Genomic DNA, 62,302 nt, shown 5'->3' on the forward strand with positions numbered 1-62,302 from the left:
CTTTATGGGGTTTGTTCATTTGCTGTTTTAGGCTGTGAGGACCTGTGAAGCGATAATATGGAACTGTAATGCAGTCGATAATAGGCTACTGGATCTATGGAACTACTTCATAGCTTTAGATAAACTATAAACTGTCATAATCTATATACCACAACATCCCTTCGTCACAGCAATTACTGTTGTTATGTAAACAAGATTCACTCAATAAATGCTTTTGAACAACCATCTTTATCAATTGATTTTGTAATTTGACATCTAAAGTCATCTAGCTCCTGTGCATAGTCAAGTCAATATATAGTATTTTGTTTGGAGTTTCGAAACAATGTCACAACAAAAGAGTTCCATTCCTTAGATAGATGCATATCTCCTAGGTATAAAACTGTCACATATACTAACACATATCTACTGAAATAGTGCTTGGATTGTAAATTGTCTCTCGTTATCAGAGTGTCATCCAAGACCTGTCAAGCTATATTGTTTGGTCTGATGTCATCTGGGCTAAATCATTATGGGATGTGGTTTTGAGACTGACAGTGGGTCAGTGGCCCTGACTGGACTCATAAGAGATGAGCACAATGAGCATGGCTGTCGCCTCGATACTGAGCAGTGCTGCGCATCTCCATTTGACATTTCCAGCCGTTTGTTTCATCGTCACCCTGTCCCTGTGGGTGTGACGTCTTCTCTCTGACCCAGTAGCTTCAGGGCTGACACAAATGTCAATGGGCTTGCTTCCAGCCTCAAGCCAAGACTGTGGCAGAGGACCAGTACATCATGCCTGCATGGTCTTCACATCGAAATCATACAGTTCTACAAGCCAATCAGATCTTGGAGTGGTGCCCAGGTGATGTAAGGGAATCATATTAATGTTACTCATGAACACTTTAGCTCCTGAAATAGAAACTGACTTAATTACAACTTAATGAGCAACTGTTTATTTTGCAAGTGATTCTCACATAGCATTTAAATGTTAACCCTGCTGATTATATCAGTTTGAGATCTCTTTACCGCTGTTTCAACTTTTATAATGAATTTTTACAACAAATTATAGTCCTTGATCAAAGGTTTCATACAAATGTTGTTCGTTTTTTCACTTGAGTAATTAAGCAAAGTTAATGTCATATATTGCTTCCCAAATGTTGATGTTTCATTTGTCTATTAATTAATGATTATTTTATTTATTACAAAAAAAAAATACTATATTTTGAGTTTATCCTATTGAATTTATTAACCCTTTATTATTGGTCAAGTCCAGCAGAGGGCACTGCTGCACATCATTTGATGTATAAACATGTATTTCTTTCTTGTTTGTACAAATACACAATTTTTTAGTGTACTTTTAGTCAAAGTATTTGTTTGACTTTGATTATAGATAGACAGACAGACAGACAGACAGATTGATATATAGACAGATAGATATTTGTAATTCTCCCAGGCCTAAATATTAAAGAATTATTTAAATTTGAATATACTATTGTAATGGGAAATATTATTAATAATATTATTAGTAGTACTACTATTACTATTATTATTTAGTAAAATTAAAAAAAGAACATTATTATTTAGTAAAATTAAAAAAAATAACATTATTTAATAATATACATTTTAGTTGGGGGGCTTATTTTTTATTGAATTAATTAGATATTTATAAACGTCTGCAGGGAACCCTTTGACTTGGGAGGATTAATTAAGTTCAAGATATTTTAATTAAAGGTTAGCATAGTGGCTTTATCGTTAGAGCTTCTGGGAAATGCAGTGCTCTATTATCTGCACTGAGGCAAGGCTTTCCATTTGATTTTCACCTTAAAATGAACATAGGCACACATAAAACAAGAGTGTCACTCGTTAACTAGACTATGTTCAGCACTTCAAATGAAAATCAAAGCTTTATAGCCCTTAATAAATGCCTTTTTTTAGAATTTCTGGTAAAACACATGCCAATGCTTACAGGACTGTTTGAAATTCTTTTTTCCAAGCAAGTGTTTTATTTTGACTGAATTTGTAATTAAGGTTTTTAATAAACTGGGCAAAGCTACTTGACTTGCAATAATAAAATGAACAACAGAAGGGGAAGCAAAACTTTATGTCTGTTTAAAACAAAATTGAATGAAGACACTGAGGTTCTTTTTTCAATGAAGCCCATAATACATGATTGAGGTCTGCGGGAAATGTGATCACATATTTGTGTACTTTAGTGTTTGTAAGTCTTTAAAGAGTTAACTGGGTTACTGACATGACACCTTCATAACCATGACATGACATCTGTCTTGAATATGAATGACAACTGTCATTAAGTGTTATTAGTTACCCCCTTCTTACCTTCTTATTAGTTACCCTCTTCTTCTTCTTCTTCTTCTTCTTCTTCTTCTTCTTCTTCTTCTTCTTCTTCTTCTTCTTCTTCTTCTTCTTCTTCTTCTTTTTATTGGCAACCGCACTTGACAGTGCATTACTACTGTAGCAGGCCTAAGTTACTGGCTGCAGTTCACTTAACGGCCACCGGTGTCGCTAATAACAAGGATTTCTGAATTCTACAGCCCCTTTAAGCTGGACTTAAAGCATTACAATTTATTAATTCATATTCCTCTTTTATTCATAGTTCTGAACTAATCTGAAATATGATTCATGAACACAGCTCAATATTCTGCATCCTGAGGCATCTTTCTGTCATATCTTTATGGATATGCTAATGCTACATCTGTGTGGTTATTTACAAAATAAACCTGTTATTTTACAAATGACTTTAAATAGCCACAGTAACATAAAGCAATAAGCCCCAATGATGGTGTGGTTTACGGTACAGCTAAGGCCGTTGTTAGTTTGCTTGGAAAGATAAATAAACACAGCAGCAAAAATTGATTAATTTATTGATAACAAATAATTATTCTTCCAGCAAGCAAAGTACACTCTAAAAAATGCTGGGTTGTTTTAACCCAACTTTGGGTCAAATATGGACTAACCCAGACGTTGGGTTAAATTTTTACATTACATTTTTAACCCAATATTTCAGGTTTGTCCATATTTGACCCAAAATTGGGTTAAAACAACCCAGCATTTTTTAGAGTGTAGTTCTTCAGCAATGTTTAGCAGAATGGTTGCCAAGCAACACCCAGACACGGGCAGTTATAGTGATGTAATAAGGTCACAGGTGTGCATTTATGGGGTAGTCTATTTCACAATGGCTTTGAAGGTGCCTCAGTCAATCATAATCAAGGAGCGGGAGTATGTGTTTTATAATTTGTTAAAATACAGTCCAAAAGTCAGAGATGCCAACTCTCAAGCATCTGGCGTGACACTCACACTTTCAGCATCAATCACACGCTAACACGCAAGAAATGTCACGCCAAAGTCAATTTTTCTCCCATCTCTCTCTGTTTATATTCTCTTGATGACTAAACTACCACAGCATATTAATGACAGGCAGGGGCGGAATGGCAATTGGGAGAGTCGGGACTCGGGACTTTCCCAGGTGGGCCGGTAGTGTTTCGAGGCCCCAAGGGCCTCGACTGAATAGTAATACATTGCAAGTTCTTATAGCAACACACCATCCGGTGGCCTGGTGTGCGGCTGAAGGTATATTTGGTGCGAAAAAACTGAAAGCTGACAGTGAAATTTAGAGAATATCCACACAGTTTCAAAGGGCTTTAAACCAGACGATGAATAAGGGTCTTATCCAGGACCCTTCGAGTCATGACTCGAAAAAAGACTCGAAAAAAGATTGAACGCTCATCACAGAACAGAGCAAGGCGAGCATTTGTGCTTATAAAACTTAAACTTTTTTATTTATTTTTTTTTAAATGACTGATTGTTTAGCTAGATAAGACCCTTATTTATCATCTGGTGTTGTTTAAAGCCCTTTGAAGCTGCACTGAAACTCTCATTCGGACCTTGAACCGTTTGGTTCCCATTGAAGTCCATAATATGGAGAAAATCCTGGAATGTTTTCATCAAAAAACTTAATTTCTTTTCTTTTTAAAAGTGAACTACTCCTTTAATGGCTATAAAAGCATCTTTACAAAAGTTCGAAATGGTGCTGCAGGTACAATATAATGTAGACAACATTGAATAAATACATTTTCGTCAGGTTAGATACTGATAATTAATCACTTAAACCCCTTTATCTAAACTTCTCTACACAACCGCCGGACTCGCGCGTCCTCCATGTCTGTAGTTTTTTAAACACTTTTCACTCGTGTTTAGCTCTAACCGGATCCAAGTCCAACGCACGATGGGTTGTGGGCAATATCTACCTTTAGAGTGTGCATCAATCTGCACTTCGGATTCTGACCGGATATACACTTTGGAACACTCATTTCAACATACTACGATTTGGGACATACTAATTCTATTTTCGAATACTATTTAGGACGTATAGAATGCGAATTGGGACGCAGCATCACTCTTCACCACTGTTTGGTCTTGTTCGTTTGATGAAGATGACTACTTACGTTGCAATGACCTAGAGACAGAGAGGTCCTGTATTCCATCCTTTCCACACCTTCATCGACCCATCAACATTCCTGTAAGAAGATACAATCCATTGACTGTCAGAATCTCACTCTCCAAATAATCATTGCACTTACTAATCACATGCTCCAGTTCACCTGCTCAGCTGTTGTCCAAAATAAACATCTAGTTTGCTTAATCTTTGTCTTTTGAGTCTGATTCCATAACTGTGAAACATCCTATTTATGATCTACATTATTTTCAAGCATTGCTTTAAATTGATTTATGATCTTTTTTTTCTTTGTTATAATTATCCTCTTTTTAAATTTTGTAATAGATTGCAATCGTGTCAGACTGAAGGTATGGTCTGAAACAATGGCATAGCTTGTTGTTCCACACCTACATTATAGGTCTTCAGCCTTGAAATAAAGTAAATGAAAAGCATGGTAGAATATTTTTTAAATTTTAATGTGATCTTCAATAATTGAACACCCATTATTGAAAAGTTATAAACCATTTATATTATAAATTGAAGTCTTTTACGAGATGCATGAGATCTCATTTTCCGTTCAGGACTAAATTTGGGTTACTTATCACTTCACCTTCCTCTAAAGATAGTGACAGAGGAAGGCACTTCGGTCCAGCTGTCTATTGATCAGACTTGAAGTAGAAATTTAATGGCCTGAAATATGATCAAACATACAAGATCTGTAAACATTGCCAAAAGCAGCTTTAGAGAGTGAAAACTGAGGACAAAGATTTCAGCTAAAGGTGATAAATGGTGATGTTAATGGTGCAAATCTGAGGGGGCTCAAGTCTTCAACCCCATTACCAGTGCAAGGCTAACACATCGTACCAGTCAAACAAATTGAGTCATTTTTTGTCTGTGCAAGGACAAAAATTACTCAAGCAAACCTCCAGTACCCAAAACTAAACTAAAAAAAAAAAAACTAATTTATCTTCTAACTCTCTCACGCTCCACATACTTTGATTGTGGTGAGGCTTAAGACCATTGCTCCTGCAGTTACGTTAAAGAACAGGGTGGTGAACTCATCTGGTAATGATTAATTAAGCTTGTGAAGCACTGGGGGAATAGTGTAGATAAAAGCACTTTTGTACAATCAGAAACAGAATGAGTTTAATGAGGAGCCTTACACAGATTGGACCTTTCTCCTCCATTAAGTTAATTGTTCAATCAAATAAAGACACTTCATACCACTTTCTTATACTCTTTTTCACCCTTTTTTTTAAACATGAAAATGGCTGAGAATTACTGAGCACCTGGTTGCCACTAATTTACCACTAATTCATACTCTGAGTTTCTACTTGGAGTCATGACATGAGAAATAAAATTGTATTTGTACCATTTAAACATCTTGTGTCATAGCTTAAAATTTCCTCCTGCAAAAAAAAAAGAAAGAAAAAAGGCATTAATAATGTACCAATTTGCATGTGACCACCTCTCCAACAAGACATTGACTAATTATTTTACATCATCACACCATTAGCCACGCCCACTGGTGTCCATATACGCTTAAAGAAGTGGTCACACTCAGTTTAACTCTTACAAATGAAGATCGACTTTCGTGAGTGACAGCTAACACTGTGTCCTAACCAGACGTGATGCGATAAGATTTCAGTGACAAATAATTTGTCTGTCCACACCAAGGGGGTAAACCATGAAAAACTGAAGCTTCCCTTGCGGGGGCCGCCATTGTAGCAAACTATCACATGCTGTTAGCATGCCATTGACTCCCATTCATTTTGGCATCAATTTGACAGCGAATAACTTTTGATGCGTCCAAATAATCCAATTGTCCATTATTTATTTTTATATAGAAAGAAACATAACAATGTATAAAAGGCTCCATTACTTTGTATCTGACATTATGGCCCCGTAGAAGCCGTTTTTGTTAAAATGGACTAACATTTGAGAGGATTTGATAATTATATTTAGGGATAAGGTGTATAGATGGGGTATTATGATACCTAAATATGTAAATTGTTTGACAATGCGGATCAAGTGGTGCAAGGTAGAAGGTACAATATGTAAGATTTTTGTTATAAAATATCCAAAAATAACTTGCACAGTGTGATATATTTACTGCAGTTGTGTACAATATCCCAAAGACTTTTAATTTTTAGATAAATTCCAATTTTAAACAAGCAAAAGAAGACGACATGCCAACATGACTGCAGTGTCAGACCAAATGCAGCAATGTAAAGACATTTTAAGAGGATTTTGGGCAAATGGCTGAAAAATCTTATATACGTCGCATATAAGATGATTTAATGGTTTATCACTTTCGACCAATAGGTGACGCGGTTACGAAATCGATGTGGTCAGTGTGAAGTGACAATGACACCTTGCTGCCGTGGAAAACAAAAACAGTTTTTTTCTACCATCACAAAATCCATGAAATTTACTCAGCACATTCTGGAGATATTCGGACGAACGGTCTAGGAGAAGATCGAAAAAATCGTTTTTTTTTTAAAAATAAAAATGTGGCGGCCAGAAAGTTTGGCTGACTATGGAAAAAAAAAAATTGCTATCTATGTTTTCGGCATAACCCAAGAAATCTATTTAGATCAACGTCATTATAATAGGCAAATGTATTCTAAAGTCATTAGCATTTTTGGAAATTGAATTATAACTTTTGACCAAAAGGTGGCAATCTCGAAAATCTTCAGGGCATGGTGTTAATGGAACATACTGAGTTTTGTTTTGTTACAGCAGTGCATTCCTTAAGTATAGCATTTTACATCACAATGTAGAGTCTGGACCAATCAGACACACTAATGCATTATATTTAATGAATATAAAGGTTTACGAAACTCTCCCCCAATATAATATAATAAATATATATATATATATATATATACTATTTTCTTAAAAAAAAAACTAGGCTTGGAGTCTTGCAAAAGTGTAGCACTGTCTGCACATTAAACTAAATAGCTTGTTTTTCTTTTAAATAATTCTAAAACTACAACATCATTTGAAATAGCCCATGTGTGAATCATGGACTGTAAAAAAGATGGCTCGACGCCCCTTCACTTCGCCAAAGTCCTAATATGGCGCTGACATATTGCGCAGATTTTGGACCTGCTTTTTGCGCGCTAGTCAACGCGGGACCGGAGTCTGCGCAGTAGTGAACAGAAAGATCGCCCTCACTCTCGCAGAAACCGTATACTGTTTACAGCAGAACAACTCATTATGTCAGTGTGAAATAAACAGTTGGACATGTAGAAATTAAAGCTGAAGCTCCAATCTCGTTTAGAGAAGCTGTCAATCACTTCACAGCTGTCAATCAAGACATGGTGTGAATACAGGGATCCCAGATCATCTGACTTTGAATTTAACGAATGACTGAAAAGACAATGTAGCAAGAGATTTTCCACCGTCTCTCTCTCTCTCTCTCTCTCTCTCTCTCTCTCTCTCTCTCTCTCTCTCTCTCTCTCTCTCTCTCTCTCTCTCTCGTGTCCCATCCTTTCTGTCACAAGAGGTCGAGCAGGAGATTCTTCTGTTTTCACATAGAGCCATCAAAGCAGATAGCCTAAATGAGAGCGCGCGTGAACATCTTCATTCATTCATTCATTTAGTCATCAAAACAGACAACCTGAACAACATGCAGGTAAGATGCTCTAGCTAAGTCATAGAAATAGAAATAAACGTGTTCTGGTACTGTTTTTGAACGCAAAGAACTTGATACTATCTATTTATCTTCCTATGCCTTTCACTTTGAAGTGTTTAGTGACTTTCATTCAATTCGTATATTTCCAATTGGGGTGTTATACTTTCGGTATTGTGCATGTTTAATCCATAATCTTCTTTAATGACAATGAATTTTTCTAGTCAGTTAGATTACATGTCTAATTAATTGCTTATGTAATGATGAATAAAGATACATTTTGCTGAAGGTTTATTGAAAGTTAATTTTCTATCAATGCCATGCTTTCTAACATGGTCTTCAATCAGACTTTGTAAGAATTTCTAAAGGCTAGTTATATACCAAGCAGTGGAGACTTCAGTGTGTGTGTGAAGGTTTATATTACATTGTAAATCAATTAATAAACATACTAAATAATGTTTGTTTTTGTTTGTTTGTTTTATGTAAAAAGGCAGAATATTTTCTGTAATGTGTAGGTTTAGGGGACAGAATATACAGTTTGTACAGTATAAAGACCATAACGCCAATGGAGAATCCCCAACAAGATGGTAAAACTATGTGTGTGTGTGTGTGTGTGTGTGTGTGTGTGTGTGTGTGTGTGTGCGTGTGCGTGTGTGTTTGAAGACAATTGTCTTGAGAGGAGCCCTAAGCCATTTTCATCTACAAAGTTTGTTGGAAAGAGACTTTTATAACCAGTAATCTGATTATTATGTAACACTGCCTTTTTTTAGACTACTTTAGAACACCCTGTGTCAGGAATTTGATATCATGCCCTTCATGTCCTTTGCCTAACGTAACATAAGAGCTTTTGGATGAAACGGGGAAAAGGACAAAAATAAATATTTCAATATCTATAGCAAATCTCTACTTTTTAGGTCAGTCAATGATACCCACATTTTCTTTTAATATTTTACATTATATCCCCACTACACTGGTGATATTTATAGTTACAAATACTTTCTTATCCACTTAAACATACATGTGCAAGACAAGAAGAAGAAAAAAAAACAGACACTGATGACCTGTGACAACATCAGTGATGGCTTATGTAATCACTGGCAGAGGAACAGTGTGTTCATGACTCTTACTTGAGACTGTCATATGCGATTGACACTTTGTAATAAGTTTAAATGCCTGCACTGAAGAATTTGTTCTCCTAAAACTCGCAGTAACAGTATTTGGTGTGAGTTATCAGTGATATTTTCTTCTTTATAGTATAGTTACTGTGAAAGATGGCTGAAATGGAAAAACCTGAGGTAAATTTACAGTTTGAAATCTTTTTATACAATGATTGTTGTTTTTGTTTTTCAAAATCCAGCTGCAATTGCACAAATATATATATTTTTTTTTAAATGAGCCAGATTTGTTTTGACCATTAGCAGAAGCAAGTATTGTATTGATGGAATATCAAAATGTGTCACTTACACACACAACATAGAAAGTAAACTTGGCTCATTTTGGTCAACTCCATGGCATTTTCTTCTTGCCGATGATAATAGGAGATGGGTTCCTGAAAAATGAGATGCAGCTTTCACATGGGGGGCAAGTTTGACTTGATGTAATGTTGCCCCTTCATGCTGGCAGGCAGACTGTTTTAAAATTCAAACACCATAACTCTAGTGTTTAATAATTTAGTGAACATTTTGCCAAATTCTAGACAGGAAAATCTCTGAGAATCTTTCACAAGAAAAACCCAAAGTACTGCCCAAAGGCAACATTGGGTGGTTAGAGAACAAGAAGACTGAATGCATTTGAAACTGTTGGGATTAAGATTGTGAACATGAACATTTTATATGTGTAATCAAGAACAATTTTGGAATTTAGAACCCCAGGGCCTAACCATGGTTACTCATGTATGAATGGATTTTCATTTTTTGGAAATTCATGTGCTCAGTGTTGTTTGTTATGTTGTAGGGTTTTTTTTTTTTTTTACCCTAAACTGAAGTTGGTTTTATTGGTGCTCTAATTATTCTCAACTCAGATAGTTTACTACCTCAGCTAGTTTTGATCAATATCCTACAACTGCTCTAACTTCAGGGGCGCAACTACCCAGTTTCAGAGGGGTATGCAGCAACAATTTTAGCGCCCCTTCTCCATGAGGGCGCCTACTCTAGCCTGGCTGTTAGTCCTCTAAAATTTTATATAACAATATACAATATAGATATACAATACAATATAGCCTATATATATTTTTTTTTTTTTTTTTTTACCATCACTTTGGTGCCCCCCATTGTGCTGCGCCCCTATGTGCCGCATATAGCGCATACCCACTTTTTGCGCCACTGTCTAACTTAGTTGCACTATAAACTGTTCGGATATGTTATAGAATTAAAGGAGAACTCCGGCGCAAAATGAACCTTTGGTCTAATAAAACATCGGTACCTAGTCAATTGTTCTGTGAGATCAGATCTGTTTTCATGATAATCGAATGTAAAGAGTTTTATCTCTAAAAACTGTTTAGCGTATAATGCTAGTATATGGGGCACCGGATAAGTAAAAAGAAGTCGCTAGTTAATACCACTAACAAGGGTCAAAATAGCCCCACACTAACACAGTAATATAACGAGGGTCCATACATGCAACACTTTCATTATTTCTCACTTTCTTTCTTTCTTTCTGCAACTTGCGTGAATGCATCTGTTAGATATTTGTTTCTGTGTATTAGAATAGTTCAATTAAGTCTTGAACTGCTTATCTTGTTTACTTGCTAATAATAGCATTAGTCCCATTGTCCCAATGCAATACCTTTATGTTGGTTCTGTTCTGTTTACCCGAAGGGGGGTTATCGGTATCGCTGCTCTCCCTGCTCTTATCCATAGGCTGCATGGATGCGCAGGAAGTTCTTGCATACCTTACCACCAATCCAAACTGTATGCTGATTGTCAGTCATCTTTGACGATAGTGATCCTGGCAGAATTAAAGGTCATGACGTTGTTGCTAAAAGGGCAACAATAAATCTGCAACCCTCAGGCAGGAATCACCCTTACTAAAATCACTTGTATAGCGTGCTGTTCTGTTTTCTCTTGCACCATTGCAGTACCACTAAAGCAGCTACTCTGGTGTAACTGTTTGTGTTGAAGGTGCCATATGAGGTTGTTTGGGACAGGTTGAGCAGTCACAGTGGTCAAGCCAGAGATTAATTGGAGACTGCTATGCCGACATTGCTTACCATACACGTTACACTCGACTGACTCGCTATAGTCATGTCAATAATGCAGCAGGTGCCAAGGTCTCTAGGTGACAACATGACAGTTCAGCACAAATACACACATGTCCACACGACAGTTAGCATTGTTAAAACCAAATCACAGCTTTAAACACACAAATATAGTCAAGAAAGAAAACAGTCTGGCACTCTGCAATGAATTTGTCAGTGTGATTATGTAACACTCACCAGTGCCTGTCAGAGCAGATGTGTAGCCATGCAAACTTTTACAGAATTAAAAATGTTCTTTATAGTTCTTTCAGTGTGTTATGAATTCTCTTTCCTGGCAATATTTAAAACATGATGGCCCTCAAAAATGATGTCCCCCAAGATGTTTTATTGATGTTTTTGGGGAGCTTGAATAATTTAGCGATTCTCTAAATGTTCTTTTCATGCAAATAAGAAACAAGGAGTAAAAAAAACAGTGAGGACCCTCACAGGATTCCTAACACCATTTTAGAAAATCAGTAGTTTGCACACTCTTTGCATTTTCTGTTTAAGGTGTGTTTAATATTTTTCTTTAAAGCTGCTATTCCTTAGACGCTTTGTATTTATTTTATCTCTGTATCTCTTTTATCAGACGGTGAAAGTTGTAACAGCACCTTCAAAAAGATTCTGTGCCAACCTTCTTCACATGCTTTTATGATCTGGGCTCTTTTAATGTGTTTTCTCATTGTCGTCCTCCAGGCAGGGGGACAGAAGGGCGTCGATGGAGGTCTGCTGCCTGACGCCAACGGGCTGGATGGGGAACCCAGCGGGCAGAAGGAGAGCGACGGGAAGTGGCAGAAGCCGCGCATCTCCCGCAAGTCCCTCATGAAATGCTGTCTGGTCAAATGGATCATCGCCAGTACAACGCCTCAAGGCTCAAGTATGACTCTTACAAACCCGGAAAATAACACTAGCCAATATCTAGATGGAGGACTGGAGGGAAAAAATTACAAAGGATATGTTTAATATAGCATTCATAATGTATTATACGCAGCTTTGAACTGTACCCAAGACTGCTTTAAAAAGGGTGGTCTAGGGTACGGTTCATGTAAACTCCGGTGCGGTTCACTGCTGAACGCATTCTCCATGGAAGTGAACCGTGATTCGACCTATGATTCGACAAAACTGTGTCTGTGTGCGTCTCGTTCGCTTTCCTGAAAAGTGTGACTGACTCACTGCAAGCAGAGTGTATAATTTCATTTATACTCGCCTTCAGCTGAAATGAACTCCCACGTCCTTCAGATCATTTGCAGTACAATTCGAAGCAGATAGACACTATGTGCACTAAAATGTGTTTTAAACATAAAAAATTATGTTCTGAAAACAAAACCAAATGTTAAAAAAAAAACTAAATATAAACGTGAGGTGAGTAATGCTATGCATTTTGCCGCCTTCCCCTGTGTCGTCAATACCAAGCAACAGTGTAAACAGCTGCTGCTTTGATAATGAAAACGCACTGCGGTTCAGGCTCAAATTATATAATGTGAATACAGTCTAGAAGGAGGAAGGAGGACAAATCGAAGTCTGGTTCGGACTAGGCAAAAATGTGTGAAAGCACCCTTAGTCAATACTAAATACTTGCTTCTGACATAATTCTTTAACTGCCACAACTTAAACACATCTGAGCTTTAAGAAAATCATTTTAGGCTGCCACAGTTAAAATGACTTTGTGGTATGTATGATGTGTGTATGTGTGCTTAGCTCATATACAGCATCATTTAAGACATGACTTGAAGGTAGCATATTATTTCCATTTTATGCTCACTCTGGGTGATCCTGGAGTGAGTGAAACACAGGCTGTGTCTAAAATCACCCCCTAGACCCTCATTCACTGTTCCCTGTTACTCCATTAATATAGTTCACATAAGGGCTTGAATGAAAACGAGAGCAAATTCAGACACTTCAGTGTGCTGGAAGGGCTGCCGCTTTTGTAAAGTTTGAATTATTTAAAGATTTATCTTGATCTCTGTCATGGAAACTATCTATAAACTGGAAGAAAAAAAAACAATTTAACAATCAATTTAAAAGGAAGTCATACCTGAATGATATTACGCTTTACCCACATTGTACCATATTTGAAAAATGGATGGATGAATGATTCCTGTGCCGACGCCCTCTTCTGGTCAGAAACGTATATTCATTCGCCCAGTGACTCAGTGCATTATGGGTATACTCTAGCCGTTAAATGTATATTGGTTGTACATCCATTACTGCAGTGCTTTGTGGGATTAAATGACTGCACTCGATAATGTCCACTATGGTTTCGGACACCATGGCTGTCCTCTCAAATAATACCTTATTTAAAGGTGCTCTAAGCGATGTCACACGTTTTTTAGGCCCAAACATTTTTTGTCAAACTGTAAAAATATATATATATATATATATATATATATATATATATATATATATATATTCAAGATTTATTATCACAACATTTTTTTTCTTTTGTCAAATCAACTTAAATAGTTTATTTAGTTGAGATAACTTATTATTTTGAGTTTCTGATGATTAAATCAATCTCCTTCATTCTATCAACTCACTTTTTCCAGTTCAATCAACTTAAAATTTTAAGGCAACCAGGTTACTTATTTTTTAAAGTTAAACCAACAATATTTTTTTTTTTACAGTGTACAGCAAACATCTCCTCACTATCCGCTAGCTGCCTGTCCCCTAAACACACTTAAAAAAAAAACACGGTCAATGCAGACAACCCAAGCTCCACAAATGGCAAACTGCGGCAACCCGCTCCACGAAACATAACAAACTGTTCCAGCCAATAACTGACAAGAAGGCCCTGGGGGTGGAGTTTGGGGGTCAGTGTAGATGAGGAGGAGGGAGGGTCTATCTAGCCTCCGTTTTGTTTGAAAATACTTTGAACGTCAACAAGAAGTCACGTCACCCGACATCGCTTAGAGCACCTTATGGGTCAACCCGGTCTCATCCCAAGACGTCATATAACTGACGTTTTGGGACGTCTTTTGACCATGCGTCAATATTCGCCTTTTTAGGGCCCCCTTAAACGTCGGTAGATGAGGTTATGGGATCCTAACCCATACCTAAACCTAACCCTAAACCTAACCCGTCACCTAACTGACGTTAAAGGTAAAGTGTCAGTTGTATGACGGCCCGGGATCGCCATCTACCGACGTTTAAGGGGGCCCTAAAAAGGTGAATATTGACGTATGGTCAAAATACGTCCCAAAACGTCAGTTATATGACTTTTTGGGATGAGATATGGGTTTAGGGGGCAATTTCAGACACACGCATATATGTTTCTGAATAAAAATATTTATTTCTTTGAAAACAACATTTGAACGGTACTATATAACCTACAACAGTATATACTGTGAACTATCAATCTACTGAAGGCAACACTGTTCAGCAACTCTTCCTCACTACACACTCAATCTGATGTCATATTTTCCTCTTCTTACAGCATCGCTCTCTCCATCCTCCTCTAATTTTGCTTTCATCTTCTTTCACTGATTCTCCCCCTTCTACCCCTCTATAAAGAATAATCTAATGTTATAGTTAATTATCTTTAAAAAATGTTGTGTAATATGCAGGGTTTATGTGGTTATTAATAGGTATCTTGTGTCAGACCGCTCAGGGATGGTATGAGGGGATACCACGTGACTGAGCTGCAACGTCCGGTGTAAATAATTGACAGAGCACCTCTGTGTGTGCAGACAGTGAGCAATGTAGCGTGAGTGTGTGCCTACATCTGCAGGACTGAGACCCCCAGTTCACTTTAAACCAACCATCCCATCGGCATTTTTTTAGCAGCCTGTTGTGTCATCATGTTTCTATTGCTATATTCAGACAATCCTCACTCCTCACTTCTCTTTATCTAATGTCTGCAGTCAATCTGTGTGCAACTATAATAAGATTTTAGTTATGTAGCTCACTTAAAGATATAAAGGCAAAGTACATTTGTATACATTTTTTATACACCAGTGACTAAAATATCACCCTGGACCAGTGACTAAAATATCAAACTGCTGAATTGGATGCAGAAATGATTCTGCTTCCCTATTGAAACAAACCATTTGGGACTCCAGTCCAGACAGCCTAAATGTCTAAATGATGTTACAATGTGCTCCTCACATGTTACAATGTACCCCACCTGGGGCATGTGTTCACATTTCACTTCCATTCTTTCGGGGTAAGTAAAGAAAAAAGTATACACTGTAATAATAAAACAAAACTACATAATTGTACTAGATGTGGGAAATTAATGCGTGAAAAGATCGATTAGATTTACACAAACTGAGAAAGTCAAAAAGTGTTACGTTGTGCCCCGCTCTCCCCTACTTTCTCATTAAAGCCTCTGAAGAAGAGTATTATAATCATTAAATGTTTTTGTGAGCCATTTAGGAAGGACTTACTTCCACTTAAATACTGTTAGTGAAGTTAAAGGATTATGAGCAGTGAGAAGCTCTACTTCTCATTTGGTATAATCCACTAAAACCGACGAATTAAAAAAGCACAATCATTTTCCATGTACGTGTTATGACATGGATAATTAAAATGAACCTATTATGATTAGGTTTGTTGAGGACATTTTGTGTGGAAACAAATATTACATCATTTAATTCAAATACATTTTTGAGGAAGCTCAGTCTCTGCCTCCTCGGATGGGCCACCACTAGAAAGAATAGATACTAACGTGTGTTTGAAGAATGGGCAAACATGAAACACTGGACCAGGAAAGAAAGAGATGCCATAGGTGGCAAAAATTCAGAATAAATGAGAGCAAGAAACCAGAACAGAATCCCAAGTGGTCAACGTCCAGCTGAACTTATTTTTTTCCCTCTACTTTGTATTGTGAGCCCAACAGATGGCAGTATACCTTTGAAGAATACAATGTGCATTCATGAATGCGATTACATTAGGCTGTGAGTGAGTGTACTGAAATTATTTAAAATCGTGTCAGGTTAGGAGTTAAACAAAGTTATAAGTGCCCTAACCTACAATTCAAAGATTTGTTTTAAAGGAATTAATACTTTTATTTAACAAGGACGCATTCAATTGGTCATAAGCGAAATTCATAATACTACAAAATATGTATATTTCAAATAATTGGTGTTATGTCGAACTTTTTATTTATCAAAGTATCCTGAAAAAAAAATGATCATGGTTTTCACAGAAAAAAATATTAAGCAGCACAAATGTTTTCAACATTGATCATAATGAGAAATTATTCTTATTATAACAGCAAATTATCATGTGACACGGAAGACTGGAGTATAATGATGCTAAAAATTCAGCTTTGCATCACAGGAATAAATTACATTTTAAAGTATATTCAAATAGAAAATATATTCAATTACTGATTTTACTGTGCTTTTTGATGAATAACATATATAAATGCAGTCCTAGTGAGATGACTTCCAAAACAAAACAAAAATGTTTTAGTTTGACAACAGTAGCATACAGAATGTGAGTATGTATATGCAAATATACAACTTTAGAATCCGGTCGGCAATATTGACACATCGAAGTTATTCTATTCCAGCCACATACAGAACTGAATTGGACTGAATCCATACAGTCATTGAAGCTCTTTTTCACCTACATCTGTCCTTGTTTTTAGACATATCTCATTTAAATTATTTACAGTTTTCTATTAATTCCTCCACAGCGAGATGTGCAGGTGCACCATTATGCTGACACTTCTTATTGAATGCAGGAAATGTGATTTATTAATATAATATTACCGGATGACCAAAGAGAAATGCTGATGAGAATTATTGAATAATGATAAAATCTCGAAGTTCCTGTTGAGAAGTTAACAACTATCATTTCTGCTTTAGATGTATGTCTTACATTTAGGTATCACCTAAATCTTGAAACATACTTTTTTGGCCGCAAATAATTGCAGGCAAAATGTTCCCCCCACCAAAACAAAACTAAGAACTCAAGACATCTATAAGTAATCCCTGTTTGATATATCATACTAATAGACCATAATGCTGTTTCAGCAACAAGGCCATTAAATTAAGAGCTGCGCTAAGTTTTAATCACTTAAATGGAGACTCTCCCCTGAGATAATATTCTCCCTCATGCATACTATAATGCATTGCCTATGGAAAACATGCACAGCAGTTTCCAAATGACAAAATAAGTTGTTCATGGCTGCATGTTACTTTATACACTACCGTTAAACATTTGTGGTTTGTGAGATTTCTTTAAAGAAGTAATACTACATTCACCTAGTATTAAACAAGTATACATTTTAAGTCATGGTCAAAAGTGGCATTAAAGACTTTTACATTGTTACAAAATTTCTATTTCTATAAATAGTGCCACACAATTTATAATTTCCCTCCTGTCCTATGTCAGTCCTTGTTCTTGGATCTTGCATTTAAACTTCATGCAGACTGAGATTTTAGAGGGAGTTTCTGGCAGGCCCCAAAGGCCATGTCCTCTCTTGATGTATTGATTTCCCTCGTCTCACTGATGCCTGTGTCCGATTTAAACTCATGCATTAATAAGTGCAAACTCATCAGCTATCATCTTTGCACTCGGGTTTATAATGGGGAACATTTTTCATGTTATCTGTGTTTAGTATAATTCCTTTTCAATCCTGATGCACTATTTTCACATTAGTAGAAAATAGGGCTTACATGATATTACGTGATATGCTGATTAATCAATATTTTCTGAAATAAAGCCCCGAAGTTATCATTCAAAAGTAAAATAATAAATAATATGTGTAAAAAATGTATTGTTTTATTTAGCAAGCATGTAACCACTTTATAAAAGACCATTTACAGCCAATACAGGCAATTTACCACCGGAAATATATGGTTTCTAAAGCTTTTTTAACAATTATAGCGCCACCTATGGTCCGAACTCCATAACAGTTTGCATGCTTGTTTAGAATCATATGTCGCATGTTTTTACCTACTTTCTCAAGTTTTGAGCGTTCGTTTAGGAATGATAGGCTTTTAGGTGGACTTGGTTATGCCTATTTTCTAAATGATCCAGCTATATCCAAAGGCCAAAGTTAAAAAAAAAAAAATGTTGATCATTATTGACCTAGAGAGTCCCGAGAATTGTGCTGCAGTGGTTTTATTTAGGCTGAGCCAAAATACTTATTTCAAACTAATTTGATTGAAAGAGGCGATCCTAGAATCAAAGTTGCTCAGAATGAGGAGCTCCCCCATGCGGTATGAATGTCATCGGCATGTGCCGAAAATCACATGGTATTTGGAGTTTCTCACTGGCGTCTAGGACTGCGAGTCAACACCCCCAGCGAGTTTCGTTCTCTGTTAACCTTGTCTGAAAGCTTTTCAAATTTCATTTTGTCGCCACCGGCCGCATTCTTCGAGATACACAATTGTCCTCAAAGGCAGTCTTGGCACCTTCGACAAAGACACTGCATGCCAATTTTCATGTCAATCGGACTTAGGGTTGCATAGTTGTAACCATTTTTATGGGGTTTTTTTCTGTTATAGCACCTCCAAGAGTCAAGTCGCTGCATGCTTTTTCACATGACCACAGAATTAACTCTTACATAGGTTCGCCAAGTTTGGTGAAAATATCTCATTCTATTGACAAGTTATAAAGACCCTTAAAGACTGTGAATCCAAATTTAAACTTTTTGGGGATAATTATTGACAATTCTAAGAATCTTGCGGCACTTGTTTGATTCGGATCGGGCCAAAAACCTAGGACTAGTTCACGAAAGTAGTTTTTTACAAAAAATCCCACATACTTAGAAATGTGAGGCATGCGTTTCGTTATAACACCCCTAATCGACGTTAAAGGTAAAGCGTCAGTTGTATGACGGCCCGGGATCGTCCAACCCGATCTCACGACCAAGTCGTACGAATTCGACGAATTATTAAAAAGTGGCTAATTCGTAACAATTCATACGACCTCACTCGTACGAATTAATACGATTTTGCTAAATCGCACATATTTTACGAATTGGCCAATTCGTATGAATTCGTACGAATGACCTACCCCTTACCCCGCCCCTAAACCTAACCATCCCGTGGGTTTAGACAAATCGTACGAATTAACTACGAGTGAGGTCGTACAAATTAGTACGAATTAGCCACTTTTTAATCATGCGTCGAATTCGTACGAATTGGTCGTGAGATAGTGTTGGATCGTCATGTAACCGACGTTTAAGGCTACCCTAAAAGGCGGATGTTGACGTATGGTCAAAAGACGTCCCAAGACATCAGTTATATGACTTCTTGGGATGAGACTGTGTTAATAACACACTTGAGCCTTAAAGGAGTTCGGAGCGATTTCTGACTTTTCACCATTGTAGTGGTGCCCCCATCAGGCTGATCAGAGCAGGCCTTGTTGACGTTGTTTACAGTGTGAGTACTACCAATGACAAAAAGACTGTTACAAAACAGTAGCTCTAGAGCTCAATGTGTTGTTCTCTCCCCATATCATTTAATCAAAGCATGCCTAAAAGTCATCAACAGTGCACTTCACAGACCTTGACTTCAAACATTCAATGTTCACTCTGGTTTGAATGGGCACGAAGCTTCCGGTTACATGCGTTTGTGCAGCTGATGAGGAAACAGAGCTGCAAACACTACAGAAATGAACAGTCAAGATTTTTCACTTCGTGTTTATGTACGGAAGAGCCATAAAATAGTCATAATGGCCTTCCGCTAATGCACTTAAGAGCATGTTGAGGGACGCAGATTGAGGCATCATTGTCATGATATGGTAAATATATTATCTATCTATCAATCGATCCATATCTATCTATCTATCCATCTATCCATCTATCCATCCATCCATCCATCCATTCATCCATCCTTCCTTCTTTCCATCCATTAATCACTTTTTACTTTAGGTGTCTCCATTTATACAAACTTTAACAACTTCATAATAACTATCAAACATTATGGTGCTTTGGAATACTTGATTTTGAAAGGTCATTTACTGCATTCTGTTTCTGTGGTCAGGTATCCGTGTGTAATGTCCACTAAACTGTCAGTTTCTCCCTAAAGAACCAATTTCCCTATATGTTTGCACTAGCATCATGTATCTCGTATTACTGTGTGGTCTCTGTCTTCTCACGTGGTAAAATAAGTCCAGCTGAAATCAATATTTCATACCGCTTTATCACATTTCTTTTTATTTATTAGTAGCCATAGTAGCCATGCAATAAGTGCGAGGATGTACAGTCATCCTGTCATTATCACAAAACAAACCCCCCTTTTACATAAACCCATTTTACAAAAATAAGACACCCCTCTTCTATGTCCAGGTATACTGTGATTCAAATCTGTATTTTTGTGTCATGTAATTGAATGAATGATTCACCAGTTCAACTGCTTCTAAACATACTCACATTATGGCTGGCTCATCATTGTGCATTATTGCTAGAGAGATGGAGAGAGAAGAGGGCGTGTCTGTGTCTAGAGATCAGACTCTTTCGCTACTCCATGAGGAGATAATGTCCGAGGAGGACCATGGCACACTCGTCCGTGGAGACCAAAGCCGCAGGAGGTTTCCATACGGTTGATGTTGTTGTAGAGGAATTTCTAACATAGTGACTTTAATCTGCTTTTATTTTAAAAGGATATTATTTGAAAGGATCCGTAGTGCAGGCATGACTGTACGGTTTACATTTGTGGTTTGTTTACAGCTTAGTGCATCAGTGATTACCTGCGAGCCTACTGGAATTCAGAATTGTTCCGAGAATGGAGTCTTTAAGAACTTGTTGCAGCAAAGTAGTTTGAAGAAACATTGATCAAACAAGATGAGTTGCTTTTCCTAAATTCGTTCATTTCGGCATCTAGCATGACCTCTTGACCTTTGTTCATTTTCTTAAAGGAATCGCATAGCTAATCGCAGTTGCAATGGTTATTCAGGGCATGGAGTTGTTTGCAGTTGCTGTAGTGCTGCTTATGTTTATAATGGTGCTCAAACAGTTTGGGGTCACGGATCCACTGCTGGATGGTAAGAACCACCATATGGTTTTGATGTTGGCCCAGTTCACTGTAAATTTGCAGTAGGAGCTATTTATACCAGATTATTTAAAATGAATTGCATTGGTGAAACAAGTGCACTCTAACGTTCAAAAGTTTGGGGTTGGTATGTCTTATTCTATCCAAGGCTGCATTTATTTGATCAAAAATACAGTAAAAGCAGTAATATTGTGAAATATCATTTGCTCTTTTTTTATTGATTTGATGCTCAAGAAACATTTCTTATTGAAAACAGTTGTGCTGCTTAATATTATTTGTGATTCTAATGTTATAAATATGTTTACTCTCACTTTTGGTCAATTAAAAGCACCATTTCTGAATAATTTCTTTCAGGAAAAAAAAAATCTTAATTACACCAAACTTTTGAATGGTAGTTGTAGGTTGAAGCCGTCATATTTTTGACTTGAATAATAAGAAAAACACTTTTTTTGTTAACTGATAAAACTTTCCTTCTGCTCATATGTTGCTAGTCTTATCAATGTTCTATTTGCATCAGCTTTAGTCTGTAAAGTCCTTTTTGACAGAGAGACTGCACATTAACCGAGAAAAACATTTTATGTCATGCAGTTTTGGTACAATCCAACTAATGTGTTGTTTTTCCATTGCTTTTTTTCTTTATTTCCTCTCTAAATCTCTTCCTTACCTTCTTTGTTCTTGTTTGCCTCATAGATGGTGAGTAAATGTCAAACAGATCAGCGGTTCTCAACTGGTGGGTTGCAGATTTGTTCTAACAAAGGATGTGGGAAAATAAATGCAAAATCCAAAAAAAAAAAACATACTTATTTCAGCAAAAAAGCATCCGTCAATTGATAAAAGCCAAATTCCAGCATGTGTATGTTGTGTTACAAGCCTCATCCTCAGACACCATGAACAAAACTAAAGATAAAAAATGTGATATGGGTGAATTACACAAAAAAAAAAAAAAAAAAAAAATCTGTTAATCTTATGTTGTGTTAATCGTTTTTATACTGTTTGGGCCTATATGGATTTCATTATTATCCTTGCGAAAAAATGTGTGCATGCAATTGAATATACTTCAAATCTTAAAAGTATTAAAAAATAGTGAAATTACAAATAAAGATGTAAAGTACTTACTGGGTCAATTAAAGTGCCCTAAAGTCCAGTAGCACCTCATTGGAGTACACAAGATCCAGGGGCGGAGTTGGATCTGGATTCAACTCCTCCCCCTGGATTTCGTGACAGAATTTTAATTTTTGGGTGAACTATCCCTTTAAGTGCTAACTGAAAGTTTTTTGTTTTTTTCCATAATAATGATAAAGGGTGATGCATTTCAGTGTTTCATTTTAAGGACATTTTTGTTTCATTTGTGCTAAACAATTTTGGTTCCCCACTTGATTTCCAATTACAAATCTGGGCCCTGAAGCAAAACCAGTAGAGAATCGCTGATATTGATCCCTCCTGGTCTCCCGTTCTGCCCCGTCTGTCTCCCCAACAGCTCCTCTTCTGTGGTTTACAGTGTCTATGGCCGCATTTACACTGCAGGTATTGATGCCCTCTTTTTTTTCTTTATGTTTTTGATGACCCGCTTGCATTTTCTTTTTAAAGTGACCCATATACAATATCTGCATTTAACACTATACATTTGATGAAACAGCCCAAGGTAGACGCACTGACCCAGAAAAACGTAGGCAGACAACGACGAAAAAAAGGTGTGATTTTGCAATGGACGCAGACAAAATGACAATACAAGCTTTTGCTTTCCGCAACATCTTTAAAGGTCAGCCAAACATATGCCTGAGCCTTCCTCTGTTGTGCCATTGAAGAGTCATGTGATCACAGTAGTGTCCACCTGAGTTGAGGTCATTTGAAACCATCTCTTTTTCCATAATGAATGACTCGGGAATGTCCAATCTGTCCACTTACATGGCAAACACAAATGCACATATCTGATTCATATCAGATTTATTTCCACATGTGAATGAGGCCTGAAACCGTTCTGAGAATATTGGAATCCATGCGATTTTTTTCATGCTTAGACGTTCAAGGGTTATATCCAACCTATGACACATGGGAGGAAAAAATCTGAATTGAGTCACTTTAACCATGTAATGTAAATGCGGCACATTTCTGTCTTCTTCTTTTAAACCCCAAATATGTGGCTGTCCTTCCACCTGCACTCCACGCTTTACCTGTTTAGCTCAATGCAACCCAACTGATATCAGTCCCTCACCTCCTCTTCCCACTCTTCCTCATGCTCTTTCTCTGACAGACACCGTTGAAAGTGATCTGGAGTTGTCCATGGTCCGACATCAGCCAGAGGGCCTGGAGCAGCTCCAGGCTCAGACCAAGTTCACTAGAAAGGAGCTGCAGTCGCTTTACAGAGGCTTCAAAAACGTAAGACTGCTTAAGAATCTTAAAGAGATAGTTCACCCTAAAATGAAAATTGTCATCATTTGCTTTAAATCAAGAAATCAAGATGAACCTAAAAGCGATTTGAAATAAAATGCTTAGAAATCCACAAAAAGTATCTGTGTACTTTCTTCCCTGAGTTGAATGTCTCTGGGCTGGAACTGTTTGTCTGATGAGAGTCAGAAAGACAGCTGACAGATGTGAACAAAATAAATGTATTTTTATTATTATTATTCATCTTCATTTCTCACTACTTGTGTGCTTTTATTCCGGTAAGTTTGACATATTGACAGGATAGCATCTTGCAGTTTTGGAGATTTGTGGGATGCATATCCAAGGAATAAAGCTCCGGTTCCACCACATCCCAAAGATGCTCTATTGGGTTGAGATCTGGTGACTGTGGGGGGCATTTTAGTACAATGAACTCATTGTCATGTTCATGAAACCAGTTTGAAATGATTCAAGCTTTGTGACATGGAGCATTATCCTGCTGGAAGTAGCCATCAGAGGATGGGTACGGTGGCCATAAAGGGATGGACATGGCCAGAAACAATGCTCAGGTAGGCCGTGGCATTGGCACTAAGGGCCTAATGTGTGCCACGAAAACATCCCCTACTCCATTACACCACCACCACCAGCCTGCACAGTGGTAACAAGGCATGATGGATCCATGTTCTCATTCTGTTTTTGCCAAATTCTGACTCTATCTGAATGTCTCAACAGAAATCGAGACTCATCAGACCAGGCAACATTTTTCCAGTTTTCAACCGTCCAATTTTAGTGAGCTCTTGCAACTTAGCAACGTAGCCTCTTTTTCCTATTTGTAGTAGAGATGAGTGTGGTACCCGGTGGGGTCTCCTGCTGTTGTAGCCCATCCGCCTCAAGGTTGTGCGTGTTGTGGCTTCACAAAATTATTATTATTATATCTTGTCATGTTTCTAAATAGGAGTGTCCCAGCGGATTGGTGGATGAGGAGACGTTTAAATCGATCTATTCCCAGTTCTTCCCTCAAGGAGGTAGGGTGATTGTTGCGTTTTAAACTCTGGTTTGATAATGTGGATGTAATCTTAATAAGTGAACAAGTGAAGTAATAAATGAATTCACCCAATATGAAGACACAAATGTAAAAATATATAATATAAAATATGAAATAATATACAGTATGTGTGTGTGTGTGTGTGTGTGTGTGTGTGTATATATATATATATATATATATATATATATATATATATATATATTAGTTAGAATATTAATAGAATGAATTAGCATTCATTTATTTTAATCTATTCATTAATTATTCTTTTCAATTGTGTTTCATCAAATTGTGTTTTATCAAAAAATTATATAGTTATTTATTTATTTAAATTTTTTTTAATAGTTGTTTAATAATCTTTACTATTTTTCTAAAATGTGGAAAAGTTATAATAATGAATATGTAGGTGTTAAAGTTAAAATCCAAATATTTATGCAGAAATAGTTAATCATTCTTTTTTTTTTTTTTTCAGATGCCACCACATATGCACATTTCCTCTTCAATGCTTTTGACATGGACCGAAACGGCTCTATTCGCTTTGAGGTTAGGAATATTGTTAAATACCATTAAACATTATTAAAACAAAATAATCTGTCATTTGAAAGACTTCAGCTTTGTAATAACACTGTATTCAACTTAAATGTTTATGAAGATGAACAATAATATCTGCCTAAATTATTATATAATTATATAATATAATATCTGCCTGAATTTCCCCAGTGTGGGATTAATAAAGTCTACTTACTCACTCTTACTTATTTACTATACATCTTGAGGCCAGAGGAACAAAATATTACTTTCAGAATTGCTAATGGTATTTTACTAATATGTTCTCAATAGAACACAAATGTTAGTCCAACAGACCAACACAACTGAGAATATTTAAATGAATTATTTTTAAACCTGTTTTGGCAGGACTTTGTAATAGGCCTGTCTGTTCTGCTTCGAGGTTCTGTGACAGAGAAACTGAGGTGGGCCTTTAACCTCTATGACATTAATAAAGATGGCTACATCACCAGAGAGGTATGAAAGGCAAGTGTTAACAGACTGGCCATTGTTTCCTTAGGACAAATATGTATTTGCTATTGTTCCTACTTTCTACAGGAAATGCAGGCTATCATGAAGTCCATCTATGACATGATGGGCAGGCACACCTCTCCTAGTGTCAAAGATGATGCTGCATTTGAACACGTGGAGAAATTCTTCCAGGTATACCAAACTTTTAGCAGTCAAATGGAAAGTTATTTCAGCCAGCAGTTATTTGGTCATCTGCTTGACAAAACTCTCAAAACACCTTTGTTGTTTCACAGAAAATGGACCGGAACAGAGACGGGGTTGTGACCATTGATGAGTTTATAGAGACCTGTCAGAAGGTAGGCCAGGTTTAAAAGGGGTCATATCATAAGAAATCAAGCTTATTTGAAAATATACTTTAACTTGCAGAGCTTAACTTCTTCCCCAGTCTAAAAATGACATTTATCAAAAACCAAGCTACAAAAACAGCTAATTCAGAAATACTTTTGAAATAGTTAACATAGGGCCGCTCACATTTGTAAATTAGCTGACCGATTGTTTATGATGGATACTGGTCATGAAATACTATCTGAATTGTTTTGGCACAAAAATCTGGACCAACATTATACAGTAAGAGAAACTTAGAGGGCATTCAAGAAAATAAAAATAAAAATAAAATATATATATATATATATATATATATATATATATATGATATGAACCCTCTGAAATCATAATTTTCATGGCCTTTCTCTCTAAGTGAGGCTCCTCGACATGCATGGTAATAATAATAATTGTTATTATATTTTTTTTTTATTACAAAAGTATGCCACTTGGTTTTAAGTGAAAACAAGTTTTATTTAAAAAATAAATTATAGACTGATAATTTTGTCATAAAAAGTGCACAAAAATAATATTTTTAATTCTTAATTGAAATATATATTTACCAAAAACAAGTTTTCCTCTAAAATTGCAAGGAAAATCATACATTATAATCATAGTCAAAACATAATCAATACAAATCAACATTAATCTAAACAATTTTTGTTCCAAATTTGAGGTTGATATCTTAAAAAATGAGCTTTCAGTAAGATTTCGTTTGTTCATTCCTAGATGAAATTCGTTTCCCATTCATTTCCATTGTGGTAATTTCTACCACGAGGAGGAAAAGTGACTTTTTCTTTAAGACTCAACCTTTTCGAACCATGTCCATGATTTTTTGTGTGATCATATAGGAAGTGCCAAAACATTTAACAAATTTTGTACAGTAAAAAAAAAAAAAAAAACATTTGAAATATTTTGGAATTTAGGAAATTCGTCGAAAATCAAGTTACAAAAACAGCTTGTAATTTGAATTACTATAGGAACACACATATTTGTCCACATTATAAATCAGCTTGGCTGATTCTGATTAAATTATATTCTTTTATATAATATAGTTTTGCCCAATAGAAAATAATAATAAACAAGACTTTAATAAGAGGATGGAAAATGGTCATGAAATTCAAAATTGAGTTTTTCTGTCACAACAATGTGGACTAACATTATACAGTAAGTGTACCTTAGAAGTAAAACATGTTATATGATATAATTATGATATGACTCATGTTTTCATGTCCTGTCTAAGTATCTGGGGTTCTTCGCCATGCTTTGACTGAGGCATCAGTCAGATAAATGTCAGCATTAGACTGATCTATGTTGATATGGAGGCTCTCACTGACAGCTAGACATTTTCTAAACTCTTTCTAAGATGAAGCTGTCAGCAACAATCTGCGACTGACGCTTTTTCTCCTTTGCTAGGACGAGAACATTATGAGCTCCATGCAGCTGTTTGAGAATGTCATCTAGAGCGCAGCATGAAGTGCAGAATGATCCTTGCTCTTTTTCCAGCATTGTTCCATTAGTCCTCAAGCGCTCCACGGGGACTCTCTAGAAACACTTCTGTTTTGCACCTAGGCCCTGTAGCATGTGAATGAACATTTTGATTGATTGTATTGAATGCTATCACCGGATGTGGGCCGCCTGCGAGTGTGCCATTACTGTATGTCTCAATTTAATCTAGTATGTCTCTAAAGTATTCAAGACAGGTTTATTCGCTCATTTGTATATATGTAGATATATATGTGCCCTTAAACTTGCATGTTTGCCCTGCTACTTGTCTGGCCCATTGTAATTTTATACTAAGAAATAAAGGCATCCGTGAATGACTCCATGATTTGCGCATGTCCATAGGTGGGAATGTGGAATTCATTCAGACATCTCCTTGGGCGTCATATAGTGACGCTTTTGAAATTTCGACTAAATCCAACGCACATGGCACCCTGAAAATTAATTAGACCTACTGATATTTTTTCACACATCTTTTCGCCCCCTAGTGGTGAAAATCAAGTTCTCAAAGTTGTTTATATGTCTATGGTGTTTTTAATGTGCTTTTATGTCCAAATTCATATAAGCTGCATATTTTGTCCGAACAAAGTCTTTTGCATTTTACAGCGGGTGAATCTTTAGTTGTTTCTGGTAATTGTCATTTGAACCTTTCTGGATCCACCATCAAAAGTTTAATTATATCAAGTCCTGTGAGAAAAGGCTATAAATCTCCACCTCCAGCATCCTCACACACAATATAGCTTATACTAGCCGAGACTCTTCTTTAAGTGTACAGATGTGACGTAAAATATTGTTGGTTTAACCTAAAAATTAAGTAACCTGGTTGCCTTAAAATTTTAAGTTGATTGAACTGGAAAAAGTGAGTTAATACATTAAAGGAGATCAGAAACTCAAAATAACAAGTTATCTGAACTAAATAAATGATTTAAGTTGATTTGACAAAAGAAAAAATGTTGTGATAACAAATCTTTAAAATATTTTTTACAGTGTTTTCTTATGAAATGAGATTTTAAATGTAGTCTCCAAATACGTTTGGTAACACTAACTGTATCACAGAGATCCTGAATCCATTTGTATTTAGTTTAGCTTCCACAAGGTGGCAATGCTGTGCTCAAACCTGCTTGTTGCCAGAGTAATGAATGAAACTCAGAACATACACAAGAGAAAGCAGCCATTGTCAAGTCATTGTTCCTCCTCGTGTCTGAACAATAATCGCATTATCCTCATTGATTTAGCTCACTCTGGTTTAATTGTCAAAAGTGTTCACACAATAAAACACAATGTGTTATTAACATCTCAACCTATAAAGTTTCCTCTTTTATGGGTCACCTGGATTCCTCAAGCACAGAGAAACAATTCTGTGCTTTATCAAAATCAAAGTATTTTAAGAAAGATTTACATTATGGCAATTCCCATAAAATGTGGAAATTATGACTTATGACTCTTACAATAGCAATTATTTCAAAAATCCTAATATACAAACATGTGTACATCATGCATATTTCTGCTGCTTTTATTTATTTGGAAGAGTTTATTTCAGTTTATGTGTTTACTGTTAATCATGTCTGCACACGGTGTGTTAACATCTGCCCTGTTTATGTTCTCGGCCAAGCGAACTTCCTGTCTGGCCCAGCAAACCACCCGAGCGTTGGGGTTTCTGTGTAAGTAATTATCTCTACGTGTGCAGAATTGTGGTCGGGGGCTGTGTGCGCATATCTGTGGCACTTGGGAGGAAGTCTGACCTGAGTGAAATAAGCTGTAACTTCCTGACTGAGCATTTGCAATGAGGAAGAGTCTTACAGGGAGGGGCAAAGGATCCTGTAGCTTGTCAACGACACACTTTCATCCCACTGCACAGCTGTTTTCATGCTGAATTCCAAGACTTCCATATTTCCATCCACATTACCATCACTTTCTCTGATGCGAGTGTCAGAGTCTGGCTTGGTTTTCTCTTACTTTGCTGGATTTCCACACGTGCTGCTTGTACAGTAAGTCACCTGCTTCGGCATCTTGACCTTTACAGGTTCTTTACCAAAGATATAGTTGAGATAGACTGAGATCTTGTGCTGCATTTGAACTTAGAAAATGTTGGTTTAAACTAACTTCAGCTCTCTGTGAAAATTCTGTGGTGAAGTTTTTGCTTACTTGTGATGTACTGGCAATTTTGTGTGAGAAATGTGTTACAGTAAATCATGCTAAATATAATATTAGGCCTAAATGTGTGTTTACTTCCTTATAGTTTTATATAGTATGGTGTGAGACAGTTCAAATCGTCTTTTAGTGTATGAATGCATGTGTGTGTAGGTAGGTTTATATTACATTGTGGGGACCAAATATACACAAGGATAGTAAAACCTGAGATCACCTACATCGTGGGGACCAGCCAGTGGTTAATAACATACTAAATTATATATTTTTGAAAAGCTTAAAAAAAAAAAACAGCTTAAAACCATTACATTTATGGAAAGTCCCCACAAAGATATTGAACCTGACGTGTGTGTGTGTGTGCGTGTGAGAGAGAAAGCGTGAGAATCTTGCCTGAAGTCGTTCTGCGATTATGAGGCAGAGTCATAAGATTCTCTTCTGATCACAGAGACCCTTTTCAATTCATCCCTTCATTCTTTACAGGCCTTCCTAGAGTTTCTGCACTGGCCCAACATGGACGCTGTGGATTCTGACAAGATCCAGGTTGGAGAAAACAAATTTGTAAACAAGTAAGTCCATCTTGTAATGTTATTGCATAGGTATCTTGCTCTCGCTGTTCTCATAAACTTAACTTCATTTTCTTTTTGTTTGCAGGAGCGTTATTCTCTCACACCTTCAAACGTATAACCTTTATTATGAAGGAGAAAGTCTCCAGCTGAGGCACAGAGAGGTTAGTAGGACAAATGTAGCCTGTTGTATTGATGTCAGACAGCTGATGACTAAAGTGACTTGTCAATTTCACAGGAGGAAGGAGAGTTGATCATAGAGGGCTTGCTCAATGTTTTTTGGGGTGTGCGGCGGCCAATCAGACTGCAGATGCAAGATGAGAAGGAGTCAATCAGGCCACATCCCTCACTAACATCTCTGAGCGATGAAACAGACATCAACACAGTCAAGTCAGATATTATTTATTTTTATTTTTACATTATAAGTAATTTTTATTATTGATCATATTGTTTTTGGTGCTTTCTGGTTAATGTTTTGGGATATATATATGTAATTGCAACAGAAATTAATTTAAAAAAATGTTTATTGGTTTGGTTGGTATATTGGTTTATTTCAATTCACAAAATTCGTTCAGAAAGCGGAACCAAAATACTTAATTAACCTGATACTAGTGTGTTAGAAATGTTTACTGACCTTGTCCACACAAACATAATTTAAAACTTTTACAGGCCTGTACATTTCAAAAGTATGGAGTCGTCAGCAAGATTTTTTAATTGTTTTTGAAATAAGTGTCGAATGCTCACTAATGCTGTATTTATTTGATCGTAAATATAGTAAAAACAGTGAAAATAATATGGTGAATTTTTATTTAATTTAATGTTATACAATGTCATTTATCCCTGTAATGGTAAAGCTGAATTTTCAGCATCAATACTGCAGTCTTCACGTGTCACGTGATCCTTCAGAAATCATTCTAATATGCTGATTTGCTGCTCAAGGAAAATTCGTATTATCATCAATGATGAAATCAGTTGTGCTGCTTAATATTTTTGTGTAAATCATGAAACATTTTTCTACAATTCTTTAATGAATAGAAAGTTTGAAAGAACAGTGTTTATTTTGAACTATCTGTTATATTAATTCATACAAGTAATTTCCACTTTTAATTCCTTTGATTGTCCTTTCTGAATAAAAGTATGAATTTCTTTAAAAATGTATAGGCTGCTGAACCCAAACTTTCGAACAGTAACGTTATGGAAAGCTGGTAAAACAAGAGTCTACCATCATTCACTTTTCCATACATTATAGTAAAGAGTCCTAGTGGACTCGTTGTTTATTCTGAGCGTTTGCTTGTCTGATACCTTATGCTTACAGTAGACTATGTGGGGCTCTCGGGATTCTGATTGGCTGTCATTGTTTTTGCGCTTGCAGTTTAATAACCACTAGAAAATAGCCGCTCCAGTTGTACATAAAAGGTTAGTCTACTCTCGAACTCTTTCATGAAAACTAGCATGATAAACCTTACTAAAATAATTGAATAACAATTAAAAAGGAATCTACCTGTATGAAAATGATGACACTGATGACACGAGACTCATGAATTCATTCGGCACGACCCCCACAGTGCATTATGGATATTCCGTAGCTTTTGTACACTCGTTATTGTCGTGCATGATGGTCTCGTATCGGATGGTATAACATATGGATAAGCTACATCAGCCCGTTCTCATCCTTTAACGTCATAGAAAGCTATATGCAAAAACGGCGCAGTATACGCACATGGCACCCTTTATCGTTAATATAACACGCGAACCCAAGACGTTATAATCCTTTAGCGTGAATATGACACGCACACCCTACCCCACACCTAAACTTAGCCCTCACCGCGCGTGTTATAACGATAACGGGTGCCATGTGCGTAGTATAGCGCCGTTTTGTCATATAGCGTATATGACGTTAAAGGATGAGAATGCGTTGGTATAACCTATCCTATAACGTCCATTCCCACAAGTACATTGGTTGAGCAGAAGTTCCAAAAATTGCCCACCTCAAAAAGGAAACTTCATAGATAGGCCTAATGGTCAGGGGATCTCTGGATAATCCGTACAGTAATTCGTTTCTAATGCACAAAACTTAGCTAAAAAAAAAGCTAGCTACTCAATAAAAAAAAAGCTAAAAAAAAAAAAAGCTAGCTACTCAATAATTAAGCACAAAATGATGAGCTCAGAACTCTTGCCCCATATAGACTCACCAGAATATCCTTTTAATTAGGGTTCCTGCTTTCTTGCCTTTTAGAAATGATGAAACAAATCAGCCGTGTATTTCTGCAACAGATGACCAATCAAACGACTCGGGTGAAGAGAAGGGAGAATCAGGTGGATACATTCTTGACTTTTTCTAAAAAAAAAACTTCACAGGGTTCACTGACTATTCTTTATATTTGAATGGCAGTGTGATTTGGTAAAGTCTCATCTGGCAGGTGAGGGCCAGAAGGAGTCGACACACTCGGATCGGGTCACCAGGACCAGGAGTGATGTCAGCGCGAGGAGAATCAGTGGACGCCGACTTGGCATCAGGAGAGTCAAGAGACACAGATGCTCCTTCAACGGACACTTTTATAACCACAAGGCAAGCGTCATGTTTTGTAAACTGGTACGTTATTAAATTCTTGCTCACTTTTGCTCACATTTGATTGTTTGAGACAGACAGCGGTTTTTACGCCGGCGTTCGGCTCTGTGACCAACGTCCGCATCAACAGCTGCATGACGACGGCACAGGTAATGCGGGTGTTGCTGAGCAAGTTCAAGGTTGAGAACAGCCCGGATGAGTTCAGCCTCTATCTTGTCCACACGAGTGGCGGTACGTCCTGACTCAGTTCACATGTGTCATGTTGTTCTTTTATTTGTGCCTCAGTTCATATTTCCTATCCTCTCCTGCATCCAGAGAGACATCAGCTGAAGCCCAGTGATCATCCTTTGACGGTCAGAGTTTTGCAAGGACCTTGTGAACAGGTCAGCAAAATGTTCCTAATGGAGACGGACCAGGTGGAAGAGGTCACCCATGACGTAAGAGACCAAATCTATCTATCTATCTATCTATCTATCTATCTATCTATCTATCTATCTATCTATCTATCTATCTATCTATCTATCTATCTATCTATCTATCTATCTATCTATCTATCTATCTATCTATCTATCTATATATCTATCTATATATCTATCTATCTATCTATCTAAAATTCAATAATTAAAATATTTAAATCGATAAATACATAATTACATTAATAACATAATATAGAATAATAATAATAATTATTCATTTTAAATTAAAAATATATTATATTTTCTTAAATGTTAAAGATGATAATAATCTTAAATGTTAAAGATGATAATAAAATGTAGCAATGAATGCAAACTAATGCTAAAATGAAATGCAATGCATGTATGAATTTTTTTGGTGATTTATTTAATAAGTCATTTATTAAATGTTTAAATTAACATTATTTTTTATTAACATTATGAATTATGTATGTAATAAATGCTTTAAATTTGAGTAGCTGTATTTATTTATCAAAATAAAATATGTAAAACAAATATATTTTCCAGACTGATAATATAATAGATATTTTAGATATAATTAGATTTATTTCCAGTAAAACAAAATTACATTGTTATTGAAAATGCACATTGCATTGTTAGATTTAATATTCCACCCGCAATGTATCTGTTTGTATACTGCACATTTTGGCTGATGTAGCAGATCATAACATTTGGATACTGTAATCTTACTATTTATTTCAGAAATAAGTGTTAGTGTGGCTATCAGAATTCAGCCAAACTACACAGTAGTGCAAGTTTGGATATATTGTTGTAATACTTAATGTTGTCCTCAAGGTGGCACAATACATCAAGTTTGAGCTTCCTGTTTTACAAAGCTTCATTGCTAAACTGCAAGAGGAAGAAGAAAGAGAGATGCTGAAACTGAAGAAGAGGTACAGTTTATCATACATAACAAAAAAAACAGATACATGATTTCTAGAGTCATTTGAAATCACTGTGTGACTCATTTCCTTTCTGTGTTCTTATTTCCTGTTAACTCAGGTACGCTGATTTGCGCCGTATCATCAAGAGATACATGAAGTCTTTAGCTGATAAAACTACTTGATGATGCAAGCACCAAAATGGTGCTTTCTCAGGAACAGGAACATATCTTTACTTTAGTTTGGCTTTCTATGAGCCTGTTATTGTGTTCATAGCCTATTACAATATCATAATACAGAAATATCCAAAAGTACCATGGCTTTCTCTAAATAAGCTTTATTGGATAAACAGCAGATAGACAGATACTTTCTTTTTCACAAAGGAAGTCAAATGGGTCGATGTCCGACTTTTATGCACAATTGTAATGAGCCATAAGAGTGTTTATTTTTCTAGTTATTAAAAATCTGATTTAATATAGTGTGAATAAACAGACAATGTGAAACGAAGAGAAATAATTTGTAAATCTAATCTATTTGCCTTATTATATTGCAGACTGTTTGTAATGTTTGTTAGTATTAAAAATATTTAATATCTTTAATTTGTGAGGCGGTTTACAAGTGTACTGTGTATGCACAGATTTTTGCTTTTAAATAAAAAAAATTCAGACTGTATTGTGTGAACTCGCATGCACATTTACCTCAGTGAAAGATCTCATTACATTTCAGTGATCCCTAGTTGTCTAATATTAATATTTTTCTCATGAGTCTCATGGGTCTGTTTAAGCAGTAGAGATGAAAATAACAGTCCATTTACTACGAATATGCCTTACGCCACACTGCATCGCTCCACATTAGGCATGACATTTCAACATAAGGATCATTTTTCCATGTGGAATAAAGACTTAATCTCGCCTAATATATTTGATTAGTTTCTTTAACACTCCTAAGCACTGATCTATTACCATTACAACTAAGATTTGAGAACTTAATGGTCAGAGATAATAGACATGAGGGGGAAATCGAGTGTGGAAGCGATGAGATGTAAATCTTATTAGAAATTGCTTTAAAATGAGTAAAGACCACTCTAGTACCTGTCACAGTCTTCGTCTGCACCATCCTGTCTGCGTCTCCAGCACTACACTTCCCAGGATCCTCTTGTCTCCACACCTGAACTCACTCCCTCATCAGCCTCCCGTTCAGCGTCCTGTATTCATCTGTTTCACCTGTTTTCACCTCGTTTAGTTTGATTCCTGTGTGTATTTAGTTCCTTCCCATTCAGTCTGTCCTTGTCGGTCGATGTTAATGTTACCCTGTGTTCCGCCTGCCTGTTTCCTGTTTATTTGAGATTAAACCTTTTGTATTGGAGCTTTTCTGAACTCTGCCTGTTCGTCCTTCTGCCTGAACCTGCACCGTGACAGATCGACCGACCCCCAAAAAAGGGATTATAATGGATTTAGCCGCTGTACAGCTTCTCCTCCTGGAGCAGGAGGATCAATCCCTCGAGGCCCACACACAGAGGTATTTGGATTTGGTACCTCATGTTCACTATGATGTTACCAGCCTCTGTGTGTTCTTCCGGGCAGGCCTAAATGCTGAAACCCAGGCACGCCTGCCCGGAGACGGGCCTCGAGGGGACTTTGCGGCCTATGTGGAGTGGGTGCTGGTGTCATGTGGATCTCCCTTTACCCTGTATGACGTCACCAGCCCCACTCCATCGCTCGAATGCTCTCCAGAGACTGAATGCTCTTCACCGCTGGTTCCGTCCAGCTCTCCAGAGACTGAATGCTCTTCACCGCTGGTTCCGTCCAGCTCTCCAGAGACTGAATGCTCTTCACCGCTGGTTCCGTCCAGCTCTCCAGAGATTGAATGCTCTTCATCGCTGGTTCCGTCCAGCTCTCCAGAGATTGAATGCTCTTCACCGCTGGTTCCGTCCAGCTCTCCAGAGACTGTATGCTCTTCACCGCTGGTTCCATCCAGCTCTCCAGAGACTGAATGCTCTTCACCGCTGGTTCCGTCCAGCTCTCCAGAGACTGTATGCTCTTCACTGCTGGTTCCGTCCAGCTCTCCAGAGACCGTCCAGCCAGCGCCAGAGACCGTCCAGCCAGCGCCAGAGACCGTCCAGCCAGCGCCAGGGACCGTCCAGCCAGCGCCAGAGACCGGGATCCCACCCAGCCTCCCTCTCCCGCCTCCTCTCATCTGTCCTCCCTCTGCTCTCCTGCCCTTCAGCTCCCCGAAACCAGCCTGGTCGGTGTATCCCCGGTCTTCGCCTCACACCTCCTCCTCTGAGACACTTCCTCGGCCCCCGGTCCCATCGGCTCCCCCGTGGCTGCTACCTCCCTCAGCTCCTCCATGGTCCCACAGTCCACCAGCTCGGCCAGGCTCCCTCGTCCCTCCGAACTCCCTGCACTCCCTCGTCATCCTCCCCTCACCTATGGACTTCCTTACTTTGGCTCCGCCCCGTTTTGTCACCCCTTCGGTTCAGTTGGACTCCTCACTCCCTCCAGTCACCCGTCAGCCCTCACGCACTCTGACCTCACCGTGTCCCTCTGTGCCCCTGTCAGCACTTCTGTCACCAGAGCCTGCGGTGTCCCCTTGCTCCCTCGGTCCCTCCTCAGCACCCATCGTCGTCTGTCCCTCAGCTACACCCTGGTCTCCTCTCCCATCCGCTCCGCCCCTGTCAGTCGGCCCCCTGGTGTTGTCAGCCCCACTACCATCGGCTCCACCAGGGGTCCTCCCTCCAGCTGCTCCGCCCTGGTCTCGCCCTCATCATGCTCCGCCCTGGTCTCGCCCTCAGCCTGCTCCGCCCTGGCCACGCCCTCAGCCTGCTCCGCCCTGGCCACGCCCTCAGCCTGCTCCGCCCTGGCCACGCCCTCAGCCTGCTTTGCCCTGGGGACGCCCTCAGCCTGCTCCGCCCTGGCCACGCCCTCAGCCTGCTCCGCCCTGGGGACGCCCTCAGCCTGCTCCGCCCTGGCCACGCCCTCAGCCTGCTCCGCCCTGGTCTCGCCCTCAGCCTGCTCCACCCTGGCCACGCCCTCAGCCTGCTCCGCCCTGGCCACGCCCCGCCCAGCCCCCAGTTCGTCCCCCCTCCTTCCTCTGTTATGCGGCGTGAGGTCACGCCTCCCGGGAGGGGGGAGTTCTGTCACAGTCTTCGTCTGCACCATCCTGTCTGCGTCTCCAGCACTACACTTCCCAGGATCCTCTTGTCTCCACACCTGAACTCACTCCCTCATCAGCCTCCCGTTCAGCGTCCTGTATTCATCTGTTTCACCTGTTTTCACCTCGTTTAGTTTGATTCCTGTGTGTATTTAGTTCCTTCCCATTCAGTCTGTCCTTGTCGGTCGATGTTAATGTTACCCTGTGTTCCGCCTGCCTGTTTCCTGTTTATTTGAGATTAAACCTTTTGTATTGGAGCTTTTCTGAACTCTGCCTGTTCGTCCTTCTGCCTGAACCCGCACCGTGACAGTACCAAGCACTAATTCATCCTTTATTGAGGCTTTGTTCTCAAGTGGGCGGGGCCTTTGAGCATCCCTGATTGCTCATTGGCTCCTATGTAGTGAGTGAAGGTTTCATAAGGTGGTTGTTTACAACACATAGCAGATTCTCACAGTAAGACTGGGCAGTTCAAGCACTGAAGAGAAGCCACTGATCATCACACGGTAAGATTTATTACATTTATAAATCATAGATAGGATTTTCAAAATAAGGAAGATGATAAATGATACATGAGGCAACACATTTAATACATCAAATCTAATGAAATGTATCCTATAAACTTTTCGTTGGTTTAATTTATTTATTTTCCATATTACAGTAATAGATTGAAATAGCCATGGTGATGTCATTGATCTCACAATGGTTGTCTATGTAATCAGCATGGCTGACTATGTACAGTAATGCAATATAACAATTAATATACTGTATGGCACAACAAGTGGGTCACTGTGTGTCAGCAAATCATACGTAGCACTATTTCTAGGTGAGCTTTGACAATTGAAACACCAGTCAGGACGTGTGTTTGTTGTCAGTGTTCAGCACTTGTTTATATGTGTAATGGTGCGTATAATCAGATTCAGATGACCTGTGCCACTCTCCGCACTGTATTGTCCGAACTGACCAAGGCTGTTTCTGTTTAGAATAATTCTGTTGAATTAAATATTCAACAATACATTTTTTTAATAAAAATGTTTATTTAATGTTATTTAAAAAAAATAAACAAACATTAAATATTTTAAAATAAACATACTATAATATTCAATGAATAAAAAGTAAATAATAAAAACAATATTTTAAAATTAATTCTAAATAAAACTTAGCACATATTCATAAAAATAAATGTATTTAGAATAACTTTGAACATCAGAAATATTTATCATTTGAAAAGGAGGTTCTTTCTACTTCAAAATAGTGTTTAATTCAATGTGTTACTTGCCCTTTTTGTATTTATTTGTGAAAATAGTTTCTACACCATTTTTTTCAGTGCTGGTTGTAAGTAGAACCCAAAATTGTGTGAATAAATCCAGTTTATGAAATGATTTGTAAATCGATGTATTTGCCACTATTACTATTTGTCAAAAGTGTTTATATTATTAAAATATTTAATAATCTAACTTGTTAACATTAATGTACAGTATTAACTTAGGCTACATGAACTGCTATATTATTACAGCATTTATTATTATCTCCACCGTCAGGCCAGAAACTCTGCAGCGCGCTTGATTATATCAAACATTAGTGTGACTGGTCATATTCATCCTCACAGTCACGCAAACCCGAACCACAACCAAAACAACGTTCGTCCGCAAAATGCATGCAGTTTCGTTTTTTTAATTGCTCGAGCTGGCCAAAAGCTGCACAGTGCACCTTTAACAAATTAAACCTATTTAAATCGATGTAATATAATTCTAGGAACCTTTATTAAAATGTGTATCAAGATATAAATTAGTTTCCGTTGTCTTTTGAAAGGACCTCTAATCATGATGGGCAATCAGAAGCTCCTGGTCATGTGGGTGTGCATGTTACTGGTGGTGTCGTTGTTTCCTTTGGCCCACTGCAAACGTGGACGTGGTGGCAGAGGCGGACTGGGTAAGCCGGCCAAAGCCCCTTCCCAGAACAAAGGCTTGAAACTGGCAGGTGCCGCCGTCGCGGGGGCTCTCGGAGGAGCAGCCATCGGATACGGGCTGGGCTCTCTGGGCAGACCGAGCTACGAAGATGGAAGCAGGCGCAATTACCCCAATGGACCTGGAAACCACAGTCACTCATACTGGGAGAATAAAAGGAACACTGGCAGCTCAGAGCAGGCCAGCATCCTCATAGTACTAGGAACAGTGACACACATATTTATGTGGGGATGAATTACATTTGTTTTGCTGAGAGACTATTTCATAGTGCAGAAAGGCTATCATTTTCTTTGATGAAGTGAAACTTATTTATTACGAGGATGAAATATGAAATGTGAGACAGTGATGACTTATGCATGTCAAGGCAAGGAGGTTGAGTTCATTTCAATTTTTACTGCTAACCATCTAAACGTCTTAGCCGTTGGTTGGTGTGATGAATATTAAATTATATTTAATTTATGTTGTGCTGCTATTGCCTAAAAGTACTGCAACTTTTAACTTGCATGATTTTATTTATTTTGGTGCTCACATCGTCGTTACTAAAGGTTTAGTTCACCCAAAAATAAAAATTCATGTTGCTACAACAAACCCGTACGACTTTCATTCATCTTCGGAAGACAAATAAAGATTTATGTGAGTGTCCCTCTATTGAAAGTTATACAACTGCCCCTTTCAAGCCCCAGAAAGCGAGTTAAGACATTATATAGGAAACCGTGTGACTTCAGTGGTTTAACCTCCGTTTTATGAAGCGACACGAGTCCTTGTGCAAAAAATAGGGTGACCAACTGTCCTATTTTCATATAACAATATAACCATTTTCTATCCATACATAGGAGGCATAACCTACTTTAAATGTATTGAAATTGATAAGGTATCTTTGAGTAAACTTCATCATTTGAGTAGGCCCATCTGTTTGCCGGGCCGAGTGTCCTGGTTTTTGGTAATCAAAATATGGTCACCCTATAGCAAAAAAGCAATAACATAATTTACAACTTTATTTACAAAGTATAATCTCCAACGCTCCTTCACGAGAGCGCCACTCGTTGTGTTGTGTTGGCGCGAGAGCATGCTTTGTTACATGATGGTGCATCACATTAATATTTCATAACAAAATATGTTTTGTTTTTTTGTTTATTCACAAACCACTTCATAAAACAAGTTGAACCACTGTATAATGATGTCTTTACTACCTTAATGGGGCTTAAAAGAATAGTAGTTGTGTATGGACTGTCAATGGAGGAACAAAAAGCTCTCAGATTTCAAAAGACCTTCATTTGTGTTCTGAAGATGAAAGCAAGTCTTCTTGGTTTGGAACAACACGAGGGTGAGTAATTCATGACAGAATGTTCATTTTTGGGTGAACTAACTCCTTAAAGCTAAAACCGCTTTAATTTAAGGGCTAATATCTAAGTGCATTCTGAAATCATTAATGCAAACTTTGTGAACTGAAGTGTCATGTGATGGAAAAATAACACGTGTTGCTGTTCCTTTCATTCCAGTGATGTCAGTTACTCTTCTGTCAGTTTCAGAGTTTGATGTGTATTTTGGCAGGTCTTTTAAACCAGGTCACTCTTTAGTGAATTTTAAATGAATAAATAATTGACTCTGCTTATTCCCATCCACTCTGTTTGCTTTCACCTGACCTAATCATGATGTTGGTTCTCCGAATAACCTGGTCTCCCAGCAACGTGCAGCATGTATCATGTGAAGGCCACAGTCTGTTCCGTGATGTTACCATGGCAATGGTCTTCATTTTACTAGGGGCTTTTAAACAGATCAGCCATTGTATGATCTACAACACTAAAAATTAGTTTTTATTTTCATACTGTAAATTTCGGTTTACACTGCACGTTCTTGAGGGAAATAACATTTAGAGTGAATTACTAAAAGATGTGAACTCTAATAAATACCAAGGATGCATGCATGATATAGTGCATTATATCGGCCACCATATCGGTATAGCTGCCGATATATGTTTATTTTCAAAGTTATTGTATCCTATCAAGAAAATATTAAAGTCTCGTCTATAGGCAACAACATTCGGATCGAGAACACTTAACAGTAATCGTACTGTCACCCTCTTCACCGTAAATACTTTCTGGATACATTTTAAGTGCATCATTATCCAATCATTTGGCCGGATCCCGCAATTTTCTCAGATATAACTCCATCCAGTATTTTTGCCTGTAAAGTATATATTCCGGAAAAAGATTTATACATTGCAAGTATACTGTATATATATATATATATATATATATATATATATATATATATTGTAACGTCCTAAAACAAATGGTAATGTCATGTTGTTAGATTAGCACGTGTAGAATTTTGCATTTCAGGGCATCTGTAGTTATCAGCTTTCAAATACAAAGAACTATCGTATCGGACACATTTTTTTTATGTCAGTACATCCCTATTAAACTACTATGTCACGATCCTCTGTATCTGTTTTGTGTGGGTTTTTGTTTTGTGTATGTTTTTTATACCCTTTTTACCAACAGCAAAGTTCAGGTCAAGCCCGTCCTTATTGCACGAGTCGTAACAACTATTAAAATCAAGACAAATGAATTAGTTTACATTTTATTAAAAAAGGAAATGTGTTTTTTCAGGAAAGAATATATTATTACTATTATTATTATTGATGATTTTTTTGGAAATTATAGAGTTACTATAAATAAATAGATCTATAACATTGAAGTCATATGAACAAATGCATCAGTTAACATTTTATTAAAGGAATTCAGTTTTTAATTTTCCAGGAATAATAATAAAAATATAGTTTTTATATATTGGCCACCAGCACTGCCATCAGCACTGCCATCACAACCAAAATGAACAGTATACAAGCTTGCATAACTGCCCCATTTTGGCCCTAACAAATCGAGACACGTTGAGTTAGCATTAACTTGATAAACAGCTGGAAATTCAGAGTTTAAAACTTACTGGAATGTGGAAAACTTTATAGCCAAAAAGCCAAATGGATGTTTTATACAAGAGAGAAGATTGGTATTTTATAATGTTAGAAATACTTATGGAAGAGTTTGCTAATGTCAAAGTCATTAAAAATGCAGTCAGTGTTTACCACTGCTCTAATGGAGGACTCTTTTAGTATACAGGAATTGGACAGATGTGAAAGATAAGATTGATGGACAGGAAAGCATACTAGAGTATGGTGATACAGCACTGTCAACTGGCATCCATAATGTACTTTAGGGAGATTGTATCATATAAAAAATTATATTGAGATGTAAGATACTTTAATAGCCTAAAACAAGCATAACAACCCTTCTGAAACACTGTACCCCTGTCATTTCTGCATCTCACATCTTGTAAACATGTCTATTCTCTCTGCCTTTGTTCCAGTCTCACTAAAGACGGCTGTAGTTACTCATATTCTTAAAAGAACTAATCTGGACCCAACTGACTACAATAACTATCGCCCAATGTCTGAAAAATCATGGAAAAGGTTGTCGCCACTCAAATGCAGTCATCTTTATCTCTCAACAATAGTTTTGATTTGATTTCAGTCTGGTTTCGCCAAAACCACAGTACTGAAACTGCATTAGCAAGGGTTATCAACCTTTTACTCTCTGGTGACTGTGGAAACCATCCTTACTTTTACTACTCGACCTCAGCTCAGCTTTCGATAATGTCTGCCATAAAGTCCTACTCATGCGCCTCTTGGAAACAGGTATCTCAGGAGCCGTGTTATGCTGGTTTTCCTCTGCCCATATCACTGCCCATATCACTTGAATTCTGTTTAAGCTGCGCTGGCTAGCCGGGTCATCCCGTTTCACTTACAAAATTCTTCTGCTTAATTTAAAGTCGGCATGAAATCAAATTTGACAAATCTTCATTTTATATGTAATATTGTAGTGTTTATTATAAATGATTTATCTGTGCACTTCATTAGTATTTTTTTTTTTAAATTCATGTACCCTTATAATCTTTAATCAAATACATAACCCTTCCGTCCCCCATCGAAACGGCCTCTCTTCTATTTCGGTCAAGTGGAATGGCGAAAGGGTGCGGCCAGATCCGATGAGGGTGAGGCTATCGATGCACCGCCTCTCAGAGAATCGCATTCAAATCTGCCTCCATTTTGTTTGCAACCCAAAAACAAATCACTATTCTATCCCACTTGGTTCAATGAAGGGATTATATTAGTAAAACAATTAGCTAGTTAATTCCATGTGTTATCATACTGAATTTCTACAAAAAAAAAAAATAATAATAATAATTTACCAGTTATACCAAGAGAATTTGCTATCCCAGATAGCACAACCCAGATAGCAAACTGACATTGAATCAACATGGAAACGACGTCTCTCATGACATTGAAACAACGTTGATTTTGCTCATCGAATTAACGAACCAACGTCAGACGTGGCATTCTTCAAAGCTAAATGAAAATCGAAAATTGGTTTGATTTCATAACGTTGAAACAACGCGTTTATTTCAAGTTGATTTTCCGTTAGTTTTGAAAGAATGACGCGTCTGACGTTGGTTCAACGTTAATTCGATGAGCAAAACAATGTCAGATCAACGTTGTTTCGATGTCATATTTCCACGTTGATTCAATGTCAGTTTGCTATCTGGGAAGTCTATTTGATGTGATGTTTACATCTGAAAGATGTGTTTTTTTTGCTCGAGTGTTTGCTCGTCTGCAATACGTCTATAGGACGTTTCCTGCCAGATGTCAAATAGACGTCAGTTTAACATGCATTCTAAATCATTAAATCTTAAAGACATCTTCTAAACGGCTATAATCTGTTTTAATGGACAACAATAAGCAATATTGCTAAATGAATTAGCATTTCATGTTTGCAAAACTCTGGTTTTACCTTCTGTTCCTAACATAGCCTACATCCTAAACCTTTTTCAAACAATGTTTTTAAAGCATTTTTTAACATCAAACACTTTAGGTAAAGAATGGGTAAAGAATGTGGTAGATGAATGAGTAATATTCAGCAGGCTAAATGTTCCTGTAGTATGACAAACAATTTTTGTCTATTTCATGCTGTAGCCCTTTTTTTAAAGACCATAAAACAGTAATCATATGTGTTGAGCAGGACGGACGGCCATGTTGGAAAATCGCGAGGCCGGTGGTGCGATTGCTAATGGGCAGCACCTGTGAAGCACACCGGTCTCGCATCTCTCTCAGAGGAGCGGAGGCATAAAAGGGGGAGCGACGGAGTGGATGATTGAGAGAGGAACAAGCTTTTGTTTGTGTTTTATATTGTATTTTTGTAAGCCAGCAGTCGTCCGCGAGGGGCTGCTGGCCGGTAGTTATGTTTTATTTGGGTAGCCAGCAGTTCCGTGAGGGACTGCTTGCAGGTTTTGTTTGTTTATTTCATTTAAATTAAGTTTTATTTTTTGATTGTTCCTGCCTCCTTCTTCCCTGAACCTTGCTACACATAACAGTTAGCCTACCGGTTTATGAGCGCCTTGCCTCAAAGTTACTGGCAACACATAACAAATCATTATAATTTTAACAAACTACTTTATTGTTAAATTGTTTTTAGTAGCCTACTTTTTATTAGTATTTAGGTTAAGGCAATGTCTCATGTCAATCAAGATTTACTAGAATACTACATTTAAAATAAAATAATTTAATAAATTAAAGTAAAAATGTAGTGTGAAAAGTAAAAATCGAATATAATGTAAATTAAAATAAAATGTATACTTTTTATATGTACCCATTTGTTGCATTATATATTCAAATGTCACATTACAAGTTTTCTTATGTCCAGATTTAGTAATATAAAATCATTTCTCTTACCATAAAGAGGTTGAAAACGTCTATCCAGTAGCCCTGTCTCTGCTCAATAAAAATGATGTTGACAGTCCAGACAGATATTGTTCATGAGTGTAACTTAATCTAATGATCTCGAATGCCTTACAGGCAGACCCAGGCTTGTGAGCTGTTTTTGTGTGTATGCAGATTATTGAAAAACTCCAAACATCCACCAGTGGAGATTGCATCTGAATAGACTCTTTGTCTAAAAGTGTTTTAAAGTTTATTTACATAATGAATGTTCATCTTCATCAATAAGATACACTTATAGGAATTGTGTCTAAGCAGATTTTAAACATATTTACAAAAATACATAAACTCCAGAAAAAAATAGTCTGCACCGAAACCCAAATGTTCATCTATACTGTATATATTGTCATGTTTACTCCAATGTTTTTGACAAGTTTCCATAAAGTTTTTTCCACACAAATCCCTATTTATTAAGAATGATTAATTTAACAAACTGTGATAGTGTAGCATGTTGTCACACTAATTGGGGCAATAGGACATCTTTGAAAAAGCCCCAGACAAACACAGATTCTTACACTACTGTTCAAAAGTTTGGGGTCAGTAAAGTTTTAATCCTAATCTTATTGTGAACAATTCACTGCATGTGTTTAATTTTATTATATAAAAAAACCTTGTAATTCTCAATCAAAATGTCATAAGTCAATCTTCAAATTAAACAATATGCTTCTCATTGGTGATGTATGCCAGACTTCTCCAATAATTTAGTCAGCTTAAACCCTGCCCCTTTTGTTAATCACTGCAAGCCTGCATGCATCTGCCTCCATCCAATCAACAACCGATATATAGAACCAAATTCTGCAATTTTTCTTTTTTGATAATCCATGATGTACATCACGATTTTAATAGATTTAAATATGTAATTTATTCCGGTGAAGTCAAAGCTGAATTTCCATCATCATTACTCCAGTCTTCAGTGTCCCATGATCCTTCAGAAATCATTCTACTATGATGATTTTCAGCTCAAGAAACATTTATTATTATAACCAATGTTAAAAAATAGTTCTGGTTAGTGCTGGTTAATATTTTAGTGGAAAATGTGATACTTTTTTTCAGAGTTCTTTGATAAATAGAAAGTTTGAAAGAACAGCATTTATTTGAAATTTATTTTTACTGTCACTTTTGATTCATTTCTTTTAAGAAAAAGCTTACTGACACCAAACTTTTGAAGTATCCATACTGTATATAAAGACATTAGGGTTTAGTGTATTCCTTCACTTCATCAGGAGAAGCTTAGGTTATGGAAGAACTTTGGACGGCGAGCCGCATGTCGGTTTTCCGGCTCACTGCCTCGTCTCCTGGTTCCTTCTTTTTCTCTACGTCTGCGTGCCAGATCCTCCTCTAACACCTAAACATACGCAACAGCAGTCGTTAAGTTTCTGCTCAATCAAGAAGTTTTAAACCTCAAATTTAAGTCTTCAATCTGATACCTCTTTTCTGCATGCAAGCTTATCTCTCCATTCGTTGAGCTCCAGAGTGTGCTCGTCCTCTAGAGCTTTGATCTTTTTCTTCTCCATGTCCACAAGAACTTGAAGCTTCTCATTCTAAAATCCAAACACACAGACATTGAGAATCACCTTCCCTCAATATGAAAACACTGTAAGGCTATAGATTGACAAACTGTTGTTGATGTACCTGAAGTTGCTGTAATTCAGCTGTACTGGCATCACATTGTTCCTGCACCGCTTTTAACTGGTTCTCGTGACTTTCTTGAAGACTCTGTCTCTCTTGCTTCTGTCTGGCTTCCTCCTCTGACACAAACTGAGGATGCGAAAGTGGAGAGGACAAACTGTATCATTTGCAATTTTTCCGTTTAATGCCTGGTTCAGATTACCCGATTTTAGCCCGATTTTGGCACGATCTGTTTGACGTAGGGTGTCGTGGGGATTTGTAAACGACAACGGGCGTGATGCAAAGTTCAATCGTATCATCTCGTATAGTGTGTCATAGTGGGCGACAACCTACGTCGCGTCTGCGATGCTTCACGACATCACGACAAAAAGACTAGCATGTTTAATTTGTTTAACGGTCGTCCACGACGGTTCCTTACGAAGCTTTTCCATACACAACTTTTAAAAATGGCGAAACGAAAGAGAGACGATGGTGCTAACGTTAAAACTAAAAGTAACAATATATAAGAAAACAATATTTTACCTCAAGTTCTCTTTGGAGGATTGACAGCCCATACTGTCCTCTTCAAGCAATCCAGGAACGTGTCCATTTTTTCCCGTAAAGGTTTTCTTTTTTCCTTTTTACTTTTTTTCTGAACACAGGACAGCCAATACAACACTCACCGCTTCGTATGTTTACGTTCTTTTCCGGGAGTCACTCGCTACTAGTTTCACCTTCTCGATGACATCACGTGCGCTGTTAAAGACGCTATGCGATGACTGGTCAGGAAGCAACGTGTAGCCTGACATGTGTCTTGTCCACGACACGGCAAGATTTTAGGAGTCAAAATCACGTAATCTGACACAGTAACTATCGTAACAGACAAAAAAATCGTGTAATCTGAACCAGGCATAAGGGCGTTTTCCAGACCTGTAGATAGTTTGCTTAGTTCTGAAACATGGATAAATTGGTCATGATGTGGGCATTTCTTCTTGGTTTGGTTCCCTTTCACAGGGCAACATTTCTAAACAACCCAAAATGTGGTATTAAAAGTCCTGTGCTAGTAAACTGTCCTCTCACTGGTCAGAGTGAACCTGTTTATGTTTCGGGATTCTGCTCAAAGCGGTCATTCATCAGGATGGAGAGTCAACAGCTCTTCTGCTTACTGTGGCTTTCTTTAAAGCTGTTGTTATACTACTTGATAATTTTGAGTTTCATCGGAACAACATTCTTACCATGTGTAACCCATCCTACTCAACCGAGCAGGATTCGAACCAGGGTATCCGGTGTGGGAAGCGGGCGAGCTAACAAGGACACTAAAGACAACAGTTTCTAGCGCCTATTGAGGCTAGGGGAGTGAGGTTTACCCACACAGCTCTTACTGGCCTACGTTACACTCATCCCCCTAAACCTCCCTCCCATGCGGGTCATGGCACCAAAAGTAACCGATCCTACTCAACCCATTCCGAGTGGGATTCGGACAGGGGTCTCCGGCGTGGGAGGCGGGCACAACAAGGACGCTAAAGACAACAGTCTCTAGCGTCAGTCGCTAGAGGAACTCTTGAGTCAGGTTTATGTCTGTTACACGGACCTATTTTGGAGAAGAGCAATTAGGTGAAATTTTAAAATGAAGAAGCAAACTTAGTCTTTGCTCTATAGGTTGAGCCACGATTCATTTTGAGAGATATTAGCATAACAAACACTGCAGCTTTTCTCACAAAGTGCATAATTACCGATCATGCACTGTGGTACAGCCTGGTTTGTCGGTTCTTTGGGTCGGATTGCTTTTCTTTCAAAAGCAAACCACTCCAGAGTTTGTTTTCAAGTGGGTAGAGGCCGCATTTTACAGTTGATCCCAGACTGATTGTTTTGTTATGATTCCAACACTTTGCCATGTTCATATATGCCTAAACATGCCTATGCTCTCCACATGTCATGCTGTATTTTCCTCAATTTCCTGTCTTCCTGTCCAGTCTACCCCCTTGTCATATCATATGTTTGTATGGACAGGTTGATGGCCAATTTCACTGGTACTTGTGACTAAGTGACAATAAAGGAGAAAATGCGTTTCAAAACAAACGCTCCAAACGAGCCAGGTTTGAAAACAGCCTTTTTCAAAATGTAGATTTTACTACATAATCTTTCAACGTTTAGAGGCTTATGAATTCAAACCTGCGTGAGACGTTGCCGCTGCTCAGGGCCGCTCAGACCTTGCTTCCTGAGCTCCATTTTGAACGAATTCAAACGGGACTTTGCTTCAGCTTTTTGGGCCTTATGTAAGGACGTTCTCTCCTCGGCCTGCAATGACTTCTGCTCCTCTAGAAAAGCCTGCTGGAACCGAGACGCTCTCTCTTTATCCTGCCATAAGAGCCAAAAAAGATTGGTCAGGATAAGGCACAGGAAAAACAGAGAAGATAAATACAAAACAGAATGCTTTTGGAGGTTACCACATAATTTACCTTGTTGTGTCTCTTGGTCAGCTGCTGTCTCTGTAGGGAGTACTGCTCCTTCACCTGCTGTTTGAATAGGTGGTACTTCTCCTGTAGATGGCGCTGTTCTAACTCCCAAATTACCGCCTCACGAGCTTGAGAAAGAAGGAAACGGTGCGCTTAGAAACACACACTACCAAACCATCTCCGGTGTACAGTATAGACAATACACACTGCTTAATATTACTGTGTACATTACATGCAAACTTCCTGCACACATGAATGGTGAGCAGCATACTTAACAAAGACTTGGAGTACCACATTAACCATAAAACAATGAATCAATTGAGATTTGTTTTTCATTTAAAAATGTAAATAAATGGTAACACTTTATTTTACGACCCGCAAACAACTGTGTAAGTACACTGAAATTACGGTGTACATTTCTGTAATTATAGTGTACTACCGTGTAGGTATAAGGGAACAATATGTTAAGTTTGGGGTAATAAAGGGGTAACAAACAGATATACAACCTGCAAATAACTTTGTAAGTACATTGAAATTACGGTGTACGTTTCTGTAATTTTAGTGTACTTCCGTGTAGGTATTAGGGAACAATATGTTAAGTTTGGGGTAATAAAGGGGTAACCAGCAGATATACAAGCAAATTATTTAATTAGTTAAAAAATAACAGGTACCTATTCTGTTGATATATCCCAGGCAAAAATTGTACGTCTGTTGTATAAAACAGTGTTTCCCAACCCTGTTCGTGGCGGCACACCAACACTGCGCGTATTCTTTGTCTCTCTAATCTATAACACACCTGATTCAACTCATCAGCTCATTAACCCATCTGATTATGAGCTGATGAGTTGAATCAGGTGTGTTTGATAAGGGAGACAAAGAATACGCGCAGTGTTGGTGTGCCGCCAGGATAACACAGTCTCATCCCAAATCGTCATATAACTGACGTTTTGGGACGTATTTTGACCATACGTCAATATCCGCCTTTTTAGGGCCCCCTTAAACGTCGGTAGATGGCGATCCCGGGCCGTCATACAACTGACCCTTTACCTTTAACGTCAGTTAGGTGACGGGTTAGGTTTAGGGTTAAGTTTAGGTATGGGGTAGAGTTAGGATCCCATAACCTCATCTACCGACGTTTAAGGGGGCCCTAAAAAGGCGAATATTGACGTATGGTCAAAAGACGTCCCAAAACGTCAGTTATATGACGATTTGGGATGAGACCGGGTTGGCCAGGAACAGGGTTGGGAAACACTGGTATAAAACATATCACATTTCTGACAAAATAAGTTCTTGTGCAATGTTACAGGGTAATTTTGACATCTGTGGGTTAAAAATTGAACACACACATACACACACATTGGCTTTTCTTACTAGATTACTTAATGTTAAGTCAAAATAATTTGTTTTTGATATGATTTTAATTTAGACCTTACCATGTGGTAATGAGTACTTACCTTATCCCATTGAATTGCAATGACACTTAAATGTCAGGGCAAATATACTGTGTAGAATTAAAACGTTTTTTTTTTTGTTTTGTTTTTTTTTGTTTTTTATAACAGTACCTTTCTCTGTAATCATTACAGTGCAAATAGTGTTGTTTCGTATTGCTTCATAGTAAGTAGCATTTGTTACTCCCTTGTTCTGTGTAGTTACAGGGTAAGTGTAACTCCTGCGGGCTGTAAATTAAAGTGGTGCTTGTTACCCCTTTATTACCCAAAACGTAACATATTATTCCCTTACACGGAAGTATACTAAAATTACGCACACCGTAATTTCAGTGTATACTTACAGTTGTTTGCGGGTCGCAAAATAAAGTGTTACCAAATAAATCAATAGACATCTTTTTAATGGTAAAACTATCAAACAATTACATTTTTTTCAAGTCATGACAGCAAACTAAATTCAAAAACCTTTTAGTTAATGTTTAATAATGAAAAGCCCGTTCACACAAGGATGTTAACTATAGCGATATTTAGGAATCTAAAGTTTTAATAATGATTCTAATTTTATGAGGATAGGGTGACAGCAACACAGAGGAACAATATCATTGGGATCACTTTCAGAATTATTATTTTTTCAGAGTTTATCCTGCTTAAAAAAGCTTGGGTATTTAAAGTGACAGATGGCGTAACTGCAGTGCGTGCTTATAATAAACGAAAAAATATTGACTCATCATTATATGGTACGTTTACACAGCAACGATGGACTAAACGGAAATGTTTTTCCTTTGCGTTTCCCATGTACAGACGACAACTTGTCAAATGATCCCGTTCACTCGGACTCACAAAAACGACTAAAAAAGCTGTATTATTCATACCAGGCCGGTAGATGGCGATGTCACTTTGCAAAGAAACACTATTGTAATAATTAAAAAATATGTTTAACTACATTTTCAGACATGCATACATATATGGTTTTAAATAAATTATTTGTTCATTTGAAAAGTTACTTATTGACATTTTTATTTTGCAATAAAAATTTTGATTATAAATTCCTAATTTAATTTAATTTATTTTTACCGCTTAATTATCTAGTATTCCATTCTTAAATAGATTCCCGAACCTCTCCTGCAAGCAATATTAAATATTTTACTGAGAAAGACCAAGTACAGTCATGAATAGTGATTCTTGTGCAAATTACAAAACAAATAAGTGTTTGACAAGTGGCATACTTACCACGCTTGAGCTGCTGAGATTTGGCAGTGATCTCCCACTCCATGGACGCCACCTTCCTCTTATGTTCCTGAACGCCTTTCTGCAGAGCATCATTCAGCTCCTGCTGCTGCTTCTGTAGGAACCGCTGCTCCTAAAGCAGAAGTACACTGTTTTCATGCGTTTGGGCCTAGTTCTGTGTCAGTGTGGGTACATGCACCAGTCCGTACCTCTTTAGGGTCTGCTTTCAGTGCGCTGCTCTTGCGGCTCAGCTCTTTCTCCTGCTGGGCCTTGAGTCTCCGTGCGTCCTCCCTGAGCCGGGAGGTGTGCTCAGCCTCCATCTGACCGCTTTGCTGCTGGTACTGTTTCTCAAGTCTCTCAAGCTCACCGTCATAGTACTGCTTCTTGCTCTGCAACAGGATAAACATACAACTGAGACAGAGGTTAATTAATGAGCAGGCATTTCTAGAACTCAAAAGGACTGTTATGAATAATTACCTCACATCATGCTTATTGAGGAGACTGTGCTAATATTTAAGTGATCATACAATTCAGTGTTATTATACTATTTAGTACTTTAACATTTTGAATTAACTTATTTTTATTTTTCATTTTAGTTATTTCAGTTTTAGTAATTTTTACTTTAACTAAAACAAAGTAACGTTTGAAATTTTCCTTTAAGTGTTTTAAGTTTTCATCTAATATTTATATTTTATTTTATTTCAGCTTTATTTCAATTATAGAAAAAACTGTTTTTAATAGCTTTAGATAATGTGACATTTATTTTGTTGAACAATAAAAAGGAAAATTTCCTTTGACAATTTTCCATTTGTGTTATACAGACATAATTATAATTATAATTTTATTATACCTTTATTTATCCAGAAAAAACTCGTTGAGATTAAAAAATCAACCAACCAACCAACATGCTCATACAGAGAGCAATGATGGGTAAGTGCTCTAAAGTTTGTGATGAACCTAAGGGCTCCATATAATTAAAAAATGTAACAAAAACAATAAATAGTTTGTGTGTTACAGGCAAATTTAGGCATTTATATCGTATGTACAGTTTGAAAAATGCATACATATTCCTTTAAAAGTCCTTGCATGTCAAAGTACTTTTTTTAAAGAAATGAATGCAACTATTAGGCACAAACATAGATTGTGCCAACATGCATTTAAAGAAAGTGATATGGTTTAGCAAAAGTAATTAAAGGTTAAATATTTGCCCAAATCAATGGCTAGAACTTTAATTTATTGATACATGATGATCTAAATCTTAAAATAGGCAGAAAAAATAATTTTCAACATTGACTGGTATCAACAAACCAAAGAAATGGCTGCCAATGCCAGTAATTTTGTTATCTTTAACAACATCTAATGATCTGCCCGTTAGTACTTTAGACAAAAACCCTAGTGGAAACATTTCTGTTTAATAGCATGTCTTAAGTGAGACCAGAGGGGTTTGGTGCATGTGACTTACAGTCATCTCTTGTTCTATGTGGCGGAACATCTGCTCTCGTTGCTGCTGTAGTTTTTGCTCCAGCTGCGCATGTTCTCTCTGCTCTTCTCTCTGCAAGAGCTTCAACGCGTGCAGCTCCTGTCGTCTGCAAACACATACGCACATTCAGAATGTGATACTACCTTTGTCCACTCTAAAGAACAGATAATCGTTACCTGTTGTGGCGCAGTTGTTTTTCCTTGCTGTCTCCTTCACCAAGCACTTTGGAAGTGGTGACACTGACCTCATGACCATCCACCATAAATTTACGTGTCCTTTTAACGGTTCGCCTGCTTGGGTGCGTTTCCTGAATAGACATAAACGAAGGACAATATTTGGTACATGTTGAATTTGTGTGGTTGGTAATGTTTTTAGCTAGTTGTTTGTTTCACACTCACCCCTTCAGGCCCAGCAGACAGCAGAGACTCGGTAGGAGAAAGAGGTGGAAATGCGTCTTCGTTTGATTCCTTAGGTGTGGATCCATTAGATTCATGTGGTGGTGGTAGATCTGAATCTTTCAAGCCATTTGCATGTGGCATTTCTTGCTCGTTTTGGTCCTCTTGAAAAGTAAACATCACTTGCTTTTTCAACTTTGTTCCAGGAACGTCTGTTGTATCTTCAGAAAGATGTTTTGATTGCTCTCCTGTGACATTCTTTGTACTATTTGTATCCATTTGATTCTCTTGCTGAGGTTCCTCCGAATCCGTCTGATCTTCTTTTTGTTTAGAACAGATATCGGTTAGACTTGCTCTCTCTTGATCTCCAACAGCATCTCCTTCATTACTAATGATGTTCTTTTCTCCATCGGAATTGATCACTTCTTTATTTTGGCTTGACAACTCTGGCCTCTGTAAATCAATGATCTCTGTCGTCTCATTTTGGGTTGGTGTTTCCATCTCCTCGGGTTCTCTTGTGTTGTCATTGTTTTGGTTTCTTGAGTCTACATCCTCATGTTCAACCTCCATGACAACTTCTTCTTTGCTGGTTGAACATTCCTCTTCCTCTGTTTCTGGAAGGAGATCCATGTCTTTTTCACAGCTTTCCTCTTCCTCTGTTTTTTCATTTATTGAGTTGACATCTTCCGCAGTGGTAATATGTTCTTCACTGACAGCTTCTTTGATATCCTCAAACTCTTCCTTCATGGTAATGTGATCTTCTCTGGTGGTGGTTATATGTTCTTCGGTCCCTGCACTAACATCCTTGTCGTTTTCACAGCTTTCCTCTTTCATTTCGTCCCCTGTTCCTCCATCTGTCTCAAGTTCTGCTGGTTTTTCTATTTCTGCCTCATTTTCTCCCTCATTTTCTGATGGTTCAGTTGTCTGTTGTGCTTCATTAAGATCAGGAACTTCTTCAGGAACAATACTAGAAGGCATCTCAACAGTTAAGCTTTTGTTTATATCTACTGTGAGAAGAGAATTGAAAGTTTCCAAAGGACAGGCCAAATCAAGGTACATGTATTTATAATTTCCCTCATTTTCTTCAGTTTTTTTGACTGGTGGTGTTTCCAAACACAAAGCTGAAAACAGTCTGCTCTGTGGGTGTGTTGTGTCTTTGTCGATGACAGCAGGTTTTCTGAGGGATTTCCAAAATGTTTGGTCATTGTTTCCAGAATCAACAGATTTCACATCGCTGTTTGTTTCTTCACCAGCATCAGTGTCCTCCTTGGCAAGTTCTAGTGTTTCCTTTTCAGAAGAATCTGTCAGTATTGGTGTTTGTTCTGGTTCGTTTGAGTGATTGAAGTTTTGGACTTCCTCCTTGTCAGTTTCTACTCTAGCTTCCTTGTCTCTGGTGTCAGTGACCTCATTACTTGGAGCATCAACCAAGTCAGATATTTGCTCAATCGGTTTTTCAGTGCTTTCGTTGCCATCTGAAGGGCAAGTTCCCACAGTTTTTGCTGTGCTTGAATCTTCGGAGTCTTTAGCTGCTTGAATGGGTGGATTGTCTCCCCAGAATCCAGATTTGCAACGACGGGAGCTCCCGGTCAGAAACGAGAGCAGATTTCCTGGTACGGAGAGGCGTCTTGCTCTCTTCTGAGATTTATCTGGGGCGTGGGAAGCCCTGCGTCTTACTCTAAACTCAGGTTTTGGCTCTAAGTTGGTGGGAGACTGCGCATCTGGAACAGAGATCTTCTGAGGGGTCTCAGGTTCCTTTGGTCCTTGATCTTCTATGGCTTGTCCTGGTTGTGCTGCTGTTTGCTCTGACTCGGTGGCGATCGTCTCTTTCACGGAACATTGGAAATCCAACAAAGACTACAGTTGAAAAAAAATGCAGAAAGTGCTGTATTAAGGTATGTACTGCTACACAGTTGGATTATGTTTGTTTCACAGATCCAATAACAGACGAGTTAAACACATCAAATAAGAAACAAATAAGAACATTTCATCATGTGTTTACCTCCGCCTCTATGACCTCAGTGACCTCTGCTTTGGCCTCAGCGACGAGTTCTTTAAGGGCTCGTCCGTCTCGTCCCGCATAAGAGAAAGGGTGGGCCATGAGCTGTTGGGCACCCCAACGAGACTCAGGGTTCTTCTGCAAGGTCCTCCGTAGAAAATCTTGGAAATGTGATGACCTGTCGACAAAAATCAGGATAAGCCTAAAACTTAGCAGATCTAGATTGGGGAGGGCGAAGTGAAGACCCACCAGTGGCGAGGATTGGAGAGTGTGGGTGGTGGAGACTTGGTGATCTTAAGCAGGACCCTCATAGGGTTGAGAGAATGATGAGGGGGCTCCATTTCAGCAGCCTCAATTAAAGTGATGCCCAATGACCAGATGTCAGCTTTAGAGGAGTAGGGATTGTCCTTCGACGTCTCACACATGATCACCTCAGGTGCCATCCTTAAAAGACAAAATATTTTAATCTATTTTTTTAGTGTCAGTTTTGTTTTCAGTAGAGGAATCATTTATCGTGTTACTTTTTATGAAGGTAAATAATTTAAAGTGCCCAAATTATGCTATTTTAAAGGTTCCTCGTTTTGTTTTCGAGGTCTCCTACAATAGATTTACATACATGCAAGGTCAAAATAAATAACAAAATTTTTATACATTGTGGCATCACCTCTTTTTCTACAGTGTCTGAAACGGTTTGATAAAGGATTCTGTCTCACACTCAGAGTCAGATTAATTCTCTCCAAAACCACTTACAGTGTGCGTCAGAAACAAAACGCCCATTACAATATCTGAACTTCAGCTCCGGAGACTTCATCAGCACTTGATACACAATGGAGTTGGTTTTACCATAATGTCCTCATCTTTTAGAAGTGCATGCAGAGTGGTTTTGCTTTCACAGGGCAGAAAACAGCATCTTCTCGAAAATGTCGACAACATGAACCAAACCCCTCAGGTCTCAGTTACAACTACAGTCTTTGTGGGCAGGTCAGGGTAAACGTTCACGGGCAGCCAATTAAGACCATAGGCGGCCATTATGTAATTTTTTTTCACACATATGTTTCAGGCAGTTTTTTTTTTCTTCTGGGAGACAATAACTCCATTCATTGTGCACAAACAGCTATAACACACACTACATGAAAGATAATATCCGAAAAAGCATAATAGGGGCATTTTAAAGGGATAGTGTACCAAAAATTTATAATTCTCTTTTATTCACCCTTATGTTGATCCTAATGTCTTTTTTCTTATATGAAATAATACAAGGGTGAGTACATGATCACATAAATTGCATTTGGGAGTCTCACCAGTATGGAGTTCCAATGAAAGTTGACCGTTTTTGAAGGGTATTGTCATTTTTTGCAGACACACCAAAGTCAGCTGCATGAAAAGAGAACATCAATAAATACAGCACAGACTGTATTGAGTACTTAGGTCTAAAAAAGTGAGAGGGGAACATATTTGTACCTAGTTTGACCTGCCCATCCGTTGTGAGCAGAATGTTGCCAGCCTTCAGGTCTCTGTGTATAATGTGATGCTGGTGCAGATAAGAGAGAGCCTGTAGAGTCTGACAGCACACCTCACTGATTTGCTGCTCTGTAAGGCCACGCTCCAGCTCTGAAACACACAGTATAAATTACAATAATGCAACACAGATACAACCAGAAATTATTATAGTGTCAATTATGTTCCAGACTCACCCAACATGATATCATCCAGAGCTCCTCCAGGACAGTACTCAATCAGGATCTAAAAAGAGAAAGCTTTAAGGGACTTCTAAGGAAATAAACACTTAAATTTCAACTAAGGTGCCGGTCAAAAGTTGTTATTATTCCCTTATTATCAATGTTGGAATCAGTTGTGCTGCTTAATATTTTAAGCTCTTTACTGGCACTGTTTTCTCCTTGGTATAAGTACTCCAACTTTTAAAAGAAAATGATAGGCAAACAATTGTGAACATAATAAAAATGCCTGATGATACACTCAAAAAAGAATAATTATGATTAGCAGCTTCCTGTGATGGAAATGGCATATTGGCCAACTATTATACCCTGTGGAAATGTGTTGGTTATGATGAATTGCATGATGATTCCACAACTGAGGGAGTCATAAAAATGAGTACAAAAATATTATATTAATGATTTCACACAATACTTTGAGGCTTATTTCATTCTTTGTTGAAATTACCATTTTTTCCAATATTGTTCTGATGTATTTACAAAATGCAGGGTAACAAAATGCAATCTATACATAAAGTAAGAGAGTTTTATACAGCATTTATAGTTATAGTATTTATAGCCAATCCATATAACAAAAGATAAAAAGAAAAATGCTACTCTGTTACAAAAAAACAGATTAACAACATAAACAGATGCTGCCTTACCCACAGCCAGCTTTCAAAGAAGATGGCGTCCAGCAAGGAGAGGATGTTTGCATGGCGACAGGCTGCTAGGATGTCTATCTCAGTCATGTAATCGTCCAGCTGCTCTTCACTGCGCACTTCAATCACTTTAACAGCTCCTAGGACCCCTGTAGTTTGATTCTGAGCCTGAGATCAACATTGCATACTGTAACACTTGTCTTTGTCACTTCTAAAAAAGAAAGTGCATCAGAAGTTCTAAAAGCAGGGAAATACTCTTACAGGCCAGGGTGCAAGACATGCATTTATAGAAACTGAAAACTGCTGAAAGCAGTACTGCAAAGTGCGATTCATTGCAGAGAAAGATGCAGAAAATAGGTTGATTTATATGGGGTTGAAATCACTAACAGGAAGCCATCTTTGATCTTTCACATTATGGTTTAACAGGAAGTTGCAAAACCGCATATAGCTCTAACCCCGCATTGCCTGTCACCTTGGAAACCTACAAGCCTACAAAACCCACCAGTTTTTCATCTCAAAGCAATTTTTCCTGGTGACGTAAGCAATCAGAGTTAATGTATTTATGTATATTAATATGTGAATGTATTTAATTCAGTCAGAACTACTATCCTGGGTTATTTTACGTTGGATTACTTTATTCTGTTTCTGACCTATAGCCAAACAACGTTTATTTTTTTTTTTGTCTCTTTATTTGTATCTTTATGCTATTGTATTTATTTGTACTATTTTCAATTTAATTCAAAGAAATCAAGCTTTCATGTGTTGCATAAACTCTCAACAAAAAATACCCCATTGTGAAAACAAACATTTAGGTGAGATCAATGTAATGAAAATTGTCTAAATATTTATATATGTATTTATCTATATCTATCTTAAACATAAACGTGCGACTGTTCCGACTTGTCCAATTTTCAGCATTTTGTATCAAAATCCTGTCTATTCATTGTATGCATTTAGTGCATACAAGTAGTGCACCTAAAATAAAAAGAGTTTTATGTAGGTTTGTAGCTCTTAATTTCTTTGTGTTAATTAACCACTGGTAAACGTATGTCCACTCTTCTTTATATATATATATATATATATATATATAGGATTTGTATAATTAGCCTACATCTATATTCATTATAGTCGAATTGAGAATCAAATCAGGAATCGAGAATCGAAATTGAATTGAATTGAGAGCTTGCGAATCGAAATTGAATCGAAATTGAACATCTAAATTGATAACCAGCCTTTTACTTGATTAACTAAGATTAATTTACTTGAAAAGCAATAGTGCATAAAACAGTATGACTTGTTTAAGTGTATTTTAATGGCTCTTTTTGCAGGTTGCATCATAACACCAGTAGGCAACAGGTAAGTGCACTAGTGAGTGAATCATTGAATCATTCACTCAACTCAACCGATACATTTAGGAACAAAACATCACTACTCAAAGCAATTCTGCTTTGACTTTCTTTGGAATCCCCATAAGAAAAAACAATCATGCTTTAGTAAATCATGTAAATGATTACATTCTTATAAGTCATATTATTCAGGCAGTTGATTATAATATGTCATATTATTATTATATAATAAGTCATATAATATTATTATAAGTCATAATTAAGATAGAAAATAAAAATGATGACATACCAAGTCCTAATTACAAGATAGAGAGTCAAAATTGTTACATACCAAGTCAAAATTGTTATGAAAAGTCAGAGTAATGAGTCATTATTATGAATGTCAACATCTAATTACATGTTAGTAGATTAGTGTTACTTAGTAATTTCTACTTTCTTATTGTCATAATTTTTTAAGTCAAAATTTAAATTCTTTCATGACATTCTTTCAATTTTTCCATCTCATAAATGACTTAACATGCCATAATTTTTTACTTTCACTTCAATTTTTTACTCTCATAATTATGACTTTTACCATACGTCACAATTTTGATTTTTGTAATGTCATAATTTTAACTTTTTAATTATGACTTTTTAAACAAGAAACAACTATATAGCAAAAGTATTTGTAGGCTTAGCTGGCATGCCAGTCTAAAAAGTGGGAGGGATTTCCTTGAAATGGCAGTTTAGATCGGACCATGTCAGTAAGGCCCAGTTTTATTCTTTTTATTTATTTTTAAACATTTAGTTTTCTTGCTAACATTAAATCCAATATAGTTTGCAGTAAATTACCTGAGATAATTAAATTGTTATTTTGTATTTAATAGAGAATTGAATCTCATTCAATATCATCATTTGAATCCCTTACCTTATACACCTTCCCAAAAGCTCCATCCCCCAGTTCACCCAGAGTCTCCCACATCTGGTGAGGATCAACATCCCTTTTCAGGTTTTCATAGTGCCTAACTCGCTTTTTCTCCACCCCCAGCCGAAAGAAACGCATCAGGAGGGAGGTCATGGCTCCCTCCCTTTAAGTTCACGACAACTCCTTAAGAAATCCCACTTCCTTCAGTCTATCGGTGGTCCTCAATGTCTCATTCAGCAATAAAAACCCCGGCCCAAACTTAAAAACAAGACAAGACAACCGTCCGAGTGTCTCTATGTCAAAGATGTTTTGACTGTCTCCCCGCACACGCACCTCAGAACACTACAGGAAGCTGCAAATAGCAACCACATCCTTCAAAAATATAGGTCTCAGGTTGTGTAGGATGTGCACCTCATCTGTATATGACTTTGTGCTGTCTATTGTAGTGTGTTTTTGAGCAGCCATTGTTACAAGACATTATAAACATGAACGACTGGTTTCAGAGTAGGCTATTGTGTTCTGCAGAAAGGCTCCGTACTGTAAGCGGTAAACGCACATGGTAATTTTAATAATGGTTTCAAACCCTAACCTGTAAAAGTGGTTCCCAAAAGTGGGTCCCCAAATACACGTGAAATCACCCCAAAAAAGAAAAAAAAGTATATATATATTTTATTTAATGAAAACAAAATCCACTATGGGACTAGAAACGTCATCAGTAAGATCATTTTCCACTGTTCGCTCCGTTTACTGGCATAATGTAGGATGATCTGAGATGAAGTCCTACGCTTGACTTTAACCACTAGATGGTCCCACCTCCACATTATTAAACCTGTAAAAACATATGTTTAAAAAAAACATAAAAAATAATGTTTTAAAATTGACAAATTTATGGAAATCTAAAGCAATAAAACATGCACGTTTGTTTGTGTTGAGTATGAAATTTCATACATCAGTCTTTTATGGCTCACATGCTACAGTGAGAATATGGAGTACTGTATGAGAAGAGAAAAACACTATAATCAAATAAACCTAAGTTGATTCAGTCCAGTAAGTGTTCATCTTGTTCAATATTACTAACAATAAAAGTTATAGTTATGAAAAACTGTAAAGATTTGATTTGAAGGTGGACATTTTTAAGCCCTTTTAAACAGGTAAACTATCAAACAGATGACAGCAAACAGGTAGCAACAGCATTTACTGGGGCTTTTGGTTTTAAATATCATGGTTAAAGTTTAATTTTAAATCCCAAATATTAGGGTTACGGGTAATTAAATATTAGGGCCAGTTGCATAAACACAGCCACTAAAACTCTTATGATCAAGTCTGTCCAACTCAGTAGGTCAAGTGGTAATCCGTTTTTATGAAACTTAGGCCTAATAAAAAATTATAAAATAAATAAATGTTTTTAAAAAATAACTAATTTGTTAGACTGGTTCTGCATAGGTATCTTTTTTATTAGCTGGGAGAGCCTATCCTTGACATGCTTAACTGACTTTCAACTTGCTGCATTTTGAAACTCAAGACAGAACAATTAAAGGCATGAAGAATAAAAAAAGAAAGAACAGGGACGTTTTCAAATAATAGATTTATTTTCCGGAGGCCTATAATCACGGAATGGTTGTGAGAAATGATCTTAAAAGTCACTTTGATGTAAGAATGCTCAAATTCCAGACAGGTTTTCATGGGAAACTTTAAAGAAGTTTAGGAGTCTTGTGACAGCCTCAACTGTACCAGCACGAGCAGTGTAGTCCTGGCCTAATGCTCCACTGAACTAATCTAAGGAATGAGATTCCTGCTAATCAGCTTGTTTAAACAGAGTCGAACTAAAAAACACAGAGCAGGCTTCTTCGATCAACCAACCATGACCAGAGAGAATCACATCGAATCACAAGCTGCAGTCAAATTATGTGG

General features: G+C 37.5%; 4 protein-coding genes across 4 annotated transcripts; 3 read left to right on the plus strand and 1 right to left on the minus strand.

Annotated features, from left to right (window-relative positions):
• Window positions 1-7,916: 7,916 nt before the first annotated feature.
• kcnip3b (Kv channel interacting protein 3b, calsenilin) lies at window positions 7,917-27,900 on the plus strand. The gene is made up of 9 exons (XM_089126100.1): window positions 7,917-8,072; window positions 12,001-12,181; window positions 23,506-23,630; window positions 24,592-24,661; window positions 25,151-25,221; window positions 25,594-25,701; window positions 25,783-25,887; window positions 25,989-26,051; window positions 27,493-27,900. Exons 1-9 carry the CDS (start codon window positions 8,067-8,069, stop codon window positions 27,538-27,540), a joined length of 777 nt encoding a protein of 258 aa, XP_088982226.1. The 5' UTR covers window positions 7,917-8,066; the 3' UTR covers window positions 27,541-27,900.
• Window positions 27,901-27,996: 96 nt separating this feature from the next.
• Window positions 27,997-34,885, plus strand: rassf2b (Ras association domain family member 2b). Its single transcript, XM_039677388.2, has 10 exons — window positions 27,997-29,567; window positions 30,208-30,293; window positions 30,379-30,454; window positions 30,529-30,680; window positions 32,527-32,606; window positions 32,711-32,859; window positions 32,937-33,090; window positions 33,175-33,296; window positions 34,128-34,225; window positions 34,335-34,885. The coding sequence occupies exons 2-10, from the start codon at window positions 30,238-30,240 to the stop codon at window positions 34,396-34,398; spliced, it is 951 nt and encodes a 316-aa protein (XP_039533322.2). The 5' UTR covers window positions 27,997-29,567; window positions 30,208-30,237; the 3' UTR covers window positions 34,399-34,885.
• Window positions 34,886-37,787: 2,902 nt separating this feature from the next.
• On the plus strand, window positions 37,788-40,938 carry sprn2 (shadow of prion protein 2). Its single transcript, XM_039675799.2, has 2 exons — window positions 37,788-37,869; window positions 39,176-40,938. The coding sequence occupies exon 2, from the start codon at window positions 39,187-39,189 to the stop codon at window positions 39,562-39,564; it is 378 nt and encodes a 125-aa protein (XP_039531733.2). The 5' UTR covers window positions 37,788-37,869; window positions 39,176-39,186; the 3' UTR covers window positions 39,565-40,938.
• Window positions 40,939-45,534: 4,596 nt separating this feature from the next.
• Window positions 45,535-60,727, minus strand: LOC120482718 (STE20-like serine/threonine-protein kinase). The gene is made up of 17 exons (XM_039677298.2): window positions 60,395-60,727; window positions 58,145-58,309; window positions 57,462-57,510; window positions 57,229-57,378; window positions 57,069-57,141; window positions 56,017-56,211; window positions 55,771-55,945; window positions 53,775-55,625; window positions 53,553-53,683; window positions 53,359-53,482; window positions 52,106-52,285; window positions 51,900-52,029; window positions 49,228-49,352; window positions 48,941-49,126; window positions 46,793-46,918; window positions 46,588-46,701; window positions 45,535-46,505 (listed from the first exon to the last, which is right to left on the minus strand). Exons 1-17 carry the CDS (start codon window positions 60,542-60,544, stop codon window positions 46,380-46,382), a joined length of 4,050 nt encoding a protein of 1,349 aa, XP_039533232.2. The 5' UTR covers window positions 60,545-60,727; the 3' UTR covers window positions 45,535-46,379.
• Between the last annotated feature and the right edge of the window lie 1,575 nt (window positions 60,728-62,302).

Source organism: Pimephales promelas, chromosome 23, assembly GCF_988280905.1.
Source record: "Pimephales promelas chromosome 23, fPimPro1.hap1.1, whole genome shotgun sequence".
In the NCBI taxonomy this organism is placed as follows: Eukaryota; Metazoa; Chordata; class Actinopteri; order Cypriniformes; family Leuciscidae; genus Pimephales; species Pimephales promelas.

Excerpts from the sequence above, each read along its gene's own strand:
- sprn2 (XM_039675799.2), top strand. The coding sequence starts at position 39,187 with ATGATGGGCAATCAGAAGCTCCTGGTCATGTGGGTGTGCATGTTACTG.
- LOC120482718 (XM_039677298.2), bottom strand. The coding sequence starts at position 60,544 with ATGACCTCCCTCCTGATGCGTTTCTTTCGGCTGGGGGTGGAGAAAAAG. Across the intron at positions 57,379-57,461 it reads TCTGGATGATATCATGTTGG|AGCTGGAGCGTGGCCTTACA; the intron begins GTGAGTCTGGAA and ends TGTGTGTTTCAG. Across the intron at positions 46,702-46,792 it reads CTGAATTACAGCAACTTCAG|AATGAGAAGCTTCAAGTTCT; the intron begins GTACATCAACAA and ends TTTGGATTTTAG.
- kcnip3b (XM_089126100.1), top strand. Across the intron at positions 12,182-23,505 it reads TACAACGCCTCAAGGCTCAA|ACACCGTTGAAAGTGATCTG; the intron begins GTATGACTCTTA and ends TTTCTCTGACAG. Across the intron at positions 25,888-25,988 it reads ACGTGGAGAAATTCTTCCAG|AAAATGGACCGGAACAGAGA; the intron begins GTATACCAAACT and ends GTTGTTTCACAG.
- rassf2b (XM_039677388.2), top strand. The coding sequence starts at position 30,238 with ATGGACGCTGTGGATTCTGACAAGATCCAGGTTGGAGAAAACAAATTT. Across the intron at positions 30,455-30,528 it reads TCCAGCTGAGGCACAGAGAG|GAGGAAGGAGAGTTGATCAT; the intron begins GTTAGTAGGACA and ends TCAATTTCACAG. Across the intron at positions 33,091-33,174 it reads TCTTGTCCACACGAGTGGCG|AGAGACATCAGCTGAAGCCC; the intron begins GTACGTCCTGAC and ends TCCTGCATCCAG.